Source organism: Mixophyes fleayi, chromosome 12, assembly GCF_038048845.1.
Source record: "Mixophyes fleayi isolate aMixFle1 chromosome 12, aMixFle1.hap1, whole genome shotgun sequence".
In the NCBI taxonomy this organism is placed as follows: Eukaryota; Metazoa; Chordata; class Amphibia; order Anura; family Limnodynastidae; genus Mixophyes; species Mixophyes fleayi.
In genome coordinates this window covers 1-72,089 of record NC_134413.1, presented here as the reverse complement: position 1 = coordinate 72,089, position 72,089 = coordinate 1, and the positions used below count along the sequence as shown (strand labels likewise).

The window sequence follows — 72,089 nt, the reverse complement described above, 5'->3', positions numbered from 1 at the left end:
CACAGTTCGAAGTCTATGTTGAAGTCTTTGGGGGTGTAACTTCCTAGGTTGCCTATCTTCCTTCCCTTGAGATCTGGATCCACTTTCTCCTTTCATGGCTCATACCAAGGGGTCATGGTTATGATGTGTCCTGGAGAGCTATGTGATCCTTCTTTTTAAATAGTTTGGCTCACTCTTACTAAGCTCCACGTGGGTGCTGTAGAAGCCATACAATTCTTAGGGGCATATTCAATTAGGGTTCCGGTTCGCGGTAACGCGCGTTACCGCAAAAAGTGCGCGTTGCTGGTATTACGGTACCGCAATAACGCAGATTTTCATACGCAACCCTATGGGCTGCGAACGAAAATCCACGTTATTGCGGTAACGTGGATTAAGTTTGCGGCCCGTTCCGGCGCGATCCCGCGAACCGGAACCCTAATTGAATATGCCCCTTATAGTTTCACATGTTAATTTTGCCTTAATGTTCTCTTTCTGGTTTTTCTACCAGAAGTGTATGTAGGTATTCCTTTAGTGCTTTTCCTCAACACTGTTTTGCAGGCTGTACATCTAATTCCTTCTTTTGACACTGCTCAAAGTAGCCCAATTGGATAAAAAATGTAAATATTGAGGAGACACAATGAGAATGAATGAAGAAGTCAACCTGCAAACAGCCAATCAGTATGTGTCTGATTCACTTGAGCCTGGGAAAACTGTTGGTTGTTACACTACAGAGAGCCTCGTAGTGAGTGATGCATATTGCAGAGAGGATCCCAGTAACCAACCATCAAAAGAGGACATTCTATTATACAATGCAGACAACATTCTACTGGACACCGTACTATACCGGATGCACTGTAGAGATCACCATACAATAAAGAGAACATTCTATTATACAATGCAGACAACATTCTATTGGACACCATACTATACAGAGTGCACGGTAGAGATCTCCATACAGTAAAGAGGACATTCTATTATACAATGCAGACAACATTCTATTGGACACCATACTATACAAGGTGCACAGTAGAGATCACCATACAATAAAGAGAACATTCTATTATACAATGCAGACAACATTCTACTGGGCACCATACTATACAGGGTGCACGGTAGAGATCTCCATACAATAAAGAGGACATTCTATTATACAATGCAGACAACATTCTATTGGACACCATACTATACAGGGTGCATGGTAGAGATCGCCATACAATAAAGAGAACATTCTATTATACAATGCAGATGACATTCTACTGCACACCATACTATACAGAGTGCACGGTAGAGATCACCATACAATAAAGAGGACATTCTATTATACAATGCAGACAACATTCTATTGGACACCATACTATACAGGGTGCATGGTAGAGATGGCCATACAATAAAGAGGACATTCTATTATACAATGCAGACAACATTCTATTGGACACCATACTATACAGGGTGCATGGTAGAGATCGCCATACAATAAAGAGGACATTCTATTATACAATGCAGACACCATTCTATTGGACACCATACTATACAGGGTGCACGGTAGAGATTGCCATACAATAAAGAGGACATTCTATTATACAATGCAGACAACATTCTATTGGACACCATACTATACAGGGTGCACGGTAAAGAACTCCATACAATAAAGAGGACATTCTATTATACAATGCAGACAACATTCTATTGGACACCATACTATACAGGGTGCACGGTAGAGAACTCCATACAATAAAGAGGACATTCTATTATACAATGCAGATGACATTCTACTGGACACCATACTATACAGGGTGCACGGTAGAGATCGCCATACAATAAAAAGGACATTCTATTATACAATGCAGACACCATTCTATTGGACACCATACTATACAGGGTGCACGGTAGAGAACTCCATACAATAAAGAGGACATTCTATTATACAATGCAGACAACATTTTATTGGACACCATACTATACAGGGTGCACGGTAGAGATCGCCATACAATAAAAAGGACATTCTATTATAAAATGCAGACACCATTCTATTGGACACCATACTATACAGGGTGCACGGTAGAGATTGCCATACAATGAAGAGGACATTCTATTATACAATGCAGACAACATTCTACTGGACACCATACTATACAGGGTGCACGGTAGAGATCGCCATACAATGAAGAGGACATTCTATTATACAATGCAGACAACATTCTATTGGACACCATACTATACAGGGTGCACGGTAGAGATCGCCATACAATAAAAAGGACATTCTATTATACAATGCAGACAACATTCTATTGGACACCATACTATACAGGGTGCACGGTAGAGATCGCCATACAATGAAGAGGACATTCTATTATACAATGCAGACAACATTCTATTGGACACCATATTATACAGGGTGCACGGTAGAGAACTCCATACAATAAAGAGGACATTCTATTATGCAATGCAGACAACATTTTATTGGACACCATACTATACAGGGTGCACGGTAGAGATCGCCATACAATGAAGACGACATTCTATTATACAATGCAGACAACATTCTACTGGACACAATACTATACAGGGTGCACGGTAGAGAACTCCATACAATGAAGAGGACATTCTATTATACAATGCAGACAACATTCTACTGGACACCATACTATATAGGGTGCACGGTAGAGAACTCCATACAATGAAGAGGACATTCTATTATACAATGCAGACAACATTCTACTGGACACCATACTATACAGGGTGCATGGTAGAGATCGCCATACAATGAAGAGGACATTCTATTAAACAATGCAGACAACATTCTATTGGACACCATACTATACAGGGTGCACGGTAAAGAACTCCATACAATAAAGAGGACATTCTATTATACAATGCAGACAACATTCTATTGGACACCATACTATACAGGGTGCACGGTAGAGAACTCCATACAATAAAGAGGACATTCTATTATACAATGCAGATGACATTCTACTGGACACCATACTATACAGGGTGCACGGTAGAGATCGCCATACAATAAAAAGGACATTCTATTATACAATGCAGACACCATTCTATTGGACACCATACTATACAGGGTGCACGGTAGAGAACTCCATACAATAAAGAGGACATTCTATTATACAATGCAGACAACATTTTATTGGACACCATACTATACAGGGTGCACGGTAGAGATCGCCATACAATAAAAAGGACATTCTATTATACAATGCAGACACCATTCTATTGGACACCATACTATACAGGGTGCACGGTAGAGATTGCCATACAATGAAGAGGACATTCTATTATACAATGCAGACAACATTCTACTGGACACCATACTATACAGGGTGCACGGTAGAGATCACCATACAATAAAGAGAACATTCTATTATACAATGCAGACAACATTCTATTGGACACCATACTATACAGAGTGCACGGTAGAGATCTCCATACAGTAAAGAGGACATTCTATTATACAATGCAGACAACATTCTATTGGACACCATACTATACAGAGTGCACGGTAGAGATCTCCATACAGTAAAGAGGACATTCTATTATACAATGCAGACAACATTCTACTGGGCACCATACTATACAGGGTGCACGGTAGAGATCTCCATACAATAAAGAGGACATTCTATTATACAATGCAGACAACATTCTATTGGACACCATACTATACAGGGTGCATGGTAGAGATCGCCATACAATAAAGAGAACATTCTATTATACAATGCAGATGACATTCTACTGCACACCATACTATACAGAGTGCACGGTAGAGATCACCATACAATAAAGAGGACATTCTATTATACAATGCAGACAACATTCTATTGGACACCATACTATACAGGGTGCATGGTAGAGATGGCCATACAATAAAGAGGACATTCTATTATACAATGCAGATGACATTCTACTGCACACCATACTATACAGAGTGCACGGTAGAGATCTCCATACAATAAAGAGGACATTCTATTATACAATGCAGACACCATTCTATTGGACACCATACTATACAGGGTGCACGGTAGAGATTGCCATACAATAAAGAGGACATTCTATTATACAATGTAGACAACATTCTATTGGACACCATACTATACAGGGTGCACGGTAAAGAACTCCATACAATAAAAAGGACATTCTATTATACAATGCAGACACCATACTATACAGGGTGCACGGTAGAGAACTCCATACAATGAAGAGGACATTCTATTATACAATGGAGACAACATTCTACTGGACACCATACTATATAGGGTGCACGGTAGAGAACTCCATACAATGAAGAGGACATTCTATTATACAATGCAGACAACATTCTACTGGACACCATACTATACAGGGTGCACGGTAGAGATCTCCATACAATGAAGAGGACATTATATTATACAATGCAGACAACATTCTACTGGACACCATACTATACAGGGTGCACGGTAGAGATCGCCATACAATAAAGAGGACATTCTATTATACAATGCAGACAACATTCTATTGGACACCATACTATACAGGGTGCACGGTAGAGATCGCCATACAATAAAAAGGATATTCTATTATACAATGCAGACAACATTCTATTGGACACCATACTATACAGGGTGCACGGTAGAGATCGCCATACAATGAAGAGGACATTCTATTATACAATGCAGACAACATTCTATTGGACACCATACTATACAGGGTGCACGGTAGAGAACTCCATACAATAAAGAGGACATTCTATTATATAATGCAGACAACATTTTATTGGACACCATACTATACAGGGTGCACGGTAGAGATCGCCATACAATGAAGAGGACATTCTATTATACAATGCAGACAACATTCTACTGGACACCATACTATACAGGGTGCACGGTAGAGAACTCCATACAATGAAGATGACATTCTATTATACAATGCAGACAACATTCTACTGGACACCATACTATATAGGGTGTAAGGTAGAGAACTCCATACAATAAAGAGGACATTCTATTATACAATGCAGACAACATTTTATTGGACACCTTACTATACAGGGTGCACGGTAGAGATCACCATACAATAAAGAGGACATTCTACTGGACACCATACTATACAGGGTGCATGGTAGAGATCGCCATACAATAAAGAGGACATTCTATTATAGAATGCAGATGACATTCTACTGCACACCATACTATACAGAGTGCACGGTAGAGATCTCCATACAATAAAAAGGACATTCTATTATACAATGCAGACAACATTCTATTGGACACCATACTATAAAGGGTGCACGGTAGAGATCGCCATACAATAAAAAGGACATTCTATTATACAATGCAGACACCATTCTATTGGACACCATACTATACAGGGTGCACGGTAAAGATTGCCATACAATGAAGAGGACATTCTATTATACAATGCAGACAACATTCTACTGGACACCATACTATACAGGGTGCACGGTAGAGATCGCCATACAATGAAGAGGACATTCTAGTATACAATGCAGACAACATTCTATTGGACACCATATTATACAGGGTGCACGGTAGAGAACTCCATACAATAAAGAGGACATTCTATTATACAATGCAGACAACATTTTATTGGACCACATACTATACAGGGTGCACGGTAGAGATCGCCATACCATGAAGAGGACATTCTATTATACAATGCAGACAACATTCTACTGGACACAATACTATACAGGGTGCACGGTAGAGAACTCCATACAATGAAGAGGACATTCTATTATACAATGCAGACAACATTCTACTGGACACCATACTATATAGGGTGCACGGTAGAGAACTCCATACAATGAAGAGGACATTCTATTATACAATGCAGACAACATTCTACTGGACACCATACTATACAGGGTGCATGGTAGAGATCGCCATACAATGAAGAGGACATTCTATTAAACAATGCAGACAACATTCTATTGGACACCATACTATACAGGGTGCACGGTAGAGAACTCCATACAATAAAGAGGACATTCTATTATACAATGCAGATGACATTCTACTGGACACCATACTATACAGGGTGCACGGTAGAGATCGCCATACAATAAAAAGGACATTCTATTATACAATGCAGACACCATTCTATTGGACACCATACTATACAGGGTGCACAGTAGAGAACTCCATACAATAAAGAGGACATTCTATTATACAATGCAGATGACATTCTACTGGACACCATACTATACAGGATCGCCATACAATAAAAAGGACATTCTATTATACAATGCAGACACCATTCTATTGGACACCATATTATACAGGGTGCACGGTAGAGAACTCTATACAATAAAGAGGACATTCTATTATACAATGCAGACACCATTCTATTGGACACCATACTATACAGGGTGCACGGTAGAGATTGCCATACAATGAAGAGGACATTCTATTATACAATGCAGACAACATTCTACTGGACACCATACTATACAGGGTGCACGGTAGAGATCGCCATACAATGAAGAGGACATTCTATTATACAATGCAGACAACATTCTATTGGACACCATATTATACAGGGTGCACGGTAGAGAACTCCATACAATAAAGAGGACATTCTATTATACAATGCAGACAACATTTTATTGGACACCATACTATACAGGGTGCACGGTAGAGATCGCCATACAATGAAGAGGACATTCTATTATACAATGCAGACAACATTCTACTTGACACAATACTATACAGGGTGCACGGTAGAGAACTCCATACAATGAAGAGGACATTCTATTATACAATGCAGACAACATTCTACTGGACACCATACTATATAGGGTGCACGGTAGAGAACTCCATACAATGAAGAGGACATTCTATTATATAATGCAGACAACATTCTACTGGACACCATACTATACAGGGTGCACGGTAGAGATCTCCATACAATGAAGAGGACATTATATTATACAATGCAGACAACATTCTACTGGACACCATACTATACAGGGTGCACGGTAGAGAACTCCATACAATAAAGAGGACATTCTATTATACAATGCAGACAACATTTTATTGGACACCATACTATACAGGGTGCACGGTAGAGATTGCCATACAATGAAGAGGACATTCAATTATACAATGCAGACAACATTCTACTGGACACCATACTATACAGGGTGCACGGTAGAGATCGCCATACAATAAAGAGGACATTCTATTATACAATGCAGACAACATTCTATTGGACACCATACTATACAGGGTGCACGGTAGAGATCGCCATACAATAAAAAGGACATTCTATTATACAATGCAGACACCATTCTATTGGACACCATACTATACAGGGTGCACGGTAGAGAACTCCATACAATGAAGAGGACATTATATTATACAATGCAGACAACATTCTACTGGACACCATACTATACAGGGTGCACGGTAGAGAACTCCATACAATAAAGAGGACATTCTATTATACAATGCAGACAACATTTTATTGGACACCATACTATACAGGGTGCACGGTAGAGATTGCCATACAATGAAGAGGACATTCAATTATACAATGCAGACAACATTCTACTGGACACCATACTATACAGGGTGCACGGTAGAGATCGCCATACAATAAAGAGGACATTCTATTATACAATGCAGACAACATTCTACTGGACACCATACTATACAGGGTGCACGGTAGAGATCGCCATACAATAAAAAGGACATTCTATTATACAATGCAGACACCATTCTATTGGACACCATACTATACAGGGTGCACGGTAGAGAACTCCATACAATAAAGAGGACATTCTATTATACAATGCAGACAACATTTTATTGGACACCATACTATACAGGGTGCACGGTAGAGATCGCCATACAATAAAAAGGACATTCTATTATAAAATGCAGACACCATTCTATTGGACACCATACTATACAGGGTGCACGGTAGAGATTGCCATACAATGAAGAGGACATTCTATTATACAATGCAGACAACATTCTACTGGACACCATACTATACAGGGTGCACGGTAGAGATCGCCATACAATGAAGAGGACATTCTATTATACAATGCAGACAACATTCTATTGGACACCATACTATACAGGGTGCACGGTAGAGATCGCCATACAATAAAAAGGACATTCTATTATACAATGCAGACAACATTCTATTGGACACCATACTATACAGGGTGCACGGTAGAGATCGCCATACAATGAAGAGGACATTCTATTATACAATGCAGACAACATTCTATTGGACACCATATTATACAGGGTGCACGGTAGAGAACTCCATACAATAAAGAGGACATTCTATTATACAATGCAGACAACATTTTATTGGACACCATACTATACAGGGTGCACGGTAGAGATCGCCATACAATGAAGAGGACATTCTATTATACAATGCAGACAACATTCTACTGGACACAATACTATACAGGGTGCACGGTAGAGAACTCCATACAATGAAGAGGACATTCTATTATACAATGCAGACAACATTCTACTGGACACCATACTATATAGGGTGCACGGTAGAGAACTCCATACAATGAAGAGGACATTCTATTATACAATGCAGACAACATTCTACTGGACACCATACTATACAGGGTGCATGGTAGAGATCGCCATACAATGAAGAGGACATTCTATTAAACAATGCATACAACATTCTATTGGACACCATACTATACAGGGTGCACGGTAGAGAACTCCATACAATGAAGAGGACATTCTATTATACAATGCAGACACCATACTATACAGGGTGCACGGTAGAGAACTCCATACAATGAAGAGGACATTCTATTATACAATGCAGACAACATTCTACTGGACACCATACTATATAGGGTGCACGGTAGAGAACTCCATACAATGAAGAGGACATTCTATTATGCAATGCAGACAACATTCTACTGGACACCATACTATACAGGGTGCACGGTAGAGATCTCCATACAATGAAGAGGACATTATATTATACAATGCAGACAACATTATACTGGACACCATACTATACAGGGTGCACGGTAGAGAACTCCATACAATAAAGAGGACATTCTATTATACAATGCAGACAACATTTTATTGGACACCATACTATACAGGGTGCACGGTAGAGATCGCCATACAATGAAGAGGACATTCTATTATACAATGCAGACAACATTCTACTGGACACCATACTATACAGGGTGCACGGTAGAGATCGCCATACAATAAAGAGGACATTCTATTATACAATGCAGACAACATTCTATTGGACACCATACTATACAGGGTGCACGGAGAGATCGCCATACAATGAAGAGGACATTCTATTATACAATGCAGACAACATTCTATTGGACACCATACTATACAGGGTGCACGGTAGAGAACTCCATACAATAAAGAGGACATTCTATTATATAATGCAGACAACATTTTATTGGACACCATACTATACAGGGTGCACGGTAGAGATCGCCATACAATGAAGAGGACATTCTATTATACAATGCAGACAACATTCTACTGGACACCATACTATACAGGGTGCACGGTAGAGAACTCCATACAATAAAGAGGACATTCTATTATACAATGCAGACAACATTTTATTGGACACCATACTATACAGGGTGCACGGTAGAGATCGCCATACAATGAAGAGGACATTCTATTATACAATGCAGACAACATTCTACTGGACACCATACTATACAGGGTGCACGGTAGAGATCGCCATACAATAAAGAGGACATTCTATTATACAATGCAGACAACATTCTATTGGACACCATACTATACAGGGTGCACGGTAGAGATCGCCATACAATGAAGAGGACATTCTATTATACAATGCAGACAACATTCTATTGGACACCATACTATACAGGGTGCACGGTAGAGAACTCCATACAATAAAGAGGACATTCTATTATATAATGCAGACAACATTTTATTGGACACCATACTATACAGGGTGCACGGTAGAGATCGCCATACAATGAAGAGGACATTCTATTATACAATGCAGACAACATTCTACTGGACACCATACTATACAGGGTGCACGGTAGAGAACTCCATACAATGAAGAGGACATTCTATTATACAATGCAGACAACATTCTACTGGACACCATACTATATAGGGTGCACGGTAGAGAACTCCATACAATGAAGAGGACATTCTATTATACAATGCAGACAACATTCTACTGGACACCATACTATACAGGGTGTAAGGTAGAGAACTCCATACAATAAAGAGGACATTCTATTATACAATGCAGACAACATTTTATTGGACACCTTACTATACAGGGTGCACGGTAGAGATCACCATACAATAAAGAGGACATTCTACTGGACACCATACTATACAGGGTGCATGGTAGAGATCGCCATACAATAAAGAGGACATTCTATTATAGAATGCAGATGACATTCTACTGCACACCATACTATACAGAGTGCACGGTAGAGATCTCCATACAATAAAAAGGACATTCTATTATACAATGCAGACAACATTCTATTGGACACCATACTATACAGGGTGCACGGTAGAGATCGCCATACAATAAAAAGGACATTCTATTATACAATGCAGACACCATTCTATTGGACACCATACTATACAGGGTGCACGGTAAAGATTGCCATACAATGAAGAGGACATTCTATTATACAATGCAGACAACATTCTACTGGACACCATACTATACAGGGTGCACGGTAGAGATCGCCATACAATGAAGAGGACATTCTATTATACAATGCAGACAACATTCTATTGGACACCATATTATACAGGGTGCACGGTAGAGAACTCCATACAATGAAGAGGACATTCTATTATACAATGCAGACAACATTCTATTGGACACCATACTATACAGGGTGCACGGTAGAGATCGCCATACAATGAAGAGGACATTCTATTATACAATGCAGACAACATTCTATTGGACACCATACTATACAGGGTGCACGGTAGAGAACTCCATACAATAAAGAGGACATTCTATTATACAATGCAGACAACATTTTTTTGGACACCATACTATACAGGGTGCACGGTAGAGATCGCCATACAATGAAGAGGACATTCTATTATACAATGCAGACAACATTCTACTGGACACCATACTATATAGGGTGCACGGTAGAGAACTCCATACAATGAAGAGGACATTCTATTATATAATGCAGACAACATTCTACTGGACACCATACTATACAGGGTGCACGGTAGAGATCTCCATACAATGAAGAGGACATTTTATTATACAATGCAGACAACATTCTACTGGACACCATACTATACAGGGTGCACGGTAGAGAACTCCATACAATAAAGAGGACATTCTATTATACAATGCAGACAACATTTTATTGGACACCATACTATACAGGGTGCACGGTAGAGATTGCCATACAATGTAGAGGACATTAAATTATACAATGCAGACAACATTCTACTGGACACCATACTATACAGGGTGCACGGTAGAGATCGCCATACAATAAAGAGGACATTCTATTATACAATGCAGACAACATTCTATTGGACACCATACTATACAGGGTGCACGGTAGAGATCGCCATACAATAAAAAGGACATTCTATTATACAATGCAGACAACATTCTATTGGACACCATACTATACAGGGTGCACGGTAGAGATCGCCATACAATGAAGAGGACATTCTATTATACAATGCAGACAACATTCTATTGGACACCATACTATACAGGGTGCACGGTAGAGAACTCCATACAATAAAGAGGACATTCTATTATACAATGCAGACAACATTTTATTGGACACCATACTATACAGGGTGCACGGTAGAGATCGCCATACAATGAAGAGGACATTCTATTATACAATGCAGACAACATTCTACTGGACACCATACTATACAGGGTGCACGGTAGAGAACTCCATACAATGAAGAGGACATTCTATTATACAATGCAGACAACATTCTACTGGACACCATACTATATAGGGTGCACGGTAGAGAACTCCATACAATGAAGAGGACATTCTATTATACAATGCAGACAACATTTTATTGGACACCTTACTATACAGGGTGCACGGTAGAGATCACCATACAATAAAGAGGACATTCTACTGGACACCATACTATACAGGGTGCATGGTAGAGATCGCCATACAATAAAGAGGACATTCTATTATAGAATGCAGATGACATTCTACTGCACACCATACTATACAGAGTGCACGGTAGAGATCTCCATACAATAAAAAGGACATTCTATTATACAATGCAGACAACATTCTATTGGACACCATACTATACAGGGTGCACGGTAGAGATCGCCATACAATAAAAAGGACATTCTATTATACAATGCAGACACCATTCTATTGGACACCATACTATACAGGGTGCACGGTAAAGATTGCCATACAATGAAGAGGACATTCTATTATACAATGCAGACAACATTCTACTGGACACCATACTATACAGGGTGCACGGTAGAGATCGCCATACAATGAAGAGGACATTCTATTATACAATGCAGACAACATTCTATTGGACACCATATTATACAGGGTGCACGGTAGAGAACTCCATACAATAAAGAGGACATTCTATTATACAATGCAGACAACATTTTATTGGACACCATACTATACAGGGTGCACGGTAGAGATCGCCATACCATGAAGAGGACATTCTATTATACAATGCAGACAACATTCTACTGGACACAATACTATACAGGGTGCACGGTAGAGAACTCCATACAATGAAGAGGACATTCTATTATACAATGCAGACAACATTCTACTGGACACCATACTATATAGGGTGCACGGTAGAGAACTCCATACAATGAAGAGGACATTCTATTATACAATGCAGACAACATTCTACTGGACACCATACTATACAGGGTGCATGGTAGAGATCGCCATACAATGAAGAGGACATTCTATTAAACAATGCAGACAACATTCTATTGGACACCATACTATACAGGGTGCACGGTAGAGAACTCCATACAATAAAGAGGACATTCTTTTATACAATGCAGATGACATTCTACTGGACACCATACTATACAGGGTGCACGGTAGAGATCGCCATACAATAAAAAGGACATTCTATTATACAATGCAGACACCATTCTATTGGACACCATACTATACAGGGTGCACGGTAGAGATCGCCATACAATAAAAAGGACATTCTATTATACAATGCAGACAACATTCTATTGGACACCATACTATACAGGGTGCACGGTAGAGATCGCCATACAATGAAGAGGACATTCTATTATACAATGCAGACAACATTCTATTGGGCACCATACTATACAGGGTGCACGGTAGAGAACTCCATACAATAAAGAGGACATTCTATTATACAATGCAGACAACATTTTATTGGACACCATACTATACAGGGTGCACGGTAGAGATCGCCATACAATGAAGAGGACATTCTATTATACAATGCAGACAACATTCTACTGGACACCATACTATACAGGGTGCACGGTAGAGAACTCCATACAATGAAGAGGACATTCTATTATACAATGCAGACAACATTCTACTGGACACCATACTATATAGGGTGCACGGTAGAGAACTCCATACAATGAAGAGGACATTCTATTATACAATGCAGACAACATTTTATTGGACACCTTACTATACAGGGTGCACGGTAGAGAACTCCATACAATAAAGAGGACATTCTATTATACAATGCAGACAACATTTTATTGGACACCTTACTATACAGGGTGCACGGTAGAGATCACCATACAATAAAGAGGACATTCTACTGGACACCATACTATACAGGGTGCATAGTAGAGATCGCCATACAATAAAGAGGACATTCTATTATAGAATGCAGATGACATTCTACTGCACACCATACTATACAGGGTGTAAGGTAGAGAACTCCATACAATAAAGAGGACATTCTATTATACAATGCAGACAACATTTTATTGGACACCTTACTATACAGAGTGCACGGTAGAGATCTCCATACAATAAAAAGGACATTCTATTATACAATGCAGACAACATTCTATTGGACACCATACTATACAGGGTGCACGGTAGAGATCGCCATACAATAAAAAGGACATTCTATTATACAATGCAGACACCATTCTATTGGACACCATACTATACAGGGTGCACGGTAAAGATTGCCATACAATGAAGAGGACATTCTATTATACAATGCAGACAACATTCTACTGGACACCATACTATACAGGGTGCACGGTAGAGATCGCCATACAATGAAGAGGACATTCTATTATACAATGCAGACAACATTCTATTGGACACCATATTATACAGGGTGCACGGTAGAGAACTCCATACAATAAAGAGGACATTCTATTATACAATGCAGACAACATTTTATTGGACACCATACTATACAGGGTGCACGGTAGAGATCGCCATACCATGAAGAGGACATTCTATTATACAATGCAGACAACATTCTACTGGACACAATACTATACAGGGTGCACGGTAGAGAACTCCATACAATGAAGAGGACATTCTATTATACAATGCAGACAACATTCTACTGGACACCATACTATATAGGGTGCACGGTAGAGAACTCCATACAATGAAGAGGACATTCTATTATACAATGCAGACAACATTCTACTGGACACCATACTATACAGGGTGCATGGTAGAGATCGCCATACAATGAAGAGGACATTCTATTAAACAATGTAGACAACATTCTATTGGACACCATACTATACAGGGTGCACGGTAAAGAACTCCATACAATAAAGAGGACATTCTTTTATACAATGCAGACAACATTCTATTGGACACCATACTATACAGGGTGCACGGTAGAGAACTCCATACAATAAAGAGGACATTCTTTTATACAATGCAGATGACATTCTACTGGACACCATACTATACAGGGTGCACGGTAGAGATCGCCATACAATAAAAAGGACATTCTATTATACAATGCAGACACCATTCTATTGGACACCATACTATACAGGGTGCACGGTAGAGATTGCCATACAATGAAGAGGACATTCTATTATACAATGCAGACAACATTCTACTGGACACCATACTATACAGGATGCACGGTAGAGATCGCCATACAATGAAGAGGACATTCTATTATACAATGCAGACAACATTCTATTGGACACCATACTATACAGGGTGCACGGTAGAGATCTCCATACAATGAAGAGGACATTATATTATACAATGCAGACAACATTCTACTGGACACCATACTATACAGGGTGCACGGTAGAGAACTCCATACAATAAAGAGGACATTCTATTATACAATGCAGACAACATTTTATTGGACACCATACTATACAGGGTGCACGGTAGAGATCGCCATACAATGAAGAGGACATTCTATTATACAATGCAGACAACATTCTACTGGACACCATACTATACAGGGTGCACGGTAGAGATCGCCATACAATAAAGAGGACATTCTATTATACAATGCAGACAACATTCTATTGGACACCATACTATACAGGGTGCACGGTAGAGATCGCCATACAATAAAAAGGACATTCTATTATACAATGCAGACAACATTCTATTGGACACCATACTATACAGGGTGCACGGTAGAGATCGCCATACAATAAAGAGGACATTCTATTATACAATGCAGACAACATTTTATTGGACACCATACTATACAGGGTGCACGGTAGAGATTGCCATACAATGAAGAGGACATTCAATTATACAATGCAGACAACATTCTACTGGACACCATACTATACAGGGTGCACGGTAGAGATCGCCATACAATAAAGAGGACATTCTATTATACAATGCAGACAACATTCTATTGGACACCATACTATACAGGGTGCACGGTAGAGATCGCCATACAATAAAAAGGACATTCTATTATACAATGCAGACAACATTCTATTGGACACCATACTATACAGGGTGCACGGTAGAGATCGCCATACAATGAAGAGGACATTCTATTATACAATGCAGACAACATTCTATTGGACACCATACTATACAGGGTGCACGGTAGAGAACTCCATACAATAAAGAGGACATTCTATTATACAATGCAGACAACATTTTATTGGACACCATACTATACAGGGTGCACGGTAGAGATCACCATACAATAAAGAGGACATTCTACTGGACACCATACTATACAGGGTGCATGGTAGAGATCGCCATACAATAAAGAGGACATTCTATTATAGAATGCAGATGACATTCTACTGCACACCATACTATACAGAGTGCACGGTAGAGATCTCCATACAATAAAAAGGACATTCTATTATACAATGCAGACAACATTCTATTGGACACCATACTATACAGGGTGCACGGTAGAGATCGCCATACAATAAAAAGGACATTCTATTATACAATGCAGACACCATTCTATTGGACACCATACTATACAGGGTGCACGGTAAAGATTGCCATACAATGAAGAGGACATTCTATTATACAATGCAGACAACATTCTACTGGACACCATACTATACAGGGTGCACGGTAGAGATCGCCATACAATAAAAAGGACATTCTATTATACAATGCAGACAACATTCTATTGGACACCATACTATACAGGGTGCACGGTAGAGATCGCCATACAATGAAGAGGACATTCTATTATACAATGCAGACAACATTTTATTGGACACCATACTATACAGGGTGCACGGTAGAGATTGCCATACAATGTAGAGGACATTAAATTATACAATGCAGACAACATTCTACTGGACACCATACTATACAGGGTGCACGGTAGAGATCGCCATACAATAAAGAGGACATTCTATTATACAATGCAGACAACATTCTATTGGACACCATACTATACAGGGTGCACGGTAGAGATCGCCATACAATAAAAAGGACATTCTATTATACAATGCAGACAACATTCTATTGGACACCATACTATACAGGGTGCACGGTAGAGATCGCCATACAATGAAGAGGACATTCTATTATACAATGCAGACAACATTCTATTGGACACCATACTATACAGGGTGCACGGTAGAGAACTCCATACAATAAAGAGGACATTCTATTATACAATGCAGACAACATTTTATTGGACACCATACTATACAGGGTGCACGGTAGAGATCGCCATACAATGAAGAGGACATTCTATTATACAATGCAGACAACATTCTACTGGACACCATACTATACAGGGTGCACGGTAGAGAACTCCATACAATGAAGAGGACATTCTATTATACAATGCAGACAACATTCTACTGGACACCATACTATATAGGGTGCACGGTAGAGAACTCCATACAATGAAGAGGACATTCTATTATACAATGCAGACAACATTTTATTGGACACCTTACTATACAGGGTGCACGGTAGAGATCACCATACAATAAAGAGGACATTCTACTGGACACCATACTATACAGGGTGCATGGTAGAGATCGCCATACAATAAAGAGGACATTCTATTATAGAATGCAGATGACATTCTACTGCACACCATACTATACAGAGTGCACGGTAGAGATCTCCATACAATAAAAAGGACATTCTATTATACAATGCAGACAACATTCTATTGGACACCATACTATACAGGGTGCACGGTAGAGATCGCCATACAATAAAAAGGACATTCTATTATACAATGCAGACACCATTCTATTGGACACCATACTATACAGGGTGCACGGTAAAGATTGCCATACAATGAAGAGGACATTCTATTATACAATGCAGACAACATTCTACTGGACACCATACTATACAGGGTGCACGGTAGAGATCGCCATACAATGAAGAGGACATTCTATTATACAATGCAGACAACATTCTATTGGACACCATATTATACAGGGTGCACGGTAGAGAACTCCATACAATAAAGAGGACATTCTATTATACAATGCAGACAACATTTTATTGGACACCATACTATACAGGGTGCACGGTAGAGATCGCCATACCATGAAGAGGACATTCTATTATACAATGCAGACAACATTCTACTGGACACAATACTATACAGGGTGCACGGTAGAGAACTCCATACAATGAAGAGGACATTCTATTATACAATGCAGACAACATTCTACTGGACACCATACTATATAGGGTGCACGATAGAGAACTCCATACAATGAAGAGGACATTCTATTATACAATGCAGACAACATTCTACTGGACACCATACTATACAGGGTGCATGGTAGAGATCGCCATACAATGAAGAGGACATTCTATTAAACAATGCAGACAACATTCTATTGGACACCATACTATACAGGGTGCACGGTAGAGAACTCCATACAATAAAGAGGACATTCTTTTATACAATGCAGATGACATTCTACTGGACACCATACTATACAGGGTGCACGGTAGAGATCGCCATACAATAAAAAGGACATTCTATTATACAATGCAGACACCATTCTATTGGACACCATACTATACAGGGTGCACGGTAGAGATCGCCATACAATAAAAAGGACATTCTATTATACAATGCAGACAACATTCTATTGGACACCATACTATACAGGGTGCACGGTAGAGATCGCCATACAATGAAGAGGACATTCTATTATACAATGCAGACAACATTCTATTGGGCACCATACTATACAGGGTGCACGGTAGAGAACTCCATACAATAAAGAGGACATTCTATTATACAATGCAGACAACATTTTATTGGACACCATACTATACAGGGTGCACGGTAGAGATCGCCATACAATGAAGAGGACATTCTATTATACAATGCAGACAACATTCTACTGGACACCATACTATACAGGGTGCACGGTAGAGAACTCCATACAATGAAGAGGACATTCTATTATACAATGCAGACAACATTCTACTGGACACCATACTATATAGGGTGCAAGGTAGAGAACTCCATACAATGAAGAGGACATTCTATTATACAATGCAGACAACATTTTATTGGACACCTTACTATACAGGGTGCACGGTAGAGAACTCCATACAATAAAGAGGACATTCTATTATACAATGCAGACAACATTTTATTGGACACCTTACTATACAGGGTGCACGGAAGAGATCACCATACAATAAAGAGGACATTCTACTGGACACCATACTATACAGGGTGCATAGTAGAGATCGCCATACAATAAAGAGGACATTCTATTATAGAATGCAGATGACATTCTACTGCACACCATACTATACAGGGTGTAAGGTAGAGAACTCCATACAATAAAGAGGACATTCTATTATACAATGCAGACAACATTTTATTTGACACCTTACTATACAGAGTGCACGGTAGAGATCTCCATACAATAAAAAGGACATTCTATTATACAATGTAGACAACATTCTATTGGACACCATACTATACAGGGTGCACGGTAAAGAACTCCATACAATAAAGAGGACATTCTATTATACAATGCAGACAACATTCTATTGGACACCATACTATACAGGGTGCACGGTAGAGAACTCCATACAATAAAGAGGACATTCTTTTATACAATGTAGATGACATTCTACTGGACACCATACTATACAGGGTGCACGGTAGAGATCGCCATACAATAAAAAGGACATTCTATTATACAATGCAGACACCATTCTATTGGACACCATACTATACAGGGTGCACGGTAGAGAACTCCATACAATAAAGAGGACATTCTATTATACAATGCAGACAACATTTTATTGGACACCATACTATACAGGGTGCACGGTAGAGATCGCCATACAATAAAAAGAACATTCTATTATACAATGCAGACACCATTCTATTGGACACCATACTATACAGGGTGCACGGTAGAGATTGCCATACAATGAAGAGGACATTCTATTATACAATGCAGACAACATTCTACTGGACACCATACTATACAGGATGCACGGTAGAGATCGCCATACAATGAAGAGGACATTCTATTATACAATGCAGACAACATTCTATTGGACACCATACTATACAGGGTGCACGGTAGAGATCTCCATACAATGAAGAGGACATTATATTATACAATGCAGACAACATTCTACTGGACACCATACTATACAGGGTGCACGGTAGAGAACTCCATACAATAAAGAGGACATTCTATTATACAATGCAGACAACATTTTATTGGACACCATACTATACAGGGTGCACGGTAGAGATCGCCATACAATGAAGAGGACATTCTATTATACAATGCAGACAACATTCTACTGGACACCATACTATACAGGGTGCACGGTAGAGATCGCCATACAATAAAGAGGACATTCTATTATACAATGCAGACAACATTCTATTGGACACCATACTATACAGGGTGCACGGTAGAGATCGCCATACAATAAAAAGGACATTCTATTATACAATGCAGACAACATTCTATTGGACACCATACTATACAGGGTGCACGGTAGAGATCGCCATACAATAAAGAGGACATTCTATTATACAATGCAGACAACATTTTATTGGACACCATACTATACAGGGTGCACGGTAGAGATTGCCATACAATGAAGAGGACATTCAATTATACAATGCAGACAACATTCTACTGGACACCATACTATACAGGGTGCACGGTAGAGATCGCCATACAATAAAGAGGACATTCTATTATACAATGCAGACAACATTCTATTGGACACCATACTATACAGGGTGCACGGTAGAGATCGCCATACAATAAAAAGGACATTCTATTATACAATGCAGACAACATTCTATTGGACACCATACTATACAGGGTGCACGGTAGAGATCGCCATACAATGAAGAGGACATTCTATTATACAATGCAGACAACATTCTATTGGACACCATACTATACAGGGTGCACGGTAGAGAACTCCATACAATAAAGAGGACATTCTATTATACAATGCAGACAACATTTTATTGGACACCATACTATACAGGGTGCACGGTAGAGATCACCATACAATAAAGAGGACATTCTACTGGACACCATACTATACAGGGTGCATGGTAGAGATCGCCATACAATAAAGAGGACATTCTATTATAGAATGCAGATGACATTCTACTGCACACCATACTATACAGAGTGCACGGTAGAGATCTCCATACAATAAAAAGGACATTCTATTATACAATGCAGACAACATTCTATTGGACACCATACTATACAGGGTGCACGGTAGAGATCGCCATACAATAAAAAGGACATTCTATTATACAATGCAGACACCATTCTATTGGACACCATACTATACAGGGTGCACGGTAAAGATTGCCATACAATGAAGAGGACATTCTATTATACAATGCAGACAACATTCTACTGGACACCATACTATACAGGGTGCACGGTAGAGATCGCCATACAATGAAGAGGACATTCTATTATACAATGCAGACAACATTCTATTGGACACCATATTATACAGGGTGCACGGTAGAGAACTCCATACAATAAAGAGGACATTCTATTATACAATGCAGACAACATTTTATTGGACACCATACTATACAGGGTGCACGGTAGAGATCGCCATACCATGAAGAGGACATTCTATTATACAATGCAGACAACATTCTACTGGACACAATACTATACAGGGTGCACGGTAGAGAACTCCATACAATGAAGAGGACATTCTATTATACAATGCAGACAACATTCTACTGGACACCATACTATATAGGGTGCACGGTAGAGAACTCCATACAATGAAGAGGACATTCTATTATACAATGCAGACAACATTCTACTGGACACCATACTATACAGGGTGCATGGTAGAGATCGCCATACAATGAAGAGGACATTCTATTAAACAATGCAGACAACATTCTATTGGACACCATACTATACAGGGTGCACGGTAGAGAACTCCATACAATAAAGAGGACATTCTTTTATACAATGCAGATGACATTCTACTGGACACCATACTATACAGGGTGCACGGTAGAGATCGCCATACAATAAAAAGGACATTCTATTATACAATGCAGACACCATTCTATTGGACACCATACTATACAGGGTGCACGGTAGAGATCGCCATACAATAAAAAGGACATTCTATTATACAATGCAGACAACATTCTATTGGACACCATACTATACAGGGTGCACGGTAGAGATCGCCATACAATGAAGAGGACATTCTATTATACAATGCAGACAACATTCTATTGGGCACCATACTATACAGGGTGCACGGTAGAGAACTCCATACAATAAAGAGGACATTCTATTATACAATGCAGACAACATTTTATTGGACACCATACTATACAGGGTGCACGGTAGAGATCGCCATACAATGAAGAGGACATTCTATTATACAATGCAGACAACATTCTACTGGACACCATACTATACAGGGTGCACGGTAGAGAACTCCATACAATGAAGAGGACATTCTATTATTCAATGCAGACAACATTCTACTGGACACCATACTATATAGGGTGCACGGTAGAGAACTCCATACAATGAAGAGGACATTCTATTATACAATGCAGACAACATTTTATTGGACACCTTACTATACAGGGTGCACGGTAGAGAACTCCATACAATAAAGAGGACATTCTATTATACAATGCAGACAACATTTTATTGGACACCTTACTATACAGGGTGCACGGTAGAGATCACCATACAATAAAGAGGACATTCTACTGGACACCATACTATACAGGGTGCATAGTAGAGATCGCCATACAATAAAGAGGACATTCTATTATAGAATGCAGATGACATTCTACTGCACACCATACTATACAGGGTGTAAGGTAGAGAACTCCATACAATAAAGAGGACATTCTATTATACAATGCAGACAACATTTTATTGGACACCTTACTATACAGAGTGCACGGTAGAGATCTCCATACAATAAAAAGGACATTCTATTATACAATGCAGACAACATTCTATTGGACACCATACTATACAGGGTGCACGGTAGAGATCGCCATACAATAAAAAGGACATTCTATTATACAATGCAGACACCATTCTATTTGACACCATACTATACAGGGTGCACGGTAAAGATTGCCATACAATGAAGAGGACATTCTATTATACAATGCAGACAACATTCTACTGGACACCATACTATACAGGGTGCACGGTAGAGATCGCCATACAATGAAGAGGACATTCTATTATACAATGCAGACAACATTCTATTGGACACCATATTATACAGGGTGCACGGTAGAGAACTCCATACAATAAAGAGGACATTCTATTATACAATGCAGACAACATTTTATTGGACACCATACTATACAGGGTGCACGGTAGAGATCGCCATACCATGAAGAGGACATTCTATTATACAATGCAGACAACATTCTACTGGACACAATACTATACAGGGTGCACGGTAGAGAACTCCATACAATGAAGAGGACATTCTATTATACAATGCAGACAACATTCTACTGGACACCATACTATATAGGGTGCACGGTAGAGAACTCCATACAATGAAGAGGACATTCTATTATACAATGCAGACAACATTCTACTGGACACCATACTATACAGGGTGCATGGTAGAGATCGCCATACAATGAAGAGGACATTCTATTAAACAATGTAGACAACATTCTATTGGACACCATACTATACAGGGTGCACGGTAAAGAACTCCATACAATAAAGAGGACATTCTATTATACAATGCAGACAACATTATATTGGACACCATACTATACAGGGTGCACGGTAGAGAACTCCATACAATAAAGAGGACATTCTTTTATACAATGCAGATGACATTCTACTGGACACCATACTATACAGGGTGCACGGTAGAGATCGCCATACAATAAAAAGGACATTCTATTATACAATGCAGACACCATTCTATTGGACACCATACTATATAGGGTGCACGGTAGAGAACTCCATACAATAAAGAGGACATTCTATTATACAATGCAGACAACATTTTATTGGACACCATACTATACAGGGTGCACGGTAGAGATCGCCATACAATAAAAAGAACATTCTATTATACAATGCAGACACCATTCTATTGGACACCATACTATACAGGGTGCACGGTAGAGATTGCCATACAATGAAGAGGACATTCTATTATACAATGCAGACAACATTCTACTGGACACCATACTATACAGGATGCACGGTAGAGATCGCCATACAATGAAGAGGACATTCTATTATACAATGCAGACAACATTCTATTGGACACCATACTATACAGGGTGCACGGTAGAGATCTCCATACAATGAAGAGGACATTATATTATACAATGCAGACAACATTCTACTGGACACCATACTATACAGGGTGCACGGTAGAGAACTCCATACAATAAAGAGGACATTCTATTATACAATGCAGACAACATTTTATTGGACACCATACTATACAGGGTGCACGGTAGAGATCGCCATACAATGAAGAGGACATTCTATTATACAATGCAGACAACATTCTACTGGACACCATACTATACAGGGTGCACGGTAGAGATCGCCATACAATAAAGAGGACATTCTATTATACAATGCAGACAACATTCTATTGGACACCATACTATACAGGGTGCACGGTAGAGATCGCCATACAATAAAAAGGACATTCTATTATACAATGCAGACAACATTCTATTGGACACCATACTATACAGGGTGCACGGTAGAGATCGCCATACAATGAAGAGGACATTCTATTATACAATGCAGACAACATTCTACTGGACACCATACTATACAGGGTGCACGGTAGAGATCGCCATACAATGAAGAGGACATTCTATTATACAATGCAGACAACATTTTATTGGACACCGTACTATACAGGGTGCACGGTAGAGATCACCATACAATAAAGAGGACATTCTACTGAACACCATACTATACAGGGTGCACGGTAGAGATCGCCATACAATGAAGAGGACATTCTATTATACAATGCAGACAACATTCTACTGGACACCATACTATACAGGGTGCACGGTAGAGAACTCCATACAATAAAGAGGACATTCTATTATACAATGCAGACAACATTCTACTGGACACCATACTATACAGGGTGCACGGTAGAGATCGCCATACAATGAAGAGGACATTCTAGAGATGGATCCTGCAATTAAGGCAGGTTCCCTCAACAATCCTATGTGTTTGGAACTTAGTGCCGGAGGATGGCATTATTTGTAATGTAAACGTATTTTACTAATAATATATATATATATATTTATTAGGGCAATTACATCTGCAATGGCCAATTATTATTTTTTTCATACTTCTCCAACCATCATTCGGTTCCACTTAGTATTCTGACATTGAACTATAAATAATCTTTTATTCAGTGCATATTTTCAACTGGCACAAGATGGTCAAAGTTTGATGTTAAACGATTTTCCACAATGTCAGACGTAGTGACTTTGCCAATACACAATTTATGTTAAGAATATGCATTATAAATATTTCTATTAATGCTGTACAATTGCAGGAACAAATAGAAGTGCACAGTAATAACCTAATGCACCGCAGTCATGTCAGTGAGTGATAATATGGGAGATATTCAGTATCTATGATGTTTCTAAACCTCCAAACATGGAGCTTTTCATCTACATCCAAGACTTTTGGCCTAGAATCGATCAAGCGTCATTCAGCACAGCACTTGAAGATGAAAAGACATCAGCTGTGGTTGCTCCCTGGAAAGATGACATCATTAAATTTGCAGTCGCATATTTGGAGAAATTCCAACCAAGAGATGATTACAGTGAGCAATTGGAACTCACCATAATTTTCTAGGGAGGCATTCCTCCACATGGAGTACATTTCATGTTTCATGGAGCTATCCATCGGGCTCGCTGGATGGCCCAGGCCATTTACTCCATCAAGTTCTGGCTGTTCCGCAACCAGTACAATCCACAGCAGCCAGGGTTCAGCGAGTCACAGAAGACTTGCGGGATATTGTACTGTGATAAAGTTTGGCATCATCTGCAGGAAGTTTGTCTGTTCATTACTGCCATTTATGTGAGATACTGGTTCCAGGGTTAGGGTCATCACCAACTGCAGCTCCAAGGAATGACCTTGCCTTGTTACATGCACTGTCTCTGTATCCAAACAAAGAAGTTGCAACGGTAGCCAAAAAGGCATTTAACAACCATCAATGGTCGGTTTCAGTTGCTTTGATGATGAAGTGTCAATAGAAGACAAAAAAACTTATGGCTGCTGGTATCAAACACTCAGATGGATCTGACAATCCTCTGGAACGTATTCCACCAGTTCTTCAGCCAGCAACAAAGGCTTTACATAACTTCGTCACAAGATCAACGCTGAGTTTGTTCAAAATTCTTTGGTCTGAGGAATTCTTGGAGTATGACCAGGCGGAATGGCAAAACCTTGAATCATACCAAAACAGTCAGAAGATTGCAGACTCAGTGAAGGTGGTAAATGACCCTGCTGAGAGGTGTGGCGCTAATCCAATAATTCAATGCTTCGATTACACGAAACAAGGAACAGACGCAGTTCCCTTTGCAGGTCATGGAGGAGCATCGCAGTAAGTTCTGCACGCCAACAAAAACTGTTGCCATCAATAGATCATTTTCAAAGTGACTTAAACTTGGTGATAGTTTAAAATATTTGATGAGAAATTATATTTTATATATATATATATATATTATGAAACAAATTACTGTTCTGCATTATCGCAACGTAATTGTCGTATTATAAACTTTGGTTGAGTTGTGCAAGTTCTAAATATATCATTTCAAAATAAAAATTACTGTCATGTTTTTTCACACAATGGCACATTTTGGTGGTTGTTATTTTCAAAGAAAGTTTTTTTGAAATCACCCTAATTATATATATATATATATATATTATGAAGATTGTATGTAATTTTTTATATGAAAGCAGAGGACAATTGGTGTGTGAGCTGAGCAAATCTGTGGAATGCCACCAGAGGGGATGTGGTCAGTCCGTGGAAGTGGTGTGAATTATGGGTACAGACCGACCATTGTACCGGGGAAATCCCAGGTGGGCCCTATGACCTCAGGGCCCTACCCTCTACCAAAGGGGAACAGGACCCAAGTAGTGCATCTACTCCAAATGTAGCCCCAGCTCACTGTACCTTTCAGAGTGGTAGACGTCAGTTAATGAAGTCACGGGTGCCGCTAGGAAATGCTAGGATACGGCTGCAGAACTTGGAGATAAAAGAGCAGCATGAAGAAGCTGTAGGTGTAGGAGCACAGTGAAGTAACGTAATGGGAGCAGGATATAGAATAGAGGAATAGAATTAATGCATGGCAGGAACAGCAAAGACCAGTAAGGGAGTGTGAGCAGGATGATCCAAAAAATTGTGGAAGTACATTATGTTTTGTATTGTATGCTAAAATATTTCTAGGCAATGTTCAGATACTGTTAGGATATTGTTGGTGTTGTGTACTGCCTCCCAGTGATGCCCTCTTATACTATCAGTGCCTGGAAGCAATGTGAGAAACTACTGCGTATAGTTTGGAGGAGATGTCAGTGAAAATGTGAATATATCTCCGCTAGACGGGACGCTGCGGGATGCGTCTAGTGCGTATGTGGAATATGGGATTACAGGAGAAAGCACAGAAAAAAAAACAATTCATTCGGTGTCATCTGTTAATTATACAGGAATTAATGCTAAAACATTAAAAAAAAAATTGTTTTTTATTTTTTCCCATGAACTAAAATGTTATTAGTATGTTGTGAATATCTACTGTACAGGTAATGCTCCTGACTGCAGACACGTGTGGTGGCGTGCAGACATGTGTGGTGGCGTGCAGACACGTGTGGTGGCGTGCAGACACATGTGGTGGCGTGCAGACACGTGTGGTGGCGTGCAGACACGTGTGGTGGCGTGCAGACACGTGTGGCGGCGTGCAGACACGTGTGGCGGCGTGCAGACACGTGTGGTGGCGTGCAGACATGTGTGGTGGCGTGCAGACACGTGTGGTGGCGTGCAGACACATGTGGTGGCGTGCAGACACGTGTGGTGGCGTGCAGACACGTGTGGTGGCGTGCAGACACGTGTGGTGGCGTGCAGACACGTGTGGCGGCGTGCAGACACTTGTAGTGGCGTGCAGACACGTGTGGCGGCGTGCAGACACTTGTAGTGGCGTGCAGACATGTGTGGCGGCGTGCAGACACGTGTGGCGGCGTGCAGACACGTGTGGTGGCGTGCAGACACGTGTGGCGGCGTGCAGACACGTGTGGCGGCGTGCAGACACGTGTGGCGGCGTGCACACACGGCCATCATCATGGTGATTGGCACTTAGACTAGACCTGTTGCTGGAGCTTGGGTTGGACACTGCTGTGTGCACTCTGGATTGGCGCGCTCTTGCTGTACATTAACAACAGCCAAAGGCCCTTTCCCGTCCCGTTTCCTCCCTGAAGTCGAAGGCCGTGGTAGGTGTTCTTTGCGCTCGAAGATTAATTGAACATGGCTGCGTTCTGTGGAGTATGTCTGGTTCTGGGCATGCTTAGAGTGATTTTGCTTGTGCGCACAAAATCGCCATTTACCTCCCTTAATTAATCAGGCCTGGTATGTTAAAATATTCAACACAGTGATTAGCATTTTCGCCTCACAGTGCTTGGTCATGGGTTCAATTTCAAGCAGGTGTTACGTTCTGGATGCACTCGGTCTAGATTTGCAAGGACCTAGCAAGGCGCGGAGTCTAACAGCCCCTGGTTTTCAACAAGAACCACCGCAAGGTGGGATGGACTTAGCTTTCAGGAAACTGTTGGCCCCTAGACGCAAGTGAGATAGATGAAACTGACAATAGAAGGAGTAGAAGTTGATACCTCCGAGAGGGCTGTGATATTCACTGATGAGCAGGTAAGGACAAGCAGACGGAGTGCTGGATGCGGACCGGAGGTACACAAGGGGTATGACAGGTGCGAAGATTTGTAGTCTAGCTGGTTGGAACACAGTTCTGAAAGCCGCGGGGTAATGAAGAGAGCAGACTAATCAGTTAACAAGCCAGGTCGGTACACAGTTCAGATGCGGAGACCTCACAGAGGAGTAATACAGGACTCGAAGCAGAGACGCCAAAGCAGACAGCTACAGAGAGCTCCAGGAACACAAGAGTAGTCAGGATGATAACCTGTTGATCTGACACAGGTATGATGTCAGATCCTCTCTTTATTTCGGATTCCCCGCCACAGGGTCACATGATGTTCCAACAGTGAATCACCTGAGTTCCTAATCGCAACCCAGGCTAGTGACTGACAGTGCTGGAGAGAATACAGGTGAGCGCTCTTACAGCAGGGCCTAATCTGCCCGCCTCATTTTTCTCTCCCGCCGCTCTGTATCTGCAGTCTCCCTCCAACAGTCACTACATTGGCTCCCCATACCCTACAGAATTACATTTAAACTCCTCACCCTCATCTTTAAAGCTCTTAATCAATCCTCCCCTCCTACATCTCCAATCTCATCTCTACCTACACTCACTAGTAACAATACATATTTTAATAAATAAGTATTAAACATATATATATACCTTAAATAACACTAATAAATTAATGTCACAAATACAACTTTATGTAGCTACAGCAATCTTTATACCGGGGGCAGTGATTCTTTCCTTCCAGCCCCTCTAGCAGCTGACCCCTTCAGCAGCATGACATTGCTTCTTGGGCCCCTAACATTGTATTCTTCCAGTGGGCTCTTCGTGCCCCAATCCAACACTGTCTGGATTTATATTACAGAAGCTATTTTTTAAATGAACAGCAGCAGTCAGTGGAATACTGCATGGAGTGGCAGGTAGACTACCTGTGCACACTGCTAGGACACTCTCCCACACATTATATTGACTGACAAGTTCTCACAACATGTAATAACAGAACAAGTTTTGGCTGAAAACATTTTCAGTCTCCTGCCAAACACACTGCTTCCTGCAGATGTCTTGTATCTGATCGCTTGCAGTGGCCACAAGAGGATAACTGATAGGTCCTTATAAGGGTGCAGGGAGGGAGATGACAAAACACAATTCCTGCACCTAAAATACGGTAAGATCTCACCGTAAAAACTTTGTGCAGTTTTGGAGGCCATATTATAAAAAACAACATAAAAAATACAAGCAATTCAGAGCAGGGCTATTACAATTGTGTAAGGGCTGTATAATAAAATGCATCAGGAAAGATTTCAAAGAGCTAATTATGGTACAGTAGATGAGAGAATATGATAGAAACATTTACATATATTAAAGATATTAACAGAGTTAACTAAAACATAAGTGTCACGAACGCCCGGCCTGTCCCAGATACAGCAATCTGAACAGCTGACCGTGACGGGCGTCACCTTAGTCACTTAGCAATGAATACACCTTTCTGTCACCACAAAGGATTTATTATGGTGTCCTTACGTCCTTATGTAGCATGAGCCTCCCTGGGTTTCGTAAGTTCACAAAAAATCACAGGGAATACGGTAGACTAAATTTATTTAACCTGAAAAATGTTTCCAAGGCTTAGTTACAAAAAAGTAACTGACAAGACATACAATAAGTTGCACAAATAAGTTTCAGAAATAAATTAGGAAATAAAACCAGTCACTACTTACTAGTTAAGACTTGGGGCTAGATTTACTAAGCTGCGGGTTTGAAAAAGTGGGGATGTTGCCTATAGCAACCAATCAGATTCTAGCTTTCATTTATTTAGTACATTCTACAAAATGACAGCTAGAATCTGATTGGTTGCTATAGGCAACATCCCCACTTTTTCAAACCCGCAGCTTAGTAAATCTAGCCCTTGGTGTGTGACAGAACAAAATTGAGCAATATGGGACATTTCAATCTTGAAAATGCAACGTTATTGTCTAAAGCAGAAGATTTTAAGCCTTTTTCCACATAGCTCCCATCCCCACCTTTGGAGTTTAGCTGTCAGTAAGGACAGATTGATTTCCAAAATGTCACTGGGCTTTTGAAGTGAGCTAGGGATGTCCCGAGATCTGAAATGTTCACAGCACCTTGAATTCTCACCTCTGCTCGTTCTGCTTGGATAAATGTTTTACAATTTTGGGGCTTCAAATTCCCCAGAGATGCCCATCTCTCCCTGGTCTGGCTAATTTCTACAGATTATTGACACGGCAGTTCAGACTCATGTCATCTAGCAAAGCACACGTTGAGATTACATCAGTGTCGGACTGGGGCATGAAGGGCCCACCAGGGGACAGCAACGCTAGGGGCCCACCAGAGGGGGTGTGGCCAACCATCAAAGAGGCGGGACCAGACACTAGAGGGGGAGTGGTCAGCTCACAAAGGACAGCTAGCACAATAGTGTAGTATATAAAGAATGCAGTGTGTATAAAGAGTACAGTCTTGATCTGCACCTTAGATTGGGCAGAACAGTCACCAAAAATCGGGATTATCCCACTAGACCAGGCTTGACTAACCTGTGGCACTCCAGGTGTTGTGAAACTACAAGCCTTAGCATGCTTTACCAATATATAGCAGCCTATTGCTGGAAGGGTATGCTGGGACTTGTAGTTTCACAACACCTGGAGTGCCACAGGTTAGCCAAGGCTGCACTAGACTCAGAACATTTGACAGACTGTCCTACCTGTTCTTGTCACCACCTGTGGCTGCTGGTTTCTTTAGCTGCGGCTTGTCTGGTTCCTGGATTGTTGAGGGCCCTATTTGGAAAAAATAATGGGTACATTTAGAAAATTCCAACCAGCCCCGGCGTTAAATCAATAGGACCCACATTTAATACTTAGGACTTCCTCCAGCCCCAACATAAAAGTAATAGTATTCCCATTTAATAAACCTATTTCCCTCCCAACAGACAGCCCCTGCAATAAATTAATCACATTTACATATAATAAATATACCTATTTCCTGCAACCGTCACTGCCATTAAATAATTCATATTCACATTTAATAAATATACCTCATGCTCCTCAAACTCAGCCCCACATTCAATTAATAGCGCCCAAACCACCCCATCTTAAACTAATAGTCCCCACTATAAAATTAAATTGCCCCATCTTCACCCTACAAAGAAAATAGCACCCATTATTTAGCCACCACCCACCACACACACATTACATTGCCACAAGCCCGTTGTGCCATCACACACACATTACTGCGCCCCTTCATCATCATGATGTGCCTCCTTATAATCACACTGCACCCTCCATGCTGCTTTTGCTCCCCCCTTCTCCTGGCTCCCCTTCACACACTGCCATACTGTCTGTGCTCCCCCTTCACACTGCCATGCTCCCCCTTCAGTTCCATGCTCCCCCTTCTCTGTTCTATGCTCCTATTTCTGTTCCATGCTCCCCCTTCTCTGTTCCATGCTCCCCCTTCTCTGTTCCATGTTCCCCCTTCTCTGTTCAATGCTCCTATTTCTGTTCCATGCTCCCCCTTCTCTGTTCCATGCTCCTATTTCTGTTTCATGCTCCCCCTTCTCTGTTCCATGCTCCTATTTCTGTTCCATGCTCCCCCTTCTCTGTTCCATGCTCCTATTTCTGTTCCATGCTCCCCCTTCTCTGTTCCATGCTCCCCCTTCTCTGTTCCATGCTCCTATTTCTGTTCCATGCTCCCCCTTCTCTGTTCCATGCTCCTATTTCTGTTCCATGCTCCCCCTTCTCTGTTCCATGCTCCCCCTTCTCTGTTCCATGCTCCTATTTCTGTTCCATGCTCCCCCTTCTCTGTTCCATGCTCCCCCTTCTCTGTTCCATGCTCCTATTTCTGTTCCATGCTCCCCCTTCTCTGTTCCATGCTCCCCCTTCTCTGTTCCATGCTCCTATTTCTGTTCCATGCTCCCCCTTCTCTGTTCCATGCTCCCCCTTCTCTGTTCCATACTCCTATTTCTGTTCCATGCTCCCCCTTCTCTGTTCCATGCTCCCCCTTCTCTGTTCTATGCTCCTATTTCTGTTCCATGCTCCCCCTTCTCTGTTCCATGCTCCCCCTTCTCTGTTCCATGTTCCCCCTTCTCTGTTCAATGCTCCTATTTCTGTTCCATGCTCCCCCTTCTCTGTTCCATGCTCCTATTTCTGTTTCATGCTCCCCCTTCTCTGTTCCATGCTCCTATTTCTGTTCCATGCTCCCCCTTCTCTGTTCCATGCTCCTATTTCTGTTCCATGCTCCCCCTTCTCTGTTCCATGCTCCCTTCTCTGTTCCATGCTCCTATTTCTGTTCCATGCTCCCCCTTCTCTGTTCCATGCTCCCCCTTCTCTGTTCCATGCTCCTATTTCTGTTCCATGCTCCCCCTTCTCTGTTCCATGCTCCCCCTTCTCTGTTCCATGCTCCTATTTCTGTTCCATGCTCCCCCTTCTCTGTTCCATGCTCCCCCTTCTCTGTTCCATACTCCTATTTCTGTTCCATGCTCCCCCTTCTCTGTTCCATACTCCTATTTTTGTTCCATGCTCCCCCTTCTCTGTTCCATGTTCCCCCTTCTCTGTTCCATACTCCTATTTCTGTTCCATGCTCCCCCTTCTCTGTTCCATGCTCCCCCTTCTCTGTTCCATGTTCCCCCTTCTCTGTTCCATACTCCTATTTCTGTTACATGCTCCCCTATCACTTACCTTTTCTATCTGCTTCTTCCTTTTCTTCTCCTCTGTCTTGCCGGCGCTCCTCACTGAACGTCGGGCGTGATGACGTCACGCCCGGCATTCAGTGCGGACGGAGCCAGCGCTGCGGTCACGTGAGTTTTTTTTTTCTGTTTTTTTTTCTATTAAAGTTTCTAGCTCCCCTCACCAACGAAGAGGGGAGCGATTCAGGGTCGGGGCCTACCGGTGGATAGTCCGGTCCACCGGCGGGCCAGTCCGACCCTGGATTACATTACAAAGTTACATACAATATACATTGTCATACATTAATTCAACAGAAAATAACAATCAGTCAGATATAATACATAATTGTCACAATACAAAAGAACTTTTTTTAGCAAAAGAGAGACAGATCCATCTAATGATCCCTCAGATTAGGGCTGTCCTTTAAAAAATATAAAAAAAACAAAAGCAAAAAACCCACAAAAAGAATAGGTGGAGATAGACCTGTACATTATTTTCTGCAGCTTAAGTCCATAGATTTTATTTTATCACTTGACGTCCTGTTTTGTACTCACTATGGTTCAGTAGTCAAACGTTGTTACTAAAATGCCAGATAATGGACAAGGGTGACCATACTTGCCAACATTTTTCAATTTCCAGGGACACTCTGCTACTAAGCAGGTGGGTCTGGGCAACTGGATAAAATGTAAACATGTGTATTTTAAATAACCACTGAGAATAAGAATAGACATGGAAATCACATTTAGCGTACAGAAAAAGTGCTGCAGTTGGTCAGTACTCAAACATAGGGACATTTCCAGGTTAAAATATTTACATTCTTTAAATCCTGGTGCGGCACCTGGAAATTAGGAACAGTTTGCAAGTATTAATTGGTAAGTGGTAGTTTGATACATCTGAGTTTCTGAAGAAAGAAATCTTGGAGCTGAGCACTTGTCCTGTCACTAAATCAATTCAATTGTAGACACTACTCTACAGACTTGTTGTCTCTGTATATGATGTAAGTGCATCTATACAGATTACAATGCTGCAGGAATGTCAGCAGCCGCTTATAGCTGAACCGAAGAGTGGAGAGACTCAGATCACAGAGGTTGTCTCCTTGTAATTAACAGCAGTATTATACCAGACCACTTGTACAGATAGGTGGAACCTCAACAGCAAATTTCAGATTGGTCATTCTCAATAGTTAGCAGCAAAGTGCTTGCATATCAAATGTACAAAATCATACAATTTCTTAAGCAGCTGTTAAGCATACTGTTGGAGGTACAATATCATATTATTCATTAAAAAACATACTAGTAAGTTAATTGGCTGCTATCAAAATTGACCCTAGTCTCTGTCTCTCTGTCATATGTGTGTGTATGTTAGGGGATTTAGACTGTAAGCTCCAATGGGGCAGGGACTGATGTGAGTGAGTTCTCTGTACAGCGCTGTGGAATCAGTGGCGCTATATAAATAGCTGGTGATAATGATGATTTAATTATGAAGGGACACAAACTAAGTTTATGTTCAATAAAGTTACTGCCTCAGCGAATAAGATGCCAGAAATACAGAAATATATAATCCATTTATTCGGGGGAATTGATACACTGAATCCCATGCAGTGTGTCAGTTGCAAATTCTCTGAGGCTCTGTCTCATTACATGGCTGACAATAAGCCCGATGCCTTTATTGGAGAACTAGTCATTTACTTGGCAGCTTTTTCACTCGTTTCTTCAAATCGCTGCTCTACTAATAAGACCAGTGGATTTCAAATCTATTTATGTTGTCATATCGATATCATATTTGATTGTTGCAAAAAAACCAAGAAACAAACAACAAACCCAATGTCTTTAATATCATCAGGTTTTCATATAATCTCATGAGATTAGTACTAGTTTTGTATGTTAGAATTTATTATCTATAGTTTGTATTGATTATATCATTAAAGAATTATATGATTTTCTCCCGTGCTGCCCCTCTCATTGGAACAATCTTCCTTGCTCCATCCATCTGTCCCCTAATCTGAGCACCTTCAAACAGGCACTCAAAACCCATCTGTTCCTTAAAGCCTAGCAGCCATCCACCTAACCTTCTCCAACCTTCTTCCCGCACCTCTTGTGCTTGATCCACTCCACTGACTGCTCTCCTGCCTGTGGTCCGTTTCCCCTCCCTTTAGTACAGGCCTGTCCAACCTGCGGCCCTCCAGGTGTTGTGAAATTACAAGCCCCAGCATGCTTTGCCAGTAGACAACCTGTTGATAGCTGGAAGAGCATGCTGGGACTTGTAGTTTCACAACATCTGGAGGGCCGCAGGTTGGACAGACCTGCTTTAGTAGGTAAGCATTTACGAGCAAGACCCTCTATTCCGTTTTGTCTCACTTCCATTTCTTCTTCTCCTAAGCCATTGTACTTGCTATGCTTGGAGCTATTGGAGTCTTGGATTTACTCGTTTTGTTCTGTAATGTTGTACCCTGTATGGTTCACTGTTTGTATTGTATTTTGTATTTGTACGGCGCTGCAGATACCTTGTGGTGCCATAAAGGGGAGGGGACACACACACACACACACACACACACACACACACACACACACACACACACACACAGTGGACACAGGGGAGGGGGGACACACAGATACAGTGGACACAGGGGAGGGGGGACACACAGACACAGTGGACACAGGGGAGGGGGGACACACAGACACAGTGGACACAGGGGAGGGGACACACACAGACACAGTGGACACAGGAGAGGGGACACACACAGACACAGTGGACACAGGAGAGGGGACACACACAGACACAGTGGACACAGGAGAGGGGACACACACAGACACAGTGGACACAGGAGAGGGGACACACACACACAGATACAGTGGACACAGGAGAGGGGACACACACACAGATACAGTGGACACAGGAGAGGGAGGACACACAGATACAGTGGACACAGGAGAGGGAGGACACACAGATACAGTGGACACAGAAGAGGGGACACACACACACACACACACACACACAGACACAGTGGACACAGGAGAGGACACACACACACAGATACAGTGGACACAGGAGAGGGAGAACACACAGATACAGTGGACACAGGAGAGGGGGACACACAGATACAGTGGACACAGGGGAGGGGGACACACAGATACAGTGGACACAGAAGAGGACACACACACACACACAGACACAGGAGAGGGGACACACACACAGATACAGTGGACACAGGAGAGGGAGGACACACAGATACAGTGGACACAGGAGAGGGGGACACACAGATACAGTGGACACAGGAGAGGGGGACACACAGATACAGTGGACACAGGAGAGGGGACACACACACACAGACACAGTGGACACAGGAGAGGGGACACACACACACAGACACAGTGGACACAGGAGAGGGGACACACACACAGACACAGTGGACACAGGAGAGGGGACACACACACAGACACAGTGGACACAGGAGAGGGAGGACACACAGATACAGTGGACACAGGAGAGGGGGACACACAGATACAGTGGACACAGGGGAGGGGGACACACAGATACAGTGGGACACAGGGAGGGACACAGATACAGTGGGACACACAGATACAGTGGGACACAGGGAGGGACACAGATACAGTGGGACACACAGATACAGTGGGACACAGGGGAGGGGGACACACAGATACAGTGGACACAGAAGAGGGGGGACACACACACAGATACAGTGGACACAGGAGAGGGGGGACACAGATAATGTGGGACACAGATACAGTGGGACACACAGATACAGTGGGACACAGGAGAAGGGGGACACACAGATACTGTGGACACAGGTGAAGGGGGACACACAGATACAGCGGCACAGAAGAGGGGGGACACACAGATGCAGTGGACACAGGGGAGGGGAAACACACAGATACAGTGGACACAAGGGAGGGGGACACACAGATACAGTGGACACAGAGGAGGGGGGACACAGATACAGTGGACACAGATACAGGAGACACAGATACAGGGGACACACAGATACAGTGGACACAGGGGAGGGGGGACACAGATACAGGGGACACAGATACAGGGGACACAGATACAGGGGACACAGGGGAGGGGGGACACAGGGGAGGGGGGACACAGATAATGTGGGACACAGATACAGTGGGACACACAGATACAGTGGGACACAGGGGAGGGGGACACACAGATACTGTGGACACAGGGGAAGGGGGACACACAGATACAGCGGCACAGAAGAGGGGGGACACACAGATGCAGTGGACACAGGGGAGGGGGACACACAGATACTGTGGACACAGGGGAAGGGGGACACACAGATACAGTGGACACAGGGGAGGGGGACACACAGATACAGTGGACACAGGGGAGGGGGACACACAGATACAGTGGACACAGGGGAGGGGGACACACAGATACAGTGGACACAGGGGAGGGGGACACACAGATACAGGGGACACAGAGGAGGGGGGACACAGATACAGGGGACACAGATACAGGGGACACAGAGGAGGGGGGACACAGAGGAGGGGGGACACAGATACAGTGGACACAGATACAGGGGACACAGATACAGGGGACACAGGGGAGGGGGACACACAGATACAGGGGACACAGATACAGGGGACACAGAGGAGGGGGGACACACAGATACAGTGGACACAGAGGAGGGGGGACACAGATACAGGGGACACAGGGGAGGGGGACACACAGATACAGTGGGACACAGGGGAGGGGGGACACAGATACAGGGGACACACAGATACAGTGGGACACAGGGGAGGGGGACACACAGATACAGTGGGACACAGGGGAGGGGGACACACAGATACAGGGGACACAGAGGAGGGGGGACACAGATACAGGGGACACAGGGGAGGGGGACACAGGGGAGGGGGACACACAGATACAGTGGACACAGGGGAGGGGGGACACAGATACAGTGGACACAGATACAGGGGACACAGATACAGGGGAGACACACAGATACAGTGGACACAGGGGAGGGGGGACACAGATACAGGGGACACAGATACAGGGGACACAGGGGAGGGGGACACACAGATACAGGGGACACAGAGGAGGGGGGACACAGATACAGTGGACACAGATACAGGGGACACAGGGGAGGGGGGACACAGATACAGGGGACACAGATACAGGGGACACAGGAGAGGGGGACACAGGAGAGGGGGACACACAGATACAGTGGACACAGGAGAGGGGACACACATACAGACACAGTGGACACAGGAGAGGGAGGACACACAGATACAGTGGACACAGGAGAGGGAGGACACACAGATACAGTGGACACAGGAGAGGGGGACACACAGATACAGTGGACACAGGGGAGGGGGACACACAGATACAGTGGGACACAGGGAGGGACACAGATACAGTGGGACACACAGATACAGTGGGACACAGGGAGGGACACAGATACAGTGGGACACAGATACAGTGGGACACAGGGGAGGGGGACACACAGATACAGTGGACACAGAAGAGGGGACACACACACACAGATACAGTGGACACAGGAGAGGGAGGACACACAGATACAGTGGACACAGGGGAGGGGGACACACAGATACAGTGGACACAGGGGAGGGGGGACACACAGATACAGTGGGACACAGATACAGTGGGACACACAGATACAGTGGGACACAGGAGAAGGGGGACACACAGATACAGTGGGACACAGGGGAGGGGGACACACAAATACTGTGGACACAGGGGAAGGGGGACACACAGATACAGCGGCACAGAAGAGGGGGGACACACAGATGCAGTGGACACAGGGGAGGGGGACACACAGATACAGTGGACACAGATACAGTGGACACAGGGGAGGGGGACACACAGATACAGGGGACACAGAGGAGGGGGGACACAGATACAGTGGGACACAGGGGAGGGGGACACACAGATACAGTGGGACACAGGGGAGGGGGAACACAGATACAGGGGACACACAGATACAGTGGACACAGGGGAGGGGGGACACAGATACAGTGGACACAGATACAGGGGACACAGAGGAGGGGGGACACACAGATACAGTGGACACAGGGGAGGGGGACACACAGATACAGTGGGACACAGAGGAGGGGGGACACAGATACAGTGGGACACAGGGGAGGGGGACACACAGATACAGTGGGACACAGAGGAGGGGGGACACAGATACAGTGGGACACAGGGGAGGGGGACACACAGATACAGTGGACACAGGAGAGGGGACACACACACACACACACACACACACACAGACACAGTGGACACAGGAGAGGGGACACACACACAGATACAGTGGACACAGGAGAGGGAGGACACACAGATACAGTGGACACAGGAGAGGGGACACACACACAGATACAGTGGACACAGGAGAGGGAGGACACACAGATACAGTGGACACAGGGGAGGGGGACACACAGATACAGTGGACACAGAGGAGGGGGGACACAGATACAGTGGACACAGATACAGGAGACACACAGATACAGTGGACACAGGAGAGGGGACACACACACAGATACAGTGGACACAGGAGAGGGAGGACACACAGATACAGTGGACACAGGAGAGGGGACACACACACAGATAGAGTGGACACAGGAGAGGGAGGACACACAGATACAGTGGACACAGGGGAGGGGGACACACAGATACAGTGGACACAGAGGAGGGGGGACACAGATACAGTGGACACAGATACAGGAGACACAGATACAGGGGACACACAGATACAGTGGACACAGGGGAGGGGGGACACAGATACAGGGGACACAGATACAGGGGACACAGATACAGGGGACACAGATACAGGGGACACAGATACAGTGGACACAGGGGAGGGGGGACACAGATAATGTGGGACACAGATACAGTGGGACACACAGATACAGTGGGACACAGGGGAGGGGGACACACAGATACTGTGGACACAGGGGAAGGGGGACACACAGATACAGCAGCACAGAAGAGGGGGGACACACAGATGCAGTGGACACAGGGGAGGGGGACACACAGATACAGTGGACACAGGGGAAGGGGGACACACAGATACAGTGGACACAGGGGAAGGGGGACACACAGATACAGTGGACACAGGGGAGGGGGACACACAGATACAGTGGACACAGGGGAGGGGGACACACAGATACAGTGGACACAGGGGAGGGGGACACACAGATACAGTGGACACAGGGGAGGGGGACACACAGATACAGTGGACACAGGGGAGGGGGACACACAGATACAGTGGACACAGGGGAGGGGGACACACAGATACAGTGGACACAGGGGAGGGGGACACACAGATACAGTGGACACAGGGGAGGGGGACACACAGATACAGTGGACACAGGGGAGGGGGGACACAGATACAGGGGACACAGATACAGGGGACACAGAGGAGGGGGGACACAGATACAGTGGACACAGATACAGGGGACACAGATACAGGGGACACAGGGGAGGGGGACACACAGATACAGGGGACACAGATACAGGGGACACAGATACAGGGGACACAGAGGAGGGGGGACACACAGATACAGGGGACACAGAGGAGGGGGGACACACAGATACAGTGGGACACAGGGGAGGGGGACACACAGATACAGTGGGACACAGGGGAGGGGGGACACACAGATACAGGGGACACAGGGGAGGGGGACACACAGATACAGTGGGACACAGGGGAGGGGGACACACAGATACAGTGGGACACAGGGGAGGGGGACACACAGATACAGTGGGACACAGGGGAGGGGGACACACAGATACAGTGGGACACAGAGGAGGGGGGACACAGATACAGGGGACACAGATACAGGGGACACAGATACAGGGGACACAGATACAGGGGACACAGGGGAGGGGGACACACAGATACAGTGGACACAGGGGAGGGGGGACACAGATACAGTGGACACAGATACAGGGGACACAGATACAGGGGACAAAGAGGAGGGGGGACACACAGATACAGTGGACACAGGGGAGGGGGGACACAGATACAGGGGACACAGATACAGGGGACACAGGGGAGGGGGACACACAGATACAGGGGACACAGAGGAGGGGGGACACAGATACAGGGGACACAGATACAGGGGACACAGGGGAGGGGGGACACAGATACAGGGGACACAGATACAGGGGACACAGGAGAGGGGGACACAGGAGAGGGGGACACACAGATACAGGGGACACAGGAGAGGGGACACACACAGACACAGTGGACACAGGAGAGGGAGGACACACAGATACAGTGGACACAGGAGAGGGAGGACACACAGATACAGTGGACACAGGAGAGGGGGACACACAGATACAGTGGACACAGGGGAGGGGGACACACAGATACAGTGGGACACAGATACAGTGGGACACAGGGGAGGGGGACACACAGATACAGTGGACACAGAAGAGTGGACACACACAGATACAGTGGACACAGGAGAGGGAGGACACACAGATACAGTGGACACAGGGGAGGGGGACACACAGATACAGTGGACACAGGGGAGGGGGGACACACAGATACAGTGGGACACAGATACAGTGGGACACACAGATACAGTGGGACACAGGAGAAGGGGGACACACAGATACAGTGGGACACAGGGGAGGGGGACACACAGATACTGTGGACACAGGGGAAGGGGGACACACAGATACAGCGGCACAGAAGAGGGGGGACACACAGATGCAGTGGACACAGGGGAGGGGAAACACACAGATACAGTGGACACAGGGGAGGGGAACACACAGATACAGTGGACACAGATACAGTGGACACAGGGGAGGGGGACACACAGATACAGGGGACACAGAGGAGGGGGGACACAGATACAGTGGGACACAGGGGAGGGGGACACACAGATACAGTGGGACACAGGGGAGGGGGAACACAGATACAGGGGACACACAGATACAGTGGACACACAGATACAGTGGACACAGGGGAGGGGGGACACAGATACAGTGGACACAGATACAGGGGACACAGAGGAGGGGGGACACACAGATACAGTGGACACAGGGGAGGGGGACACACAGATACAGTGGGACACAGAGGAGGGGGGACACAGGGGAGGGGGACACACAGATACAGTGGGACACAGAGGAGGGGGGACACAGATACAGTGGGACACAGGGGAGGGGGACACACAGATACAGTGGGACACAGGGGAGGGGGACACACAGATACAGTGGACACACAGATACAGTGGACACAGGGGAGGGGGGACACAGATACAGTGGACACAGATACAGGGGACACAGAGGAGGGGGGACACACAGATACAGTGGACACAGGGGAGGGGGACACACAGATACAGTGGGACACAGGGGAGGGGGAACACAGATACAGGGGACACAGATACAGGGGACACAGGAGAGGGAGGACACACAGATACAGTGGACACAGGAGAGGGGGACACACAGATACAGTGGACACAGGAGAGGGGGACACACAGATACAGTGGACACAGGAGAGGGGACACACACACAGATACAGTGGACACAGGAGAGGGAGGACACACAGATACAGTGGACACAGGAGAGGGGGACACACAGATACAGTGGACACAGGAGAGGGAGGACACACAGATACAGTGGACACAGGAGAGGGGACACACACACAGATACAGTGGACACAGGGGAGGGGGACACACAGATACAGTGGACACAGGGGAGGGGGACACACAGATACAGTGGACACAGGGGAGGGGGGACACAGATACAGTGGACACAGATACAGGGGACACAGGGGAGGGGGGACACAGATACAGTGGACACAGATACAGGGGACACAGGGGAGGGGGGACACAGATACAGGGGAGGGGGGACACACAGATACAGTGGGACACAGGGGAGGGGGGACACAGATACAGGGGACACAGATACAGGGGACACAGGGGAGGGGGGACACAGATACAGGGGACACAGGGGAGGGGGATTTGTTTGTCTCATGATGCTCTTCAGCTCCTGTCTCTTGTAACCAGGAAGTAGAAACTCCAGACCCTGGTAACCAGGAAGTACTTTGAGTCCCGCCCCCTGTTACTATGGATTAAAATGATTGACAGCTCCCGAGTGTGAGACAGTGATCTGGTAATTATATATTATTATTATATATGTAGTAATACACAACCTCCCTGTATATTATATCACTGGCTGTAATACACAGACTCCCTGTATATTATATCACCAGCTGTAATATACAGACTCCCTGTATATTATAGCACTGGCTGTGATACACAGACTCCCTGTATATTATATCACTGGCTGTGATACACAGACTCCCTGTATATTATATCACTGGCTGTGATACACAGACTCCCTGTATATTATATCACTGGCTGTAATACACAGACTCCCTGTATATTATATCACTGGCTGTAATACACAGACTGTATATTATATCACTGGCTGTAATACACAGACTCCCTGTATATTATATCACTGGCTGTGATACACAGACTATCTGTATATTATATCACTGGCTGTGATACACAGACTCTCTGTATATTATATCACTGGCTGTAATACACAGACTCCCTGTATATTATATCACTGGCTGTGATACACAGACTCTCTGTATATTATATCACTGGCTGTAATACACAGACTCCCTGTATATTATATCACTGGCTGTGATACACAGACTGTATATTATATCACCAGCTGTAATATACAGACTCTCTGTATATTATATCACTGGCTGTGATACACAGACTCTCTGTATATTATATCACTGGCTGTGATACACAGACTCCCTGTATATACTGTATACTCCCTGTATTGTGTCACTTGCTGGAGAATGTGATATATTCTTTGTCAGGTAATAGAAAGGTGACCGCAGACACAGGATGATATCTGTCATCTTTACCAATATACCACCCTTTCAAGCACCTGTTATGGACTATAAATTGATTTGAGCAGCTTCCACTTTTGTATCTTTACCAATATGTCTGATGCTGATTCCATGGGACCATGATTGGATATTATAATCTGTTGTAGAATACTCACTGTGATATCCAATATCTTCTAAATACACAAATGATAGGCTGCATAGTCCTTATTATCCAGCACAGGCCACGATATTGCTGCTACCTCTTTGTGACAGGTGTTCTTATATACTGATTTCTGCTGCCATTCTCGTATCATTAGTGTGGGAAATCTTTCGTTATAGAACAAAGTTTATAATCATCACACTTTAATTTCTGTTATGGGTTTTTATTCCTTCAGATATCTATAAAAGGGACAAGTCTGGGAAGATAGGAGGAAGGTTTTGTGTTCTCCTAGCATTCTGACCGATCCAAGGCCTCCTGTGTATTATCATTATCAATGATCCGAGCCTTGGCGGAAGACGTCCGATGCCGTTTGCGCTCTGGAGTGGCCATTACTTCGGTTGGACAGTGTGTGGAAGAACTTCTCTTGAACAGTGCAGATGCTCAGGCATCGTGCATTGCTGTGCGTGTAGACCTAGAAGTCTTCAAAGTCCAAGTTGTTGACAATGGCTATGGCTTGTGCCCTGAAGACATGAAAAGAGTGGGGATGAGGTATTTTACAAGCAAATGCCATTCTATAAAGGATTTGGAAGACTTACAATGTTATGGGTTTCGCGGAGAAGCTATTGCAAGTTTGGCCGATGTATCCAGTGTAGTAGAAATCTGTTCCAAGCACAAGAACACAGGGAGAACATTTACTAAACTGTTCCAGAATGGAAAACCATTGGATGTGCGGGAAGCAGAGACCTCCCGTCCCAGTGCTGGAACCACGATTACTATATATAACCTGTTTTATAATCTGCCAGTGCGTAGAAAGAGTATAGATCAAACGCTAGAACTTGAAAAAATTCGCCAGAAAGTGGAGGCCGTGTCACTGGTGAGTCCGTCCATCTCCTTTTCCCTAAAGAATGATGCTGTCTGTTCTATGGTTCTCCAGTTACCGAAAACCAAGGATGTGTGTTCTCGCTTTTGTCAAATCTATGGACTGACTAGAGCTCAAAGCCTCAGAGACGTCCGTCACACACTGGACAATGTTACTATTCATGGTTTTGTCGGCTGTGAGGGACACTACAACAGGACAATGCAATTTTTGTATGTTAACAACCGATTTGTGTTGAAAACAAGGTTACACAAACTGATTGACTTTATTTTACGGAAAGAGAGTATAATTTGCAGGCCAAAAACCAGCCAAGTGGGCAAAACGAATATTAGCCCAGGCCGGCACAGATCTAATTCTGACCTCTATGGGATGTTTGTACTAAATATTCAGTGCAGTTACCATGAGTACGACGTGTGCTTTCAGCCCGATAAAACATTAATTGAATTCCAAGACTGGAGCACCATCGCGCTATGCGTTCAGCAAGGGATAAAGGCTTTTCTTAAGAGAGAGAACCTGTTTTTAGAGGCATCAAAAGATGAAATAACCGAATTTAACCAGAGACATAATTTCAACTTGTTGTGTAATGAAATACAATATGAGGGGGATGAAAGACTGGCTGCTCCTCAGAATACATGTGAAAAGATAATACAACATTCTGACCTGAGATCAAAGCCTGTGTGTCGGAGTATTTTGGACAGAGCACAGATGTCTCCGGATTCTGCAGTCCTGAGTGACATAGAAAATGTCCAGGGTCCTGAAGAAAATAAATCACCAATCAGATCCCAGACAGACGTCCCAGAGCAATGCGTAGACGGAGAGCAATGCTACTGTCCCACTGGGTGTGTGAAGTTCAGGGCTGGCAGAGCAGGTGGACAGAATGTAGTGACTGATAAGTACAAAGAGGAAGTAATGACAGTAGGTCACATATTGGAATCATCTGAGGATTGCACTGAATGCACCGTCTCTAACAAGCAACAGACAACTAGTGATTCCTGTGTTGGAAACATCCAGGATTCTGTATGTGTGAATGAGGACAGCTTAGCTGTACAACACAGTCCGAGCAGACAGTACTCTGTTCCTCACAGAAGTCTTAGTGCTGAATCAGAGGCACCAGGGAGGAACAGCAATATGGGAAGTGATGCTGGCGAATCTCCAGAAACTGCTGGAAATAAAATAACAAATGAAAACTTAGAGAACAATTTAAATGAAAATGCTAATGATTTTACTGTTCATTGTTCAGCGTTAACACAAAGACACCTGGTAATAAAGGATCCCATCAGTATACGATATAAAAGTACCAACGTTGCCACAAAGAGACCAAATCCCTTAAAGCTGCATTTACCTGCAAGTCTAGGATCATTGGACAGATTCAGAAGACATTACAGTAAGGTGCTGACCTCCAGAGGCCGCCTGGAATGGAGGCCCTCGCATGAGACCTCGTATCCTGGTGGTGATCTCTGTCAGTCAGTGAGTGATGTACTGCAGAACATGACTCCCGCAAAGACCACTCAGGAGACCTTCAGTCCCTTCACCCTCTCCGACTATGTCAGTAAGGGAGGTCGCAGTTCATTGACCACAAAGCTGCTCAGGCTGAAGGAGAACACAGAGGTGGAGATACCAGCTGGAGACCTACCTGTCAGTAGTATCCCTTCCAGAGAGCCCTCAATGGAAATGTTCAACCAAAGCACATCATTCAAATCTACTATGCAGGAAGATACTGAAACCAATACTAACAGCAATCCATTATTGCGTGAGCAGAGAAGACCATTAAATGACGCGGGTGCCAAGGAGGTCCAGACAGATGATAAACTCTCAGCAGAACATAAGTGGTTGCAGTGTTACGAAGAGTCTCTAGGAAAGAATGTCTTTATCAACACATCCACGGGGCTCAGTACTTACATCGCCCCCACTCTGGACAGAAGGACTGCGTGCACCAAAGATGTATCCAACACTTCTGTGACTGTAGTCTGCAGCAATGGTACGTACCCTCTGCTTTACCGGGGAGGGTCAGTGCTCGAGGCAGGATACAGATGTCCGTGGTCTTCACCCAGTTACCTAGGTATCACCCAAGGTAGAATGTAGACATTCAGAAACACACGTTCAGTATGTTTATGGTCACTAAACACAACCAGACAGTGCAGGGGAAGGGTATGTACCCCCTCCCACCCTCAGAATGACTCCATGGACCATATAACACCCATATATAGATCATGGATGATGTATACATCTAAAAATCAGAACATACGTGTGTGTATATGAATATATGTGTGTATATGTGTATATATATATATATATATATATATATCTTTCTATCTATATCTATATATATATATATATATATATATATACATACACATACACATACAAGTTAGCCCGTGCATGATACTCATGCATTCTAGTCAAATCAAGCTACTTAAGGTCTTAAAAAGGTTCTTGTCATGCATTTGGGCCTAGCCCAGGCCTCCTCAGGGGAAGAGCGTTACTTCCCGTCGCAAGCGCCCTTTTTAATGTGTGTTCATGAGGTAAAATTACCTCACGAAAATGAGTTTGACTCCTCAACTCGTAAATTTAGCCTTTACTACCCCTCCCACGGGGGGCTGATGGAAGTTAACTGACTTCACTATTCTATTTTTTTTGTCAAATAATGTCAGTATACCAAATTTCAGGTTAATTGGATGAGCCCTTTCTGAGAAAATAGTTTTTTCCACACACACACTAACACACGCCGCTAGGCTTTTATATTATAGATATATATGTATGTATATTTTTTTTTGTTTTACTTATAATCTGTTAAGGTTTTCAAACATCCAGACATTGCTCGCCCCATAGTGAGCACCTTCCACAATATCACCAAGCATCTCACATGATTGTGAAAGGAAAGTTAGACTTTCCCTGGCAGCCGGGTCAGGTCCAAGTCATATGATGTCTGTAACCGCATGTGCCGAATGCTCCCCATGGTTTTCATCCAGTTGTAGATATGAGGCTTTTTCAGGAGCCTACAGGCCAGAGGTGGGTCAGTAGACTGTGGGGACCTCTCATACTCATCAGCCAGCGGAGGGCCACATACTCAGCAGCCCGCGGAGGGCCACATACTCAGCAGACAGCGGAGGGCCACATACTCAGCAGACAGCGGAGGGCCACATATTCAGCAGACAGCAGAGGGCCACATACTCAGCAGACAGCGGAGGGCCACATACTCAGCAGACAGCGGAGGGCCACATATTCAGCAGACAGCAGAGGGCCACATACTCAGCAGCCCGCGGAGGGCCACATACTCAGCAGACAGCGGAGGGCCACATACTCAGCAGACAGCGGAGGGCCACATATTCAGCAGACAGCAGAGGGCCACATACTCAGCAGACAGCGGAGGGCCACATACTCAGCAGACAGCGGAGGGCCACATACTCAGCGGAGGGCCACATACTCAGCAGACAGTGGAGGGGCCACATATTCAGCAGACAGCGGAGGGCACACAAACTCAGCAGTCAGCGGAGGGCCACATACTCAGCAGACAGAGAAAGGGCCACATATTCAGCAGACAGCGGAGGGCCACATGAACAGGATATTATAGGCTCTATCTGGAGTCAGGGCCTTCTCATTTACCATAGTAAATATTTCTCAGTGTATTAATGTGGTAGAGTAAGACTTACAATGAGACAAGCAGTATGATGTATGATGACAGTACAAAGTGTGTGGCCTGTATTGCATCCTGCCCATCTGAACCCCGGCCAGGAGATCTCCGCTAGTTTGATATCGCTCATAGTGCTCGTTGTTCCTCTGAATGATCTCCAGCTCTCTTGGTCTAGGGTTTCAGTACCAGTATTACCCTTTTAAGAGTGAGGTCTTCACTCCCTTCCTGTGCAGGCCCCATGCAGAGAGAGGCCCCGCAGAGCAGAGAGGTAGGACAGTCACCCTGTACCCCCCATATTCTGCATTCAGTACGATACACAATTGAGAAACTGTTTGTTCTGCTGCAGATAATGGTCCCTTGCAGTCCTTGTACTCGAAATGGAAGAACCCGGTGTTTGCGCGTCATCCCATGGTAAGTGAGCACGGCAATGTAACATGTGCTATTAATGTGCACATATCATGTGCTTGTTTGTGATGTGTTTACTACATATCTGATTCTTATCCCCTCTTCCCTGGACGCACCCACAGGCACAGAGCTTCCTCACATCCCATACACCGTCTATATGTATATTTATTATTATAGCATTGATTGTATTACGCAGCGCTCTACAGGGAATATCATTCAGTCCCTGCCCCATTGGAGCTTACATTCTAAATTCCCTACCACACAGATACATGGGGAGAACATACAAAGCACACAGATACACAGACATGGGGAGAACATACAAAGCACACATATACACAGACATGGGGAGAACATACAAAGCACACAGATACACAGACATGGGGAGAACATACAAAGCACACAGATACACAGACATGGGGAGAACATACAAAGCACACAGATACACAGACATGGGGAGAACATACAAAGCACACAGATACACAGACATGAGGAGAACATACAAAGCACACAGATACACAGACATGGGGAGAACATACAAAGCACACATATACACAGACATGAGGAGAACATACAAAGCACACATATACACAGACATGAGGAGAACATACAAAGCACACAGATACACAGACATGGGGAGAACATACAAAGTACACAGACATGGGGAGAACATACAAAGCACACAGATACACAGACATGGGGAGAACATACAAAGCACACAGATACACAGACATGAGGAGAACATACAAAGCACACAGATACACAGACATGGGGAGAACATACAAAGCACACAGATACACAGACATGAGGAGAACATACAAAGCACACAGATACACAGACATGGGGAGAACATACAAAGCAGACATATACACAGACATGAGGAGAACATACAAAGCACACATATACACAGACATGAGGAGAACATACAAAGCACACAGATACACAGACATGGGGAGAACATACAAAGCACACAGATACACAGACATTGGGAGAACATACAAAGCACACAGATACACAGACATGGGGAGAACATACAAAGCACACAGATACACAGACATGGAGAGAACATACAAAGCACACAGATACACAGACATTGGGAGAACATACAAAGCACACAGATACACAGACATGGGGAGAACATACAAAGCACGCAGATACACAGACATGAGGAGAACATACAAAGCACACATATACACAGACATTGGGAGAACATACAAAGCACACAGATACACAGACATGGGGAGAACATACAAAGCACGCAGATACACAGACATGGGGAGAACATACAAAGCACGCAGATATAGACATGGGGAGAACATACAAAGCACACAGATACACAGACATGGGGAGAACATACAAAGCACGCAGATACAGACATGGGGAGAACATACAAAGCACGCAGATACAGACATGGGGAGAACATACAAAGCACACAGATACACAGACATGGGGAGAACATACAAAGCACACAGATACACAGACATGGGGAGAACATACAAAGCACACAGATACACAGACATGAGGAGAACATACAAAGCACACAGATACACAGACATGGGGAGAACATACAAAGCACACATATACACAGACATGAGGAGAACATACAAAGCACACAGATACACAGACATGGGGAGAACATACAAAGCACACAGATACACAGACATGGGGAGAACATACAAAGCACACAGATACACAGACATGGGGAGAACATACAAAGCACACAGATACACAGACATGAGGAGAACATACAAAGCACACAGATACACAGACATGGGGAGAACATACAAAGCACACATATACACAGACATGAGGAGAACATACAAAGCACACAGATACACAGACATGAGGAGAACATACAAAGCACACAGATACAGACATGGGGAGAACATACAAAGCACACAGATACACAGACATGGGGAGAACATACAAAGCACACAGATACACAGACATGAGGAGAACATACAAAGCACACAGATACACAGACATGGGGAGAACATACAAAGCACACAGATACACAGACATGGGGAGAACATACAAAGCACACATATACACAGACATGAGGAGAACATACAAAGCACACAGATACACAGACATGGGGAGAACATACAAAGCACACAGATACACAGACATGGGGAGAACATACAAAGCACACAGATACACAGACATGAGGAGAACATACAAATCACACAGATAATTTCCTGGTCGGACAGCAATATATACAATGTTATGATGTGGTTGATTAATGCTGCTGGACTTTTGGAAGAGAGTTGTCCAGTCTACCTGTATATATGGCTTTTATAGTTATAACCAGACCTGCGTTTGACATATAACTTATATTATTGTCATAGTAATCAGCAATACATGTGACACAATGGAATATGAGCGTATATTCTTAATGAATGGTCCAGACCTCAGATAATACTGACATAGTGCAGTATGTGCCATGGATGGACCTCTGACCTTGTGTGAAAGTGGGAAATTCCTTTTAGAGTATATTGTCTGCCATATAGACAGGTATATAGATAGAAGATTGTACTAGTTGCTGATACATTGTTCCATGGCAGGTGGCTGTGGATGTGACCAGTGACAACTCCGACGTTCTGGCTGTGAAGATACACAATATATTGTATCCATATCGCTTTACCAAGGAAATGGTTCACACCATGAAGGTAGGGATCAGCCTGAAAAGCAGCAGAACAGTTCAGGGGGTGAGGGTGACCAGTAGAATGTGAGAAAAGGTAAAACATTGAATGTTCCAGCCAATCAGAAGCCTGAGAGAAGATTACAGCCAATCAGAAGCCTGAGAGAAGGTTCAGAGATGCCACCTTCCCTGGCCTTTGAGTGGTTGTAACATTGAACAAATCAGAGATAACTGTGTAATAACATATATTAGTTACATGCAGGGCCTTGTACCCATCAGAGTAATTTAACCATTTAATCTTAAAGCTTGTTAAATGCTCGGATTGAAATGAATGGAGCTGTACACACATCTCCTAACAAGCTCTTTCATCAGTTTCAGTGTCGCCTGCAAAGTGTTAACAATCTGCAGAGGTCTATGGGACCATTACTTATCTCCATTTAACATACATAACACATGGTGAATGCAACTGTTCTCTTAGTATAAAATAATAAGTAGTAAAGAATAATAATTTAATACTAGGCCAATTTGAGATGTGTTATGTGCAGCAGATGTAATCTATGGTTCAGAAGGAGTTACATCACTTGAACTACAATTTATATATAAGGACAGTCCCATATTATAGATGTACCATGTTCTATAAAGCAGCTACCACAATTTGGTGACCTTCAACGTATGGATTGTTTTTGGGGCTGGATACATTCAGTGCTGCGGAGCGCTGTGACGCCTTTTACAAATCAGAGTTCTAATTCTATATATAAACTTAAATTGAGTAGTTGTATTATGTATATTGATGAAAAGCACATTTGGGAATTCTAAAACTGCCTCCCAATATTTGTCATCGATTCTCTTTGGTCTCAGGATAATAGATTTTAGAGTTGGAGACCGACCAATGGTTAGGATAAGGTGTAGATGTAACAGTCTCCAATGTACTAACACAGTTTCCTAGGTATGATAGAGTTCTGGGCGTGGGTTATTATAACAGGACCCAGATTTCCAGACCTTGTGGAACGTAGGTACAAAATTTGGTAACCGACTGGAAATATATTACATTAACTAAATGACCCATAGTCTGTTCATTTTTCCAATCTTTGGCGATATACACAATGAGTTATGTAGGGGCCGGCTGACCAGGGATCATAGCGGATGTGAGCGCTGGAAATCTGGGTCCTGGATGGAATAATTACCACCTTGTGTACATGTAAGAATTTTCTCAATCACTACATTTTGTTGACAATTTAAATATTCCTCACTCTTATTTCTATCCAGTCTTCACTTTCCAAAGTTATTCTCAAATCCTTCTCCCAGACAGACGCCTGTGTTTCTCGTATTAGGGCCATATTATTGTGTTGTAAAGATTGAGATCTTTCATGTCCTATTTGCAGAATAAGTACAAAGACATCAGAATTGCGACAAACAACTGAGAGTGACTGAAACTCTTGGTTTGTAAATACTGGTAGTAATAGGTGTCCAATACTTCTGCAAATGAGACAAAATCCCCCAAAATATGGAGAAAGCGACTGAATCCTGTCCTATTCCATGGAAGAGGGACGTTTCTACATTGTCTGGATAAAAGGAGATTCCTGTTAGTCCTGTCCCCAGATTGTGGAACGATGGGGCCCAGGCTGGTCCATTTTACATTGTACTAGTATTTTGATTTCACAATCACTACAAATCTTTACATTATTTTCATTTCTGATACATTGTCTGTATCATCTTCACATCTGCATGCCCCCCTTACCATCCAAACCTCTAATTATACTATTAACTATTAACTATCACGGTTTATATCATTTGTGTGTTAGTTAATGAATACTTCCCGCAGACCTCAGTCCTTCCTGCACCTCCGGCCGCTGATGAAACTTTTACTGAACATTTGTGTCTCCTGCAGGTCGTGGAACAAGTGGACAATAAGTTCATTGCATGTTTGATGGATACAAAGATGGAACAGACGGGAGGTAAAGCACATTGATGCTGTGTGGATCTGTATATGTTGTATATTTGTATTTCCTTCACAAGCGCATGTACCATTATGTATTTGGATATTCTTTGTTTTACATACCACATTTATCCACATGTACAGAACCTTTGAATATAGGTGGACACTTCTACTTAGAATTGTTACACTATTGTGATACCCCATCAGAATATCATGCCCCTAATGCCCTCCGCACTGTGGAGCCCCCAAGGCTGCCTCTAAAATGTATTAATGGCTTAAATCTGGTCCAAAAAGATATTATGGTCACAATAAATGTTACTTTCAGCATCGTTATGATATGAAATATTGTCTAACTGTGAAATAATTCAGACACGTTCTATGTTTATCTAATACCTGTGAGTCAGTAGATAACAGTACATGGCCAGAAGTATGTGGACTCCGAACATCACATCCATAGGTGCTTGTCGAACATCACATCCATAGGTGCTTGTCGAACATCACATCCATAGGTGCTTGTCGAACATCACATCCATAGGTGCTTGTCGAACATCACATCCATAGGTGCTTGTCGAACATCACATCCATAGGTGCTTGTCGAACATCACATCCATAGGTGCTTGTCGAACATCACATCCATAGGTGCTTGTCGAACATCACATCCATAGGTGCTTGTCGAACATCACATCCATAGGTGCTTGTAGAACATCACATCCATAGGTGCTTGTCGAACATCACATCCATAGGTGCTTGTCGAACATCACATCCATAGGTGCTTGTAGAACATCACATCCATAGGTGCTTGTAGAACATCACATCCATAGGTGCTTGTCGAACATCACATCCATAGGTGCTTGTCGAACATCACATCCACCACTCGTCTCGTCTTTGTTGCTATAACAGCTTCCACTAGATTTATTAACGTGACCCTGGTGATTCGCATCCATTCAGCCACAAGAGCATTAGTGAGGTCGGGTACTGATAGTGGGCGATGAGCCCGAGCTCACAGTCGGAGTTCCGTCACTTTGTGCACAGGGGCATTGTCTTGGTGAAACAGGAGAGGGCCAACACCAAACTGTTACCACAAAGTTAGCAACACACATTCTGTAGAATGTCACTGTGCTAAAGCATTAAGATTTCCCTTTACTGGATCTAAGGGACTCAGTCCAAACCATTAACAGCCCCAGACCATTATTCCTCCACTACAGGTGACAGTAAGAAGGGCTCTTCTGGCATCTACCAAACCCAGATTTGTCGGACAGACTGCCAGAGGGTCACTGGTGCTGTGCTCCAGAGGGTCACTGGTGCTGTGCTCCAGAGGGTCACTGGTGCTGTGCTCCAGAGGGTCACTGGTGCTGTGCTCCAGAGGGTCACTGGTGGTGTGCTCCAGAGGGTCACTGGTGCTGTGCTCCAGAGGGTCACTGGTGCTGTGCTCCAGAGGGTCACTGGTGGTGTGCTCCAGAGGGTCACTGGTGCTGTGCTCCAGAGGGTCACTGGTGCTGTGCTCCAGAGGGTCACTGGTGCTGTGCTCCAGAGGGTCACTGGTGCTGTGCTCCAGAGGGTCACTGGTGCTGTGCTCCAGAGGGTCACTGGTGCTGTGCTCCAGAGGGTCACTGGTGCTGTGCTCCAGAGGGTCACTGGTGCTGTGCTCCAGAGGGTCACTGGTGGTGTGCTCCAGAGGGTCACTGGTGGTGTGCTCCAGAGGGTCACTGGTGCTGTGCTCCAGAGGGTCACTGGTGCTGTGCTCCAGAAGGTCACTGGTGCTGTGCTCCAGAGGGTCACTGGTGGTGTGCTCCAGAGGGTCACTGGTGCTGTGCTCCAGAGGGTCACTGGTGCTGTGCTCCAGAGGGTCACTGGTGCTGTGCTCCAGAGGGTCACTGGTGCTGTGCTCCAGAGGGTCACTGGTGCTGTGCTCCAGAGGGTCACTGGTGCTGTGCTCCAGAGGGTCACTGGTGGTGTGCTCCAGAGGGTCACTGGTGCTGTGCTCCAGAGGGTCACTGGTGCTGTGCTCCAGAGGGTCACTGGTGCTGTGCTCCAGAGGGTCACTGGTGCTGTGCTCCAGAGGGTCACTGGTGCTGTGCTCCAGAGGGTCACTGGTGCTGTGCTCCAGAGGGTCACTGGTGGTGTGCTCCAGAGGGTCACTGGTGCTGTGCTCCAGAGGGTCACTGGTGCTGTGCTCCAGAGGGTCACTGGTGGTGTGCTCCAGAGGGTCACTGGTGCTGTGCTCCAGAGGGTCACTGGTGCTGTGCTCCAGAGGGTCACTGGTGCTGTGCTCCAGAGGGTCACTGGTGCTGTGCTCCAGAGGGTCACTGGTGGTGTGCTCCAGAGGGTCACTGGTGCTGTGCTCCAGAGGGTCACTGGTGCTGTGCTCCAGTCAGTGTTTGGCATTGTGCATGGTGATCTGAGTCTTGTGTACAGCTGCTCAGCCTACAAACACAAACCATGAAGCTCGTGATGAACAGTTACTGTGCTGACGTTTACAGAGATTGGACCTCAGTACTGAGTGTTCCCTCCAAGATGATATTTGTGTACTAAGCACTTCATCTCTCGGGGTCCCGTTCTGTGAGCGTGTGTGGTCTGAGCTGCTCCTTCACAATAACAGCACTTACAGATGACCGGGGACGTCCTATGTCTGTGCCACAGTGATGTCTGACTATGGAGATGACCTGGCTGGATTATGCACCTGTCAGCATTGGGTGTAGCTGAAATGGCCAAACATATCGATTAGAGGGGGGCACATACTTTTGGCCATGTAGTGTATATTATACACATGACTTCCTGGCATGTCAGTGTCCCTGGACTATTATTACTGTTTCCTGAGAGTGTCCATTACTCAGATTTGGTTTATTGGTGTCACTAACTCTCATGGTAGGTGGCAATCTCCTGGTATTGGTGGACCAGCATGCAGCACACGAGCGAGTTCGCCTGGAGCAGCTGATTGCAGGTAGCACTTTGCTATGTAACGTGAGCTGGTGAAAGTAGCTGACTCCAGGTCACATTACTCTTTCCTCTGTCCGATAGACTCCTTTCAAGCTTCATCAGAAGAATGCGGGAGACGTCTGAAGGTTTCGGTGGTGGACCCTCCTTTAGAGCTGGACCTTACAGAGGAACAATACCGTCTCCTCAGGTACAAGCCTCTCTGTATGTCCCAACTCAGCCGAGATAGATTCCCCTTTGTCTATCTCCTGACACGTCTCTTATTGTGCAGGACACGTGCTGGAACGCTGCGGAGAGTTGGACTATCTCTTTTGTTTCCTGACTCCGGGAATAACCGTGTGTTAGTGAGTGAGATCCCTCTGTGTTTTGTGGAGAAAGAAGCCAGCGAAACACATCGCGGGAGGACAACAGTAGCCAAGAGAATAGTGCAGGTGAATTTCCTTCTGTATCACAAATAAAACAGACACAATAAAACACTCCCTTGTACAAGTGATTACGACTAAGAGGAGACTCCGTTCTCTATTACCGGTGTTGGGGGCGGCTGTGCAGTGATGGAGGTCACAGGGTTTCTCATTTGTTTGTTTTTTTTCCTCAGGAATTTCTGCAGGAACAGGCGCAGGTAAGTTGTTGTGAACTAGTATACAGTGATTGTGGGGGTGCGGGTGTATATAGTGACCGGTGTATGGTGTATATAGTGACCGGTGTATGGTGTATATAGTGACCGGTGTATGGTGTATATAGTGACCGGTGTGAGGTGCGGGTGTATATAGGGACCGGTGTGAGGTGCGGGTGTATATAGGGACCGGTGTGAGGTGCGGGTGTATATAGGGACCGGTGTGAGGTGCGGGTGTATATAGGGACCGGTGTGAGGTGCGGGTGTATATAGGGACCGGTGTGAGGTGCGGGTGTATATAGGGACCGGTGTGAGGTGTATATAGGGACCGGTGTGAGGTGTATATAGTGACCGGTGTGAGGTGCGTGTGTATATAGTGACCGGTGTGTGGTGTATATAGGGACCGGTGTGAGGTGCGGGTGTATATAGGGACCGGTGTGAGGTGCGGGTGTATATAGGGACCGGTGTGAGGTGTATATAGTGACCGGTGTGAGGTGTATATAGTGACCGGTGTGAGGTGCGTGTGTATATAGTGACCGGTGTGTGGTGCGTGTGTATATAGTGACAGGTGTGTGGTGCGTGTGTATATAGTGACAGGTGTGTGGTGTGTATATAGTGACAGGTGTGTGGTGCGGGTGTATATAGTGACAGGTGTGTGGTACGTGTGTATATAGTGACAGGTGTGTGGTACGGGTGTATATAGTGACCGGTGTGGGTGTATATAGTGACAGGTGTGGGTGTATATAGTGACAGGTGTGTGGTACGGGTGTATATAGTGACAGGTGTGTGGTGCGTGTGTATATAGTGACAGGTGTGTGGTACGTGTGTGTATAGTGACCGGTGTGTGGTGCGTGGTGCGTGTGTGTATATAGTGACAGGTGTGTGGTGCGTGGTGCGTGTGTGTATATAGTGACAGGTGTGTGGTGCGTGTGTATATAGTGACAGGTGTGTGGTGCGTGTGTGTATAGTGACCGGTGTGTGGTGCGTGGTGCGTGTGTGTATATAGTGACAGGTGTGTGGTGCGTGTGTATATAGTGACAGGTGTGTGGTGCGTGTGTATATAGTGACAGGTGTGTGGTGTGTGTGTATATAGTGACAGGTGTGTGGTGCGTGGTGCGTGTGTGTATATAGTGACAGGTGTGTGGTGCGTGTGTATATAGTGACAGGTGTGTGGTGCGTGGTGCGTGTGTGTATATAGTGACCGGTGTGTGGTGCGTGGTGCGTGTGTGTATATAGTGACAGGTGTGTGGTGCGTGTGTATATAGTGACAGGTGTGTGGTGCGTGTGTATATAGTGACAGGTGTGTGGTGTGTGTGTATATAGTGACAGGTGTGTGGTGCGTGTGTATATAGTGACAGGTGTGTGGTGCGTGTGTGTATATAGTGACAGGTATGTGGTACGGGTGTATATAGTGACAGGTGTGTGGTGCGTGTGTGTATATAGTGACCGGTGTGTGGTACGGGTGTATATAGTGACAGGTGTGTGGTGCGTGTGTATATAGTGACAGGTGTGTGGTACGGGTGTATATAGTGACCGGTGTGTGGTACGGGTGTATATAGTGACCGGTGTGTGGTGCGTGTGTGTGTATAGTGACAGGTGTGTGGTGTGTGTGTATATTGTGGCAGGTGTGTGTGTATATAGTGACAGGTGTGTGGTGCGTGTGTGTATATAGTGACAGGTGTGTGGTGTGTGTGTATATTGTGGCAGGTGTGTGTGTATATAGTGACCGGTGTGTGGTACGGGTGTATATAGTGACCGGTGTGTGGTGCGTGTGTGTATATAGTGACAGGTGTGTGGTGTGTGTGTATATTGTGGCAGGTGTGTGTGTATATAGTGACCGGTGTGTGGTGCGTGTGTGTATATAGTGACAGGTGTGTGGTGTGTGTGTATATTGTGGCAGGTGCGTGTGTGTATAGTGACAGGTGTGGGTGTATATAGTGACAGGTGTGTGGCGCGTGTGTATATAGTGACAGGTGTGTGGTACGGGTGTATATAGTGACCGGTGTGGTGCGTGTGTGTATATAGTGACAGGTGTGTGGTGTGTGTGTATATTGTGGCAGGTGTGTGTGTATATAGTGACAGGTGTGTGGTTGCGTTGTGTATATAGTGACCGGTGTGTGTGTTATATAGTGACCGGTGTGTGGTGCGTGTGTGTATATAGTGACAGGTGTGTGGTGCGGGTGTATATAGTGACAGGTGTGTGTGTATATAGTGACAGGTGTGTGGTGTGTTGTGTGTATGATAGTGACCGGTGTGTGGTGTTTGTTGTATATAGTGACAGGTGTGTGTGTATATAGTGAAGTGGTGTGTGTGTATATAGTGACCGGTGTGTGTGTATATAGTGACAGGTGTGTGGTGCGTGTGTATATAGTGACAGGTGTGTGGTGCGTGTGTATATAGTGACAGGTGTGTGGTGCGGGTGTATATAGTGACAGGTGTGTGGTACGGGTGTATATAGTGACAGGTGTGTGGTGCGGGTGTATATAGTGACCGGTGTGTGGTGCGTGTGTATATAGTGACCGGTGTGTGGTGCGTGTGTATATAGTGACAGGTGTGTGGTACGGGTGTATATAGTGACAGGTGTGTGGTGCGGGTGTATATAGTGACCGGTGTGTGGTGCGTGTGTATATAGTGACCGGTGTGTGGTACGTGTGTATATAGTGACAGGTGTGTGGTGCGGGTGTATATAGTGACCGGTGTGTGGTGCGTGTGTATATAGTGACCGGTGTGTGGTGCGTGTGTATATAGTGACCGGTGTGTGGTGTGTGTGTATATAGTGACAGGTGTGTGGTGCGTGTGTGTATAGTGACAGGTGTGGGTGTATATAGTGACAGGTGTGTGGTGCGGGTGTATATAGTGACCGGTGTGTGGTACGTGTGTATATAGTGACAGGTGTGTGGTGCGGGTGTATATAGTGACAGGTGTGGGTGTATATAGTGACAGGTGTGGGTGTATATAGTGACAGGTGTGTGGTGCGGGTGTATATAGTGACAGGTGTGTGGTGCGGGTGTATATAGTGACCGGTGTGTGGTACGTGTGTATATAGTGACAGGTGTGTGGTGCGTGTGTATATAGTGACCGGTGTGTGGTGTGTGTGTATATAGTGACCGGTGTGTGGTGTGTGTGTATATAGTGACAGGTGTGTGGTGTGAGGTGTATATAGTGACCGGTGTGTGGTGCGTGTGTATATAGTGACCGGTGTGTGGTGCGTGTGTATATAGTGACCGGTGTGTGGTGCGTGTGTATATAGTGACCGGTGTGTGGTGCGTGTGTATATAGTGACCGGTGTGTGGTACGTGTGTATATAGTGACCGGTGTGTGGTGCGGGTGTATATAGTGACCGGTGTGTGGTGCGGGTGTATATAGTGACAGGTGTGTGGTGCGGGTGTATATAGTGACCGGTGTGTGGTACGTGTGTATATAGTGACAGGTGTGTGGTGCGTGTGTATATAGTGACCGGTGTGTGGTGTGTGTGTATATAGTGACAGGTGTGTGGTGTGAGGTGTATATAGTGACAGGTGTGTGGTGTGAGGTGTATATAGTGACCGGTGTGTGGTGCGTGTGTATATAGTGACCGGTGTGTGGTGCGTGTGTATATAGTGACCGGTGTGTGGTGTGTGTGTATATAGTGACAGGTGTGTGGTGCGTGTGTGTATAGTGACAGGTGTGGGTGTATATAGTGACAGGTGTGTGGTGCGTGTGTGTATAGTGACAGGTGTGGGTGTATATAGTGACAGGTGTGTGGTGCGGGTGTATATAGTGACCGGTGTGTGGTGCGTGTGTGTATAGTGACAGGTGTGGGTGTATATAGTGACAGGTGTGTGGTACGGGTGTATATAGTGACAGGTGTGTGGTACGGGTGTATATAGTGACCGGTGTGTGGTGCGGGTGTATATAGTGACCGGTGTGTGGTGCGTGTGTATATAGTGACCGGTGTGTGGTGCGTGTGTGTATAGTGACAGGTGTGGGTGTATATAGTGACAGGTGTGTGGTGCGTGTGTATATAGTGACAGGTGTGTGGTACGGGTGTATATAGTGACCGGTGTGTGGTGCGGGTGTATATAGTGACCGGTGTGTGGTGCGTGTGTGTATATAGTGACAGGTGTGTGGTGCGTGTGTGTATATAGTGACCGGTGTGTGGTGCGTGTGTGTATAGTGACAGGTGTGGGTGTATATAGTGACAGGTGTGTGGTGCGTGTGTGTATAGTGACAGGTGTGTGGTACGGGTGTATATAGTGACCGGTGTGTGGTGCGTGTGTGTATATAGTGACAGGTGTGTGGTGCGTGTGTGTATATAGTGACCGGTGTGTGGTGCGTGTGTGTATAGTGACAGGTGTGGGTGTATATAGTGACAGGTGTGTGGTACGGGTGTATATAGTGACAGGTGTGTGGTACGGGTGTATATAGTGACCGGTGTGTGGTGCGTGTGTATATAGTGACCGGTGTGTGGTGCGTGTGTGTATAGTGACAGGTGTGGGGTGTATATAGTGACAGGTGTGTGGTGTGTGTGTATATAGTGACCGGTGTGTGGTGCGGGTGTATATAGTGACCGGTGTGTGGTGCGGGTGTATATAGTGACAGGTGTGTGGTGCGGGTGTATATAGTGACCGGTGTGTGGTACGTGTGTATATAGTGACAGGTGTGTGGTGCGTGTGTATATAGTGACCGGTGTGTGGTGTGTGTGTATATAGTGACAGGTGTGTGGTGTGAGGTGTATATAGTGACAGGTGTGTGGTGTGAGGTGTATATAGTGACCGGTGTGTGGTGCGTGTGTATATAGTGACCGGTGTGTGGTGCGTGTGTATATAGTGACCGGTGTGTGGTGTGTGTGTATATAGTGACAGGTGTGTGGTGCGTGTGTGTATAGTGACAGGTGTGGGTGTATATAGTGACAGTGTGTGCGTGTCTGTGGTATAGTGACAGGTGTGGGTGTATATAGTGACAGGTGTGTGGTGCGGGTGTATATAGTGACCGGTGTGTGGTGCGTGTGTGTATAGTGACAGGTGTGGGTGTATATAGTGACAGGTGTGTGGTACGGGTGTATATAGTGACAGGTGTGTGGTACGGGTGTATATAGTGACCGGTGTGTGGTGCGGGTGTATATAGTGACCGGTGTGTGGTGCGTGTGTATATAGTGACCGGTGTGTGGTGCGTGTGTGTATAGTGACAGGTGTGGGTGTATATAGTGACAGGTGTGTGGTGCGTGTGTATATAGTGACAGGTGTGTGGTACGGGTGTATATAGTGACCGGTGTGTGGTGCGGGTGTATATAGTGACCGGTGTGTGGTGCGTGTGTGTATATAGTGACAGGTGTGTGGTGCGTGTGTGTATATAGTGACCGGTGTGTGGTGCGTGTGTGTATAGTGACAGGTGTGGGTGTATATAGTGACAGGTGTGTGGTGCGTGTGTGTATAGTGACAGGTGTGTGGTACGGGTGTATATAGTGACCGGTGTGTGGTGCGTGTGTGTATATAGTGACAGGTGTGTGGTGCGTGTGTGTATATAGTGACCGGTGTGTGGTGCGTGTGTGTATAGTGACAGGTGTGGGTGTATATAGTGACAGGTGTGTGGTACGGGTGTATATAGTGACAGGTGTGTGGTACGGGTGTATATAGTGACCGGTGTGTGGTGCGTGTGTATATAGTGACCGGTGTGTGGTGCGTGTGTGTATAGTGACAGGTGTGGGTGTATATAGTGACAGGTGTGTGGTGTGTGTGTATATAGTGACCGGTGTGTGGTGCGGGTGTATATAGTGACCGGTGTGTGGTGCGTGTGTATATAGTGACCGGTGTGTGGTGCGTGTGTGTATAGTGACAGGTGTGGGTGTATATAGTGACAGGTGTGTGGTGCGTGTGTGTATATAGTGACAGGTGTGTGGTACGGGTGTATATAGTGACAGGTGTGTGGTGCGTGTGTATATAGTGACAGGTGTGTGGTACGGGTGTATATAGTGACAGGTGTGTGGTACGGGTGTATATAGTGACAGGTGTGGGTGTATATAGTGACAGGTGTGTGGTACGGGTGTATATAGTGACCGGTGTGTGGTGCGTGTGTGTATATAGTGACCGGTGTGTGGTGTGTGTGTATATAGTGACAGGTGTGTGGTACGGGTGTATATAGTGACAGGTGTGTGGTACGGGTGTATATAGTGACAGGTGTGGGTGTATATAGTGACAGGTGTGTGGTACGGGTGTATATAGTGACCGGTGTGTGGTGCGTGTGTGTATATAGTGACAGGTGTGTGGTGCGTGTGTGTATATAGTGACCGGTGTGTGGTGCGTGTGTGTATAGTGACAGGTGTGGGTGTATATAGTGACAGGTGTGTGGTGCGTGTGTGTATAGTGACAGGTGTGTGGTACGGGTGTATATAGTGACCGGTGTGTGGTGCGGGTGTATATAGTGACCGGTGTGTGGTGCGTGTGTATATAGTGACCGGTGTGTGGTGCGTGTGTATATAGTGACCGGTGTGTGGTGCGTGTGTATATAGTGACCGGTGTGTGGTGCGGGTGTATATAGTGACCGGTGTGTGGTGCGTGTGTGTATATAGTGACAGGTGTGTGGTGCGTGTGTGTATATAGTGACCGGTGTGTGGTGCGTGTGTGTATAGTGACAGGTGTGGGTGTATATAGTGACAGGTGTGTGGGTGCGTGTGTGTATAGTGACAGGTGTGTGGTACGGGTGTATATAGTGACCGGTGTGTGGTGCGTGTGTATATAGTGACCGGTGTGTGGTGCGTGTGTGTATATAGTGACAGGTGTGTGGTGCGTGTGTGTATATAGTGACCGGTGTGTGGTGCGTGTGTGTATATAGTGACAGGTGTGTGGTACGGGTGTATATAGTGACCGGTGTGTGGTGCGTGTGTGTATAGTGACCGGTGTGTGGTGCGTGTGTGTATATAGTGACAGGTGTGTGGTACGGGTGTATATAGTGACCGGTGTGTGGTACGGGTGTATATAGTGACCGGTGTGTGGTGCGTGTGTATATAGTGACCGGTGTGTGGTGCGTGTGTGTATATAGTGACAGGTGTGTGGTACGGGTGTATATAGTGACCGGTGTGTGGTGCGTGTGTGTATATAGTGACAGTGTGTGTGGTACGGGTGTATATAGTGACCGGTGTGTGGTACGGGTGTATATAGTGACCGGTGTGTGGTGCGTGTGTATATAGTGACAGGTGTGTGGTGCGTGTGTATATAGTGACAGGTGTGTGGTGCGTGTGTATATAGTGACAGGTGTGTGGTACGGGTGTATATAGTGACCGGTGTGTGGTGCGTGTGTATATAGTGACAGGTGTGTGGTGCGGGTGTATATAGTGACAGGTGTGTGTGTATATAGTGACAGGTGTGTGGTGCGGGTGTATATAGTGACAGGTGTGTGTGTATATAGTGACAGGTGTGTGGTGCGGGTGTATATAGTGACAGGTGTGTGTGTATATAGTGACAGGTGTGTGGTGCGTGTGTGTATAGTGACAGGTGTGTGGTGCGTGTGTGTATAGTGACAGGTGTGGGTGTATATAGTGGACAGGTGTGTGGTACGGGTGTATATAGTGACAGGTGTGTGGTGCGTGTGTATATAGTGACAGGTGTGTGGTGCGTGTGTATATAGTGACAGGTGTGTGGTACAGGTGTATATAGTGACCGTGTGTGGTGCGGGTGTATATAGTGACAGGTGTGTGGTGCGGGTGTATATAGTGACAGGTGTGTGTGTATATAGTGACAGGTGTGTGGTACGGGTGTATATAGTGACAGGTGTGTGGTGCGGGTGTATATAGTGACAGGTGTGTGGTGCGTGTGTATATAGTGACAGGTGTGTGGTGCGGGTGTATATAGTGACAGGTGTGTGGTGCGGGTGTATATAGTGACAGGTGTGTGTGTATATAGTGACAGGTGTGTGGTGTGGGTGTATATAGTGACAGGTGTGTGGTGCGGGTGTATATAGTGACAGGTGTGTGGTGCGTGTGTATATAGGGACCGGTGTGAGGTGCGGGTGTATATAGTGACCGGTGTGTGGTGCGGGTGTATATAGTGACAGGTGTGTGGTGCGTGTGTATATAGTGACAGGTGTGTGGTGCGGGTGTATATAGTGACAGGTGTGTGTGTATATAGTGACAGGTGTGTGGTACGGGTGTATATAGTGACAGGTGTGTGGTGCGGGTGTATATAGTGACAGGTGTGTGGTGCGTGTGTGTATAGTGGACAGGTGTGGGTGTATATAGTGACAGGTGTGTGGTACAGGTGTATATAGTGACCACTTTAGGGGGCAGTGTGCTATGTATGGTGGGGTGAGTCTGGGTTTGATGCTGATCTGTCACCCCTCTATTGCAGGTGCCAGGGGCAGGACCTAGAACTCTTCCAGGAACTGTCCTCAGGGTGCTGGCATCACAGGCTTGTCACGGTGAGGACCTTGTGATAGCATTACTGGGGTATTAATACCTCTGAATATACTGCCCCTCAGTGACACGGCAGATGCTGAGGCCTACTATTGTATGTAAGGACAGATTCTCCCCCATCCAGATACTGTCGTACATCCACTGTTACTGACATTGTGATCAGTTATTACCTCTGAAAGTTACTGGATTGTTTTTATATCATTATCTAGCAGAAAGTCTTTGCGAGTTAAGCAGTAGATTATTTACGATTTATCATATATTCAAAAATTAACGACTGGGGGCTGGGGTTACATTTGGGAGGAAATAGAAAAGATATTACCAAAATATGTGTACATTAAATATTGTGAGTTGGGCCACATAATATTGAAGCTGGAATACACGTAAGAACCGCTCGTACCCTCATGTCCTTGTCTGTGTGTCAGGGGCCGTGAAGTTTAATGATCCCCTGAGCCTGGAGGAGAGCAGGCACCTGATGCGCTCTCTGGCGCGATGTTCCCTCCCGTTCCAGTGTGCACATGGGAGACCGGCTATCCTACCCCTCGCAGACCTGCAGCACATGGAGCAGGAGGTAGGTCCCCCCCATCCTGTACAATATAGTCTGACACCTGTAACTACTGACGAATTCTGTCATTCAGAGGAACCTGCCTGTGATTCACATGTAGTAACACGATGACGTGATGCTGAACTCCTGTAAGTAACATCTATAGAAACAGCGAGTTCATCATCATAATAATACAAACCCTGCTGTAAGATTTTACGGATATTGGAGATGTGAAAGCGATATGAAAGCATGCAAGTGACTCAGTAATAATTTACAGTAGGGGATACACAATTATATATTCATATCTCCCAGTTATATGTTTGCAAATCATTGCTGGCTATGAGAGCCTAGTCCAAGGGGTACTATTACTGTTTGTGTAACTAGTAATAGTGTTATCATAGCAAAATATTACGTTTCACTTTGCTCATTGTTTAATGAAAATAGACGTAAATCAGAATTTTCTGCAAAACTCCTGTACTAAGAGCATAGAGCAGATCTCCAAGTACAGAACTGTGACGTCTGAAACCACTGATTGTATGGTCAGACTTCTAATCATTTCCCCATTTATAATCACTATTAACTATTGTCCCCGTTCTTTCCATGTGTTTCTGTATAAAATTCAGGAAGTGAAAGCCAAAAAACACAGGTCCTCTGCACTTCTCTCTCTACACCACCTCTCTTGGTGAACTCCTTCAATCATCTGACCTCCAGTATCACCTCTATGATGACAGGCAGATCTATCTTTCCTCCCCTGACCTCTCTCCCGCTGTCCTAACCCAAGTATCCAGCTGTCTCTGCTGTAACTACCTGGATGTCACAGCGCTCCTGAAACTCATCATCTTTCCTCCAGCCAATGTTACTATCCCTCCCAATATCTCCCTTTCTCCTGTCACCCAAGCCTTAGAGTCACCATTGCCTCAGATCCAGTCCCTCACCAAATCCTGCGACTTCCTCCTCCGTAACATCATGAAGATTTGTCCCTTTCTCTCTCAGGAAGCAACCAAACTCCTGGTCCCTTCACTCATCATTTCTTGTCTCCTGATTTTCACATTTTTGACCTTCAATCCATACAGAATGCTGCAGCTCGGCTCATCTTCCTCTCCCACCGCACCTCTTCCGCTTCTCCCTTCACTGGCTCCCTCTCACTTTCAGAATTCAGTCCAAGCTCCTTACCCTCAAAAACACTTATCCCCTTACATCACTGACCTTGTCTCAAAGGTACATACCTACCCGGCCACTCCACTCTGCCTCAATTCACCTCTCGTAACCTCCTCCCATGCTCGCCTCCAAGACGTCTGCCCCTAATCATTGGAGCTCCCTACCCTGTCTCACCCGACCTTCAAACGTTCACTCAAAACTCACCTTTTTAAGCTCGCCAATCCCAGCACCTCCTCTTCCTGGCCTGCCATCTTCATTGTCTCCCACCACCCCTCCCTCTAGAATGTAAGCTCTCACGGGCAGGGTCCTCTCTACCTATTGTCTCTGTCTGACTCACTCGTACATCCAGTCATGTATTTCGCTGCACTCTGTGTGAATCCCCATAGCCTTACGTGTATTACCTCATCTATCTGTTACTATCTTCTGTATTCAGCACTATGGAATCTGGTGCCTTATAAATAAATTAATAATAATAATAATACACCATAACTGTGACATTCCTCTGATTGTCTACCAAATACTGAGCCAGCATTGATACGGATACCCGTCATCTCTCTCTGTCTAATGCGGATACCCGTCATCTCTCTCTGTCTAATGCGGGTACCCGTCATCTCTCTCTGTCTAATGCGGGTACCCGTCATCTCTCTCTGTCTAATGCGGGTACCCGTCATCTCTCTCTGTCTAATGCGGATACCCGTCATCTCTCTCTGTCTAATGCGGATACCCGTCATCTCTCTCTGTCTAATGCGGATACCCGTCATCTCTCTCTGTCTAATGCGGGTACCCGTCATCTCTCTCTGTCTAATGCGGGTACCCGTCATCTCTCTCTGTCTAATGCGGGTACCCGTCATCTCTCTCTGTCTAATGCGGGTACCCGTCATCTCTCTCTGTCTAATGCGGGTACCCGTCATCTCTCTCTGTCTAATGCGGGTACCAGTCATCTCTCTCTGTCTAATGCGGGTACCCGTCATCTCTCTCTGTCTAATGCGGGTACCCGTCATCTCTCTCTGTCTAATGCGGGTACCCGTCATCTCTCTCTGTCTAATGCGGGTACCCGTCATCTCTCTCTGTCTAATGCGGGTACCCGTCATCTCTCTCTGTCTAATGCGGGTACCCGTCATCGCTCTCTGTCTAATGCGGGTACCCGTCATCGCTCTCTGTCTAATGCGGGTACCCGTCATCGCTCTCTGTCTAATGCGGATACCCGTCATCTCTCTCTGTCTAATGCGGATACCCGTCATCTCTCTCTGTCTAATGCGGATACCCGTCATCTCTCTCTGTCTAATGCGGATACCCGTCATCTCTCTCTGTCTAATGCGGATACCCGTCATCTCTCTCTGTCTAATGCGGATACCCGTCATCTCTCTCTGTCTAATGCGGATACCCGTCATCTCTCTCTGTCTAATGCGGATACCCGTCATCTCTCTCTGTCTAATGCGGATACCCGTCATCTCTCTCTGTCTAATGCGGATACCCGTCATCTCTCTCTGTCTAATGCGGATACCCGTCATCTCTCTCTGTCTAATGCGGATACCCGTCATCTCTCTCTGTCTAATGCGGATACCCGTCATCTCTCTCTGTCTAATGCGGATACCAGTCATCTCTCTCTGTCTAATGCGGATACCCGTCATCTCTCTCTGTCTAATACGGATACCTGTCATCTCTCTCTGTCTAATACGGATACCTGTCATCTCTTACTGACATTAGGTTTCTCCAAAACCCAACCTGACCCGTCTGAGGCGGCAGCACAGAGCCTGGCAGCTGTTTGGAAAGGGGTCTTCTCTGGCTCCGGAGCAGACACATCTAGACTCCTCATACACACAGACCTGCACCTAGTGATCTGGAAGACCAGCAACGCCCCCTAGCTGTGGAAATACAAACTTCTATTCTGCAGCCATTGTACAGTTTTATTTGTTTATTAGTGAATGAAAAGCTCATAGGTCATGATCCGCAGGATGGTAGAGCTCACTCATTAGTCGGTAGATATATGATGGAGCGTTCCCTCCAATGTTGGAGATAAACAGTGTAATTAGCTCAGCTGGAACGTGGTCAAAGATTGGACAGTGAGCACTCACTTTCGACAGGATCTCACCTGCAGGAAGAACAAATGTTACAGCTCTGCAGGCAAAGTACGTACCTCACCCCGAGAGCACCCGAACGTGCCCTCCTCGCTATCCCCATGGCTCCCGTCCCCACAACAAGTGCTCTCCTACCCCCAACACCCCCATTAATTCCCATCCCCCCCATCCGTCAACTCCCACCATTGCCCCCGTCCCTGCAAAAATCCCCCCGCCCAATTAATTCCCATCCCCATACCTCCCACCATTGCCCCTAGTCCTCCACAATGCTCTCCTCACTGCCCCTATACCTCTCCTCCCCCCACAATAATTCCCATACCTCCCATCTGTCCTCTCCCCCATCCTCAATGTCCTCCCCTCCATGTAATTCAGTACACGGAGCCCCATCCCTTCATCTTGTGTGTCTCCCATGACCAGTGCACGTCTGCAGAGGTCAGATTACCCCATCATACAGCAACATTCTCACCTTCTGAAAATGGGAGAACCTCTTGGGGGGAAACAAATTTGTGAAAGGAGTCCTCTTCATTAGGAAACTGTAGCGGGAGAAATGGTTAAGGGTAATCAGACATATGTTCCTCATCGTGTTCATTCCACAGAGACCGTGTGTAACCCTACAAGTACCTGAGGGGACAGCTTGAACATGGGGGCACAGACGATGAGAGGAGTGGAGTGATGCTTTGCGGCCAGGGCCAGCGTGTGCGTCCCCGATACTGCCCGCAGGGAGCCGTTAGCCAGGATGGTCTTGGTTCCGATGATGACCTGTAAGTGAATAAGAGGTGTCATGTGCTGCAGATAGAGGCTGCAGGGTAGAGCAGGAAACGGTCTCCTCTTTAACTTACCTTATTAACCCGGGACATGACTGCAAAGATTGCTGCATCTGTGATCACAGTGGTCTCTATCTTGGCCTTAGATAAGCTGGCTGCCATCTCATGGCCCTAAAAACAAGTTGTGTCAGTAGAGGTTAAAGGACATGGCCCGGTCCCTCCGGCTGCCTACCTGACAGAAGGGAGCGCACTCTGCCACGATGACGTGGAATTTGCGTTTGCGCGCTGCTTCTTCCAGAAAAAGCTGGACTGTCCTCGAGCGTCCGATAGTCATTATAACCTCATTGGAGTGGATGTGCTCCTTGGCCTGAGCTGCAATATTGTCAGTTGTTCCCTCTGTTTAGGAGACAGCAAGGAGTCAAACACAAATGTTTGGAGAAAAGAAATGTTAAAGCTGCCGTCCCACATAATTACCGAGCTCAATCAGCAACTCGTTTACAACTTCAATCACATTTGCCTTCAACAGCGGGAATGAAGTGTTGAAGTCATCACTAAGCCCCTCTGCTGTCACCAGCTTGTGTAGTGACTCCTGCTGGTCATTCTCCTCACTGCACCCTCGTAGCCTGGATAAGACACAGACCTGCACGTTACATGGGAACGAGCATCAGCAGAAACTAAAGAAGGGTAATTATCATTGTTTAGAGGAGTCATAATGGGTTGCAGGAGCACAGAATGACGACTGGGAGAGGGAGGAACCTACATATAGTAATAGCCCCAAAATCCAGAATATATTTCCACTGAACGATTGCATTCATATTAGGAGAAACATGTTCCCAAGTCATTCATGTGTCTGTCCAGACACTATTTAAACATTAGGGGCCCGAGTTATTACGGAGAGCAAAACAAAAAAAGTAACAACTTTGTACCTTGGCAAAACCATGTTGCATTGGAGGGGAGATAAATTAAAAATGTGGGGACAGATTTATAGTTGGGGTAGGGCAGGTCCTAGATCAACTTTAAATGTCAGTGTAAAAATAAAGCTATCAAGTATTTGTGTTCATGCAAAATAATAAACTAAGCTGCACCCGTTGCATTGTGTCGTGCATCATTGTGTCGTGGATCATTGTGTCGTGGATCATTGTGTCGTGGATCATTGTGTCGTGCATCATTGTGTCGTGCATCATTGTGTCGTGCATCATTGTGTCGTGCATCATTGTGTCGTGCATCATTGTGTCGTGCATCATTGTGTCGTGCATCATTGTGTCGTGCATCATTGTGTCGTGCATCATTGTGTCGTGCATCATTGTGTCGTGCATCATTGTGTCGTGCATCATTGTCGCATCATTGTGTCGTGCATCATTGTGTCGTGCATCATTGTGTCGTGCATCATTGTGTCGTGCATCATTGTGTCGTGCATCATTGTGTCGTGCATCATTGTGTCGTGCATCATTGTGTCGAGGAATTCATTGTGTCGTGGATCATTGTGTCATGGATCATTGTGTCATGGAA

The 72,089-nt window shown here is 44.9% G+C and overlaps 2 protein-coding genes across 2 annotated transcripts; one reads left to right on the top strand and one right to left on the bottom strand.

The window, feature by feature from the left end:
• The first annotated feature begins 44,453 nt into the window (after positions 1-44,453).
• Positions 44,454-69,631, top strand: MLH3 (mutL homolog 3). The gene is made up of 11 exons (XM_075192618.1): positions 44,454-47,474; positions 49,474-49,538; positions 52,094-52,198; positions 54,059-54,125; positions 56,976-57,047; positions 57,125-57,230; positions 57,312-57,471; positions 57,636-57,659; positions 65,975-66,044; positions 66,462-66,607; positions 69,446-69,631. The coding sequence occupies exons 1-11, from the start codon at positions 44,954-44,956 to the stop codon at positions 69,572-69,574; spliced, it is 3,465 nt and encodes a 1,154-aa protein (XP_075048719.1). The 5' UTR covers positions 44,454-44,953; the 3' UTR covers positions 69,575-69,631.
• A 4-nt stretch (positions 69,632-69,635) lies between these two features.
• Positions 69,636-71,914, bottom strand: EIF2B2 (eukaryotic translation initiation factor 2B subunit beta). Its single transcript, XM_075192932.1, has 7 exons — positions 71,666-71,914; positions 71,055-71,244; positions 70,813-70,976; positions 70,656-70,751; positions 70,438-70,575; positions 70,283-70,349; positions 69,636-69,830 (listed from the first exon to the last, which is right to left on the bottom strand). The coding sequence occupies exons 1-7, from the start codon at positions 71,912-71,914 to the stop codon at positions 69,673-69,675; spliced, it is 1,062 nt and encodes a 353-aa protein (XP_075049033.1). The 3' UTR covers positions 69,636-69,672.
• Between the last annotated feature and the right edge of the window lie 175 nt (positions 71,915-72,089).

Bases quoted from the DNA above. Each gene is read 5' to 3' on its own strand.
- MLH3 (XM_075192618.1), top strand. From the start codon at position 44,954: ATGATCCGAGCCTTGGCGGAAGACGTCCGATGCCGTTTGCGCTCTGGA. The intron at 52,199-54,058 runs GTAGGGATCAGC...TGTCTCCTGCAG, and splicing joins AAATGGTTCACACCATGAAG to GTCGTGGAACAAGTGGACAA. The intron at 57,660-65,974 runs GTAAGTTGTTGT...CCTCTATTGCAG, and splicing joins TTCTGCAGGAACAGGCGCAG to GTGCCAGGGGCAGGACCTAG.
- EIF2B2 (XM_075192932.1), bottom strand. From the start codon at position 71,914: ATGATGCACGACACAATGATGCACGACACAATGATGCACGACACAATG. The intron at 70,752-70,812 runs GTAGGCAGCCGG...ACTTGTTTTTAG, and splicing joins AGTGCGCTCCCTTCTGTCAG to GGCCATGAGATGGCAGCCAG. The intron at 70,576-70,655 runs GTAAGTTAAAGA...ATTCACTTACAG, and splicing joins TCATGTCCCGGGTTAATAAG to GTCATCATCGGAACCAAGAC.